A 72,089-nucleotide genomic window follows, 5' to 3' on the forward strand; every position below is an offset into this window, starting at 1 on the left:
AGAGTTCAATAACTTAATTATCACAATTTGAACTTAGATAGTAAAACTTTGATGCCCCAATTAAGTCAAAACTCCAATTAAAAAAATCCGATCTTCTATATGTATTTGATGTTATGTTATATATTTTAGCTAACTTATCAACTAGTTTACTGAATGTTGTTTTTTATCAGCTAGCAACTATATTTTCAATATGTTAGTTAGTTGTTGTACTAGTCCATAATACATAGCCGGAGATTTCAATGATTTCTAAATAAAACAATAGAAGCTATCATAAGATGTGTATTAATAAATATCGCTACAAGATGTGTTGATAAGTATCACTGCTATTATAGTAGTGATAGGATGCAAAGAACCTAGTGTGACGTTACTACCAACATTGTGTATTTTGATCATCTGTATTGGTTGCATATGCAAAGAGAGAAGGTACTTATGGTCATATACAACAATTGCATGTATATGATATGAATATCCATAAAGAAATGTTATTTCTTGATCAAAAGCCATCATCGACACCTCTTAATATTAGAGTTAAACCGCTTCTAATGATGGAACACTTTCAAGATTTGGCTATTTGTATAAACATTATGGGTTGATTTCCTTATCTCATTATCACTAGGTCAGGCCTAGAATTATTACAATGTTTTGATCAATATGCTTAGCAACCATAAGTGAGTCATGTCCAAGCCTTGCTATATTTAATATTGAGCCAAACTTAATATATTTATTTAATTAATATGAAAAACAAAAACAAATATCAAATCATTGAAATTTATTATTTTAGTCACAATCAAACTTTATGTCCCATTATCACTTTGTTATGTTACATTTGTTTTGAATGAATTTAGCGTGAAACTTTTTCAATAAATTTAGTTCCATGTTAATATATTAATATAAACCCTTTAAATATTAATATACATTCAAAATAAAGGTCGAACATGATTATATCATGATCATGGACTTGTAAAAAATTGGACTCATTTTAAATACATATTCTCATGGGTCATGCACACGTGTAATTGTACTAAATTTTGTGATACTTATATTTACTTAAAAATGTCCATGCTAATACAAATGTAAACATAAGTTCCGTCATATCTTAAGCGTGACAATTTAGAAGCAAACTAGTATCTAAATTCGAAGTCACTTGCGTATTTAGGCGGAAAACTCTTTCGTAAATAATAAAAACGAAAACTATAAAAAGAAATTGTGTAAGAGACCAGAACGTAACTCATTTGTAATTCGTATATAGAATGTTATTTACGAATATCTATAGTCCACATATAACATAAAGACGATTAAACCATATAAATGGACCACAAAGTATCAAAATAAAATTTCGATCTAAACAATTATGTTTAGAAGATGTTGAAAATTAAACTTAAAAATATATCTTAAGAAAATTAATAAAAACAAAAACTATATAAAAATTATATAAGTACGAAACATAACATTAATGTGTGGGGTAACTAATTTGCTATTCGTATATAAAAGTAATCTATAAATATTAATAGTCCACATATATCACTGACACAGTTATACCGTATCTAATGGATCATAAAAATATCAAAATAAAGTTTTAATCCAAAATATTATATTTGAAGGAGACGGATGAAAATAAAACTTGAATGTATATCTTAAAAAAAATTAATAAAATGAACATATAAAAAAAATTATGTAAACGATCAAAAACATAAGATTAAAATATAGTAAGAGACCTAAATTGTAAATTATATAATACCAACAAATTAATTTAAAATTATATAAGCTAAAAAGTATAAGATAAATACTAGAATTCCCTAAAATAAATATAAATATGGAAATAAATAAATATTTTATGCTTTGGAAATAGTAACTCAAAAATAAACAATGAATCCTAATCGCATACTTATTATATATATATATATATATATATATATATATATATATATATATATATATATATATATATATATATATATATATATATATATATATATATAGAGGTTCAGTTTCATTTGAAACCATTCTAATTTTGTAAGATCGTAAAATCAAATCTAAAAATAATTTTAAAATGCAAAATAAATGGAAAAATCCAAAAATTCTTTTTTTAAATATTATTTTTGGAAATTGAATTAACTAAAAAAATAAAAATAAATAAATAAATAAATAAAAATAAAAAAAAAATCCCGTTTTTTTAAAAATATGTTAAATATTCTAATAGAATATTACACTAACATATTCTAAAAAATAATTTTAAAATGTAAAATAAATGGAAAAATCTAAAAATTCTTTTTTAAAATATTATTTTCAGAACTTGAATTAACTAAAAATATTTAAAAAAAATCATTTTTTTGAAAAATACGTGAAATATTTTAATAGAATATTATACTATACATATTTTAAAAAATAATTTTAAAATACAAAATAAATGAAAAAATCCAAAAAAAAAATTTTAATATTATTTTCGGAACTTGAATTAACTAAAAAAATAAAAAATAAAATAAAAAAATGCATCTTACGATCTTACAAAATTAGACCGTCTCACATTAACCTATATATATATATATATTTCTTAATGCTTTTTTTAACTACACTATTTTGATAAATTTTATTTATCTTTTTTCATGTTGGTCATAGAAATGCTTGATGAAACTATTTTAAGAGACAAAACAACTGGCAAAAAGCAAAAAAAAAAGGTGAGATGGTGATGAACCTTGAGTGGTAATTAAAGATTAAGGGATGATTAGTGTGGGATTCATTCAAACAGACAAAGCAATGATTCAACTCATGAAGTTGTTGCAATGGAATTTCCTTCAAGAAAAAGACATTCTCACTTGATTCATTTTTATACGTTGGGACCCAATTTCCCACCGATATATCTTTGGTGGGTTCCTTTTGAAATATATATATATATATATATATATATATATATATATATATATATATATATATATATATATATATATATATATATATATAATACGTTAGGTTATTTTGTTTTTACTAAATATATATATATATATATATATATATATATAATATGTTAGGTTATTTTGTTTTTACTAAATATTATGTGCCAGAATACACAGATCTGGACCATCGGATGGAATAGAATCAAAGGTTATGATCTGAGGATCTATGATATTAGAATAGGATAACATGTACCATATAATCACACAAATTTCAGCATAAAGACATTTTAATCAATTAATCTATATTTAAAAAAAATGAAAATTTTGGATTTTTAGGGATAACTAATTCATTTATTTTTAAAAATCTGAATATTTTAAAGTAATTCAAATTTAAAAATTCGATTTTATTCTGTAAGAATGATAAAATGCAAACCATAAACTAATAAATATATTTTTCCTGTGAACCATAAACTAGTAAATACATTCTGAAAGAATACACAAAATCGATTCTTGAACTAATAATATACCAAATAATTACATTGTATGATTGTGATTCATTGAATAATAAGAACATACTGAAAGAATAACAAGTGTAATTCTTAAAAAAATAACAACATTCTTAAACAGTGAGGGTAATCATTCATTAATTCATTCTTCAAGCCTTTCCCATCAGGTCTTCAAGCCATTTCTGTCACAAATTCATTGCTAAATATTTTGTAGTGATACACTTGTAACAATTGCACATTAAACATATAAATAATTAACTACATTCCTATCAAAATACAACAATAATATTCTTACAAAATAAACTATTCTTGCAGAATGGTTTTGAATATTCTTAAATAATTTCTATTATCAAGAATATACCCAACGAACAAAACATTTGCAATATAAATACATGAAAAGATCATGTTAACACCAAAGGTGATTAAGAAAAAAAAACAATTAGAATATATAAACCATCTTTGTAAGGGAACAATAAGTATGAAGAAGAGCATCCAAGGGTAAATAAATCATTAATATAAAGTATATGAAGAAGTGTGAACTTGTTCAACCATTTTGATAGAATGTAATCCTCGAACCACCAAGTAAGAAGATTTAAAACCCATAAAACTTGACAGCAAAGATCTCAAAACAGGAAATCCACAATATGTTCGGTTTTGGGAGTTCATCTGTATTTTTTAGGTAATTTCTTTGGTTCTAGCAGCCTACACCTGCTGTGAAGTGTTAAAAGGCTTACAAATCATCATTAGCAAGATATTAAGAGGGCTTAACACCCACTAAAACTGACAACAAGGTTGCTACAAACAGAAAACCCGCAAGGGTTTACAGAAAATATACGGGAAAGAAAGAGGGTTTTACTATACCGGACCGGAACATCATACAGCTTTAACATCCCATGTTCAAAGGACTATAACTGAGCCACTATTAATCCAATTAAAATGACTTTAGAACCTAACTTGTAGCTAACAAAAAGGAGAATATGCAGAAAAAAATTCAAATCAATCCAAGCTAGTACGAGAAAGATATGACAGTTCAAAGGTTAAAAAAAATAAATTGGCTGAAATCTTTGATTCAAGCATTTTAGCAAACACATGGCGGGCAAAATCAGATGCTCAGATCTTTATACTCCATTTGATGTAACATACAACATATGTAATTGATAAGTACATGACTGTGACTAAAATTACAATAAAAAGTGTATACCTTCAAATACTAACGAGTAATTTGAGATTCTGTTCCATAAAATCGAGATTCCGTTCTGATAGAATTAGATTTGGATCTTCCATTCTGGGAGAATTGGTGTCAGATAACCCCATTAATTGAGATTATATCACATAGGAGGAACATTAACCGTAACTCAAGGAAGAAGGGTTTGATGCGTTCTTTGAGTTCTTGTGTCCTGACATTTCTTAGTCTTCTGTATAAATGTATCTATTCACTGATCATTAACTGAAATGCAAAAAATAAGAATTATAAAAATTTACAACTTTCCAGAAATTAGATAAAAAGAGAATGAGTCCGGGATTATTCTTTCCAATTTCCAAAATCTGCAACAATCCAAGCACGAACGACTCTAATTGCTTGCAAGAATATCAAGATTCCAAATAGGTGAATCAGTTTCTGATTTTTGGTGTCATTGTGGTTGCGTTTTCACAGCCTTTAGCCCTTCTTTTTGTCACCGTTTCACTCAGACTGAAGTATACGTGGATGCCTAGGCTGACCATGAATCTCAACAAAGAGCATAAGATGGAGATGATAAGATGGAAGAGGGCAACGATAATGGTTGATGTAGGTGAGGATGAAGTGTTGGTTTTGTAGGGTTTAACTAATTAAGGAGATATTAATTGAATTAGTTTTTACCATAATTTGATATACTAAGTTTACCATTATACCCTTTTTAATTTATTTAATGATTTGTTAATTACAGAATTCTCATTGGTGCATACATGCACACAATAGTTACTAGAAACATTTGAACCTAGCTCTCTCTCTCTCTATATATATATATATATATATATATATATATATATATATATATATATATATATATATATATATATATATATATATATATATATATATATGGGATCAATGACGAGAAACCTCAATGGACCGAACCAACGAACCGATTAAAAGCAAATCGTTTAAGCTACTGTATATTTGCAATTAAAAGAAAAACCAATTAACTAACTACTAAATCATTGTTGGATTATAAAGACTGAAATGAATGTAATGCCGATTACAAAGATTAAAAATAATCTTATGCATTTGATTGATACATTGTTTTTTTTTTTCATAGAAGCATGACTACGATTTTCAAGCTCTGGTTTTCAGATCGATAGAAACATTTTTGTTTTAAGAGTGAATAGAAAGATTTCACCATATATTGTTCCATCACTAAAGAGATTAAAAATAATCATATACATTTGATCGATGCCTTCTTTTTTTCTTATTTTTTTCATTGAATCATGACTGGACTTTTCAAGCTTTGTTTTCAATAAAGATCAATAGAAATGCTTTAGATTACTCGCAATTTAAGAAAAAAACAACAAACATATTACTAAATCATTGTTCGATTACATAGATTTAAAAGAATATATTGCCTATTACAAAGCTTAAAATGATCTTATGCATTTGATTGATGCATTGTTTTTTTTCTTTCACAGAAGCATGACTAAGATTTTCAAGCTATGTTTTTCATGAAGATCGATAGAAACATTTTTGTTTTAAGAGTGAATAGAAATATTTCACCATATATTATTCCATAAGCTCTTGAACCTCTATTCATAACACACTCAGAAGAACGAGAACACCAAACTAAATGGACTAACTGACTAACCATAGAAAAAGCGAAACTTGCCCATGTAGAAGGAGACCATATAGCGATAAATTTCAATATGATATAAGGAACATCAACAGCATGCCGCGTGTCACTATGAATAGTTGGATATGTCAAATCATATAATGCGACATGGTCTCCTACAAACATTAAGTTGACTCTCATGACAACAGGCAACATATCTAGTGTAATCCATATTACACCCTACTTCTGCTTGTGCAAAACATATGTATTCCTAATTGAGTATCTTACATTAAAAATTAGTGTAGCTTCTAGTATGAGTTGTTAAAATATAATCTACACTTAGGGGTAGTTTCGTAATTTATTCGGTTGATTATTAGATAGTTATATTAATTGTCACTAGGCCTGACAATCGTGTCATTTTCTGTTTGGCGGGTTGGTGGGTCAAAATATCCCAACCTGAACACGACCCATTTAACTATACAAGTCACGGGTTGGCAGATTTGGAACATAAACCCATATATAACCGGTTAACCCACTTATTTATATGGGTTCCCAGGTTTTCGAGTTAGTGGGTCAAATTTGGGTTCGTGGGTTAGATTTGGGTTCGTGTGCTTGTGGGTTGGATCGCATTAAATCGATTATCTAGTGCATTGTGTTTTCATCATTCACATTTAGGCGCCGACATCATTCGATAATGATTCAATCATTTATATCGTCGTTCTTCGTGAGTTCGTTCTATCGTTCATCACAGAGGGGAGAGCGAGAAAGGGTTTATTCAATTTTGTTTGTGAGATATTGAGATTTGTTAGGGAAAACGTCAAATGTCAAATGGTCAATGGTATTGGGTATCCTATCCTAGTATAAAGTATAAACTGTATAGTCTATAATACTCAATACATTTAAATAATATATAATTTTTTTATTAAAATTCTAAACGGGTTGGTGGGTAAACCCGTATTTTTTTGAGAAACTCATATATGACCAGTTTAATAACCAGGTTGTCGGGTTGGAAAACTCAACCCATATCCGTTTATTTTGTGTCGTGGGTCATGTTGTAACATCCCAAATTTTTAGGTATCCTAATATTCCTTGTATCTTTATCATAAATGGCACACGCAACGTACCCATGCAGTGTAAGGATCATGGGTGGTCAACTAGTACGCTTGGTATACGTGTGGTACGTTGGGCGTACTAGCCCAGACTCTAAAACCCTAATTTCATAAATTGCTCCCTATATAAAGAACATTAAGCCCTCTTTTGGTCACCCTTATTATCCTTCAAACCTTCTCTAAACCCTTATCCCGAGTTTAAGTGTTTGTGTGAGCCTTGCAAGTTTTTTTGGGTGGTTTTGGTGAATTTAGTTGAAGAAGGAAGCTAGAGAAGAAGAAGAAGTGGGTGTTAGCAAGCTTGTAAATCCAAAAAACTTCCCTCTTTAGGCATCATTTTTAGGTATAAATTTTGTACCTTGGCAAGTCTTTCATTAGATCTCCATGTTTGAAGTTTTAAGAGTTTTATCCCTAAAGATTGGGCCTTTATGAGTTAGGGTCACTCTATGGGTTTGTAGTTATCCTTTCATGTAGTATGGGACTTGTAGATTTATAAAAACGGTAGCTTGATCACTTCCTTTGGTTCATGCATGAGCAAGATAGCTTAGAATGTGTGGGGAATTTATGAATGTTGCTTTGGGACTTTTCTAGCCATGGAAAGGCTTGAAGTTGATAAATTTGTGGTTTTAGATGCTTTGGAATGGCCAGATTTGTGTTTGGGAGTAATTTTATTAAGGGTTTAAGACATAAGTTCGTAGAAATGGGAACAGACGGAGTACATTGGGCGTACTCCTAGCTACGCCCCGCATAGCCGTTCCCAGCCCTGTCATTCACTGTTCGAGTTGTACTCCCCGCGTAGGTTGTGGTACGCTCAGCATACTCGCTGACCGTTGATTTTTGTTGACCTTTGTTGACTTTGACTGTAACACCCCAACTTTTTTTAAACTTTAGTATGCTATGGTTTTAAAAATATTTGGGAGTTCGTCCACATTTAACAAAAAACCAGTCCCACAAAAACATTTACAAATTTAAAACAATAGGTATTACCATTAAACATCAATACAACCATAGCAAGAAAATAAGAATTACATCAATACAACTAATAAGGAACTTAACAAGTTCCACTCCATTCTTTATCACTTGAGTTCTAGCTTGCATCTATCATTTTCTCTTCTTAAGTGTAACCTGAGATACATGGCATTAAAAAAAATACGTAAGACAATAATATCTCGTGAGCTACGTGGGTTTGAGACCCCAAAACATTTATCACATCTTCATCAAAAACGTTTCATCTTTGCAAAACATAGTTTTAGACCATAAAACATTTTCAAGGAAAACTCATTTCATAAATATCATTTCATATATTCTCATTCCATTTCCTTTTATTTCAGTTCAAAAGCCATATTTCCATATTTCTTTTATCATTAAGGGCTAATTCCGGTATTATACCGTTGCCATTTTTATACTTAGGATCTACGTCCAATAAAGGAACCACTCTCAAATCTAGACCAAGGTGGAAAAAAACAAATCATTCACCAAGGCATCATTTCCAAGGCCAAGGTGGAAATAACAAATCAATCCACCAAGGTATCATAATAGGACATCTATCTTGCGAAGGGGAGGCACCACCCCGATAGATTCCTCTAGTGCCTTTTACGAGGAATCATGGCCCGAATAGTTTTTATTTCATCACTTTCCAATTCCTTTGATTACTTTCCATTCCTTTTCATTACTTTACATTTCTTTTCATTACTTTCCATGCTTTACATATTACATACATTAGTAACATAGAATCATTTCAAAAGTAAAGCACCTATATTTCAAAACATTTCAATCATATTTTCAAAGCATTCGATCTTCCAAAACGTTCTTTTCTTTCAAAAACATTCCTGCCTTTAAGTCACTCTTTCAAAATACCATTTCCAAAAACATTTGTCGCTTTTGTTTCAAAACAATTCATATATCAAATCATTGCATTTCATTATCATAAAATCAGTTTGCCATGTACCCCAAAGTGGGAAAATGCCAACACGTACTCACCTTAATCACACGTAGGTTACCTAGTCTTATTCTAGTTCTTTTCCATATAGAAACACTCTCAATAAACACCTATATAATATGGACACAAGTCATTAAAATGAACAAAATACCCCTAAAAGTTTCTATTACTAAATTTTATTGTTTCATACTACTCCATATGTAAAAATATGAATGTAGGTGAAAACCGCGTAATCCGAGTCCGTGTGCAAAAGTTATGAGGAAACTACTATAGTTACATCTAGCCGGACAATCTGTTGTATGTGCGCGGGCCGCATACATGACCATGCAGGTCGCGTCCCGTAGCTGCTCAAACACCCCCAAAAACTCACTTTTTGAGTCCTAAACTTGCTTGGGTAGTTTTGGTCTTTTAGGTAACAATTTGTAACACTTTTAAAGGTTTCCAAGAGGATGTTTTATCATGTCAAAACATTCAACTTAATTCATTAAGCCCTCTATCAAAGTGTTATGTTCATAATGTTTACAAACACTCAAATGAAAGGGTTAAGAACTTAAGTTGCCCAAAAACACTCTTGAACCAATATGACTTATTCCCAAATCATTTAGTACATCATTGGGTGTTGTTGAGTATATAGAACCACAATTTATCTCATTGCAAGTACTTCATCCAACTATGGAATCCTCAATTCCATTCCATGTTCCCAAATTACCATTGGGTCAAAACAATCATTAGAGCTAGAACTTCACTAGCAATCCTTCATGTTAATTTTCTAATAACATATCTAGAGTGTCAATTCATGTGTAACACCCAGAATCCGAAAGACCGAGAAAGGAAAGAAAAGCCCTTAGTCAAAGGAGTCAACTCGTCGAGTTCAAGGAAGAACTCGACGAGTGGAGCGGGCTCCGTGTGGAAAACTAAGTGACCAAATCGACGAGTCGGCGAATGGAATCAACGAGTCGGCGAATGGAATCGACGAGTCTGGTCTGGGTTGGGAAAACCTAATTCCGAGACTTCGTTCCCTATTTAAGCGTCTTATTCTCTTCCCTAGGGTTCATTCTAAGCCTCTCTCATCCAGGACCCAAAACCCTATCCACCCAACTCCGTTGTTTGAGCTTTGGAAGAAGATTAAGGGCTATTGGAGTGCATCTTGGAAGCTTGGAGGGAAAAGGGCAAGGAAGGAAGAGCAGATCCAGCCTCCATATCGATTTGGCAACTATTAGGAGGTAAAAGTATGAATCTTGAGCTTTCAACTGATAGATCTCTTTCTAGCTTTGCCTTTGTGTCACAATTGAACCATTTCCAAGTAGAATCCGGGTGATAAGCCTTTGAGGATGGATTGGACAGTAGATCTTGACACTTTTGAGCTTTGGAAGCTCAAAGTGGTTGGATTTATCTAGTTAGGGTTCCATTTCTTGACCTTGATCTTCATAATTAGCTTATATTTGGTGTTCTAGCCTCATAACACCTTGCATGCACGTAAAGTTAGCAACTTTACGTGCAATGCTAGCATACGGAGTCCAGATTTGTGAGTTGGAGGTGTTGGGATGGACTGAAATCGACAGAGTAGAGATGTCACAAGGAGGACTCGGTGAGTCAGTTCATGGACTCGACGAGTCGGGTCGCAAACCCAAATCCTTATGTTTATAAGTCAGATCAGTGACTAGGGTTAAGGAGGATTCAGTCAGTCAGGACCCATAATGGTTATGAAGATCATAGCACTCGACGAGTTCAATGAGGAACTCGGTGAGTCCAAGACAATCTTCTTAGTTATGAAGATGAACTCGACGATTTGTTCATACAACTCGGTGAGTCAAAGCCTAGACTTTCATGCGATGATGATGAACTCGACGAGTTCGAAGATGAACTCAGTGAGTCGATTGAAGATGCTCCCGAAGGGTTAGTTGAAGGAGAACCCGTCAAGTTATTGCCAAACTCGACGAGTGGTGTCGGGTTTGTTTTGGAGATAGAAGGGCATGGACTCGGTGAGTTGGTAGAACAACTCGGCGAGTCAGGTCAACTGGAAAGTTGACTTTGACCAGGACCTTGACCAGAGTTGACTTAGTTGACCTCTGGAGGACAGTTTAGGCTAAGTTCTATTATTTGGTGTTGGTAGTTCGGTGAGCTAGGAGAGCAGCGCTTCAAAGAATAGTCTATTAGCAGCCAGAGGATTATCAGCAGAGTTCAGCAGTACAAGTGAGTTTTCCTTCCAGTAGGAACGGGTCTACGACCACAATGTCGGCCTGTTTAGTTAGCTGTAGTTCCAGACTTCGGTCCGATGCAGTAGTTCAGTGTGCTTGATGTCTTTGTGATTCAAGCATGTCTTTGTGTTATGTGTTCCGGACTTCGGTCCGATGAAGTATGCAGTATATGTGTTTATCCTAGTAGTTATGATTATGCTATGCTATGTGCAGTCAGTTTCTGGACTTCGGTCCGATGCAGAGGGCAAGGCCCTAGTTAGTTCCGAACTTTGGTCCGATGCAGTTTCCGGAATTCAGTCCGATGCAAAGGGCAAGGACCTGGTTAGTTCGGGACTTTGGTTCGATGCAGTTTCCGGACTTCGGTCCGATGCAGTGGGCAAGGCCCAGTAGTTGCTTTATATGTTATTGTATGGTATATGGTAGTTTGGGGGGGGGGGGGGGATCTCACTAAGCTTCGTGCTTACAGTTTTCAGTTTTGGTTTTAGGTACTTCCGGTAGTGGAGGGAAGAGCTCGTGATGATCGCATGTCACACACCATAGTTAGTCAGCATGGGATGTTTTACTCTGATAACAAGAATATGTTTTGAATTAACACTCTGATTTTATGTTATGGATTGACAATCGTGGTTTAAGTAATGTTTTTCAAATGAAATTTTTAGACTGTATTTTTGGGATGTTACATCATGTTCATGAATGTCATTCACTTCTTATATGTCAATCAACATATAATTATCCCTAGATTTCCCAAAATACCCTTATGGCCAATTATTCCATAAATTCAACTATAGATCACTTAATACTTCATGTTATTTCATTCAAATCATATTGTTAATATCAAATCATGATTATGAGTATCATATACTCATCAAATTCTCACATTCCAAGAATTTCATTCTTTTCATCATAATTTTTCACATAACCATCTAAAACCCAAGTTTATGCTTGACTCTACCATCATGGATGAATTTCAGCATTCCAATTGGCTTTATTGCTATCAAATATCATCTAGGTCATAGAATCCAATCTCATTTCATCATCAATTGCATTATCCATAGTTTTGGGTTTTTCTAGGGTTCATGGTTGACTTTTTACCCAAATCACCAAATCATCAATGGAATGATTGGTTTGAGATTGGAACCATTGAAATCACCCAATGGAGGTTAGAAAACAAAACCCCAATCATCAATTCATTCCAAATTCGAGATTGCGGTCCAACCCCAATCATGAACTTGAAAATAGAGTTAGAGGAGGAGAAATTATACCTAGAAAGTCTTTGATCCCACTTTCTTTTGCTTGGATGCTCAACTCCCCACTTGAATCAAACCCTAGATATAGAAGCATGAAGAAATCGCCATTAGTCTCATATAAATTGCCACTTTCTTCTTCCTTTCCCTTAATCATGTTTCTCCTCTCTTCAAATGAAGAGAATCCCATCTAACTCGTGACTACTTTCGACAATTGGCAAAAACGGCCACTAACCTTCCTTGTTCTCATATTTAACACCATTTGATCAATAACTAAAAGAGAACTTACATATTTCACAATTTGATCTCAAAATAATTCATTTTATCTAATTAGTCAAATAAATATGTTAACTCTAGTCACAAAGTTTTCTATTTGTTAAAACTAGTCCCTCAACTTTACAATTTTTGTCAACTTTACGATTACTTCAATTATTTTTACATTTGCTTAAAAGGTTGACATAATGAGTCCTTGACCATCCAATTCTTAACATTCCTCATCCATTTAACCTTGGTGAGTCAACTCTTGGTCAAACATACTTTTCCAAATTGACACTTTAGGTTCCTTAACTTTGAAATGTTAACATCTCAGCCTTTAACTTTGCAAGCTTCATATCGACTAATGATATGATTATCCCTTAATTATATATTTAAATAATTCACCTATTATTTATTTATCCATATTAATTTAAGAAATCGGTTTTAAATTTTAGGATGTTACATTGACCCTTGGTCAATATTTAGGGTTTTTAGACCATGAGAAAGGGCAAAATGGTCCTTTTTTCCCTTAGAAGGTTTAACATTGGGATTTGGACTCACGAGTGAGTTTTTGGACCTTAACTATTAATTAGGGTTAATTATTTTGTTGACTAGGCGGAGTCTAGATCCAGTAGTTCGGGTGCTAGGTTTTCGTGTCGTCAGTATCAGGTGAGTATCCTCACTTATTCTTACCTGTGTGGTAGAGTAGTTATATTTATAATGACCAACTGAGTCTAGCTGTTATGGTTATGTTATGTTATTTTATGTGGCTGAGGTTGCTGATAGCTAACCAGGGTTGCTGATAACCCACTGTGCATGCTATTAGCTCATTTGGACTGTTGATAGTCCCTAGGGATGCTGATGACCCATAATTGTTTATTTATGCTATGTTGTATGTCGTATATTGGGGAACTCACTAAGCTTCGTGCTTACAGTTGTTGATTTATATGTGGCAGGTACTTCGCAGGACCACGGGAAAGGCGAATGTTTGATTGTTTACATGCGCTCGAAGATTTACTACTAGGACATGTTTATGAACTCTGATAATTATGATATTGGTTGTTTTGGGATAATTATGTAATTGGTATCTTGGTTATGAAACTTAGTTTTTGGTAAATCAAAAATGAAAAGTTTGGTATAAAATTTGAGGTATTACAATTTGGTATCAGAGCCCTGGTTTGAGGGAATTTGATGAACATCTGGGTGATTCCAAACTCAAACTAAGGATATGATTTTTTTTAAGAACTTAAAATGAAATGAAGACTTTTACATGAGAAAAACCTAGAGAATCAGTGTGTACAATCGACCAGCGCTCGAGCTGTAGTTTTCCAAAATACTTCAATTTATATTTTGGGTAGTGTAGAACACATATATTTATATTATGAGTTGATAGAATTGAATGCTAGCTAGAGCTAGGTTAAGGAATCTTGCAGAGTTAGTGTGAAATTTTGCCTGATTTGTCTTTACAATTTGCTTAGTGTATGCTACATAGTTGTACATAGTTAGGATTTTATAGCCTTAGAATGCCTGATTTAGCATTTCTTCCTGTTCCTTGTTTGTTTGTGGATTTAAGGTAGGATCATTTATTCGAATTTCTATTGTGTATCGTACTATGTACAATTGTCATACACGAAGCAAATAGTGAGGGAAGCGAAGATCTCGTGAGGCGGAGCAATGCTGAGAGTGGTCTAGAGTTAGTGTCTAGACGCTTGGTTGTGGTTCTAAGGAACCAGTAGGGCGAGTCCATAACTGATTTGAAGAGGTAGAGTTCTTGGGGTCTTGAGGGGACGACTCGAGACAAATATGGGTTGGTGTGGAAGGTAGTATTGGGTCTGTACTACTGGAAGCACTAGATTCGTATGCGGCTCGAGGAGTAATCTCAAGGGACTAAAGAGCTCATAAAGGTGTGAGTGTCGGTATATGCACTTTAGCATGTTTGTTGATAATTTTCTTATATGTTTCGGTATGGTGGTTACCCGATATGTGGTTTTGTTCAATACAAATACCTAGAGTCCATTTGATAATCCCTAGATTTAGTGGTGTTCATTTTTCGTACAATCATGTCATTATTTCCGTTATTTTTTTAACGTCACAATTTGTATATAATTTTTCATGGCTTAAATTCGTGTGATTTTTTTTTTCAAAAAAACAAATAATATACTTTAATTATATATGTCACATACAAGATTTTGACACATTGACAAACTCTAAGAAGAAAGAACAACGCTTCTTATCACTGATCTAGAATCTTTTTCGTAAAAAAAATGCAATATTTTATGAAATTTTTAGTTTATTTGTTGTAATGATGGCCTACGTATAATTTATTATTGAAAATATAGATTAGTACAATAAGTGTTGTTACTTTATTTTGCATATCACTTTTAACTAAACATGATTAGTTTTTGATATCTTTGATTATTCCCTAAATCCAAGTAAAAAAAGTCCAATGTATGGAATAATGGAAGTGTCCCAGAAAGTCAAAATGAAAGATATAAATTTTATCGAGCCGACCCCTAACAAAATTTTGAGCCGGAAAGTTGTGCAAAAGTTTAAGTTAATACGCCTCGAGCAATCCGTTCTAAAAAAAAATTAAAATTTCAATAAATAATTGTTAATTCTGTTAAAATTCATATTATTCTAAAAAATTCAAGATACATTAGCTAAGAGAAAAATGTATCTTAATACAATGACCACTTCCAAAATTTTATGAAAATTAATATATTTGCAAATAGATTTATAATAATGTTTCGAATAAAAAGTTCGATGTTAAAAGAAAATTTAAAAGGTTAAATAAATTTTCATTGAATATGTATTAAATATATAACACATAAATAATATATTTTACATGAAAAAAATAACACCATGCGACTTAATGACTTATTATTATTGTTTATTGGTATGTTTTGGTTTGAATTAAAATTTATTGTTTATTGTGATTCACTAAAATATAAAAAAATAGAAGTGATATATCATTAAGATCCCCGTTTGATAGACATCTTTTCAGGTTCAAACAGATCTTTTGGCTGAATGGATCGGAAAGACTGTTTGTTATGCACAAAAAATGGATCTTTCCCGGTAAGATATGTTTTTTCCAGAAAGTTTTAAAACCATATTTTTTTGGCTGAATAGGTTGGAAAGATAATTGTGCCATAAACTCTGCCTCTTTCTTTGTTGCATTATTAAGTTCTTTTAAATAATTTTTTAATTTCTTTTTTAATAAATATTATTTTTAGTATATAATATTTATGTATTAATTAATATTATTTTATTAGATTATTAATTTCTTTTAAATAATTTTTTTTATTTCTAATTAATGGATTAATTCTTTTTATCCGATTATTATATATTAAAAATATTATTTATAAATATATAATATTTTTATATTAACAAATATTACTTTATTGGATTGTTAATTTCTTTTAGTTAATTTTTTAATTCATTTCTATTGGAATAATTCTTATTTTTTTTGGACAAAACTATCATCATCCTAATATATTTTGAAAAAAATTCATTCATCCCATCACTATCGGACATAAACCGATTCAAGAATCACATATTGAGTTATAAAAAAAACTAAACTACTAGAAAGAAAAACGACGTAACATTAAATTGAAAAAAAAAAAAAACTAAGAACAACTTAATCGACATTCTATTTGGAATTTAAATGATCATTATGTAATTTTGATTTTGTATGACAATTTGTAAGTTTTTATAATTATTCAACAACTTCATCCATCATAGTATAGAACACCAATGTAATATTGTCATTTTTCATCATTCGACATAATCAATCAGATATACAATCAAACAACATGGTTTCTTTCTCAGTCAGAAAACTTTATCATACAACATTTTCCAAGACAGCACTTTCTCGGATAGAAATTAACAAATGGAGCCTAAATGACTATGTATGTGTTTATATTATAAAACTAGTTGTGCGACCCATATATTACATGAGTTAATTTTTTTTTTTAAATTATAAGAAAATAAGAAAAATAATGAATTATTAAAACTGAAATGTTTTTATCCTTTAAATTTAAATAAATAAATAAAAGAAACTAATAAACTTTAATTAAAATTTTTGAAATTAGAAGGTAAGCACATTAATAAAATTAATATTCATTTATTACTATATTTATTATAAAATAATTAGATTAAATTGAAAGAGAACATGTGGCAAAAAAGTTTTTTATTTATTAGGAATGATGAGGATAATTATTATTTGATGAAAATAAACTCGCATAGCAAATTAGTAAAACAGTTTCTCTATAGACAATAGGACATTATTTTATACAATCCTAACGCAATTACTTCGTCAAATTTTGTGAATAACCATCCTCTCCCTAGTGCTTGCACAACCAATTTCATTTGTGAATATATGAGATTATAATTTGACTATTTGAGCCCCCGGCTTAACCAAATTTCCACAAATTCCCTATCTCGTTTTATTTCTAAGTTTTTTTTTTTTTCTAATATTTTTGTTTTAAAAAAATCCACCTTTTGAAAGCAACTCTAGGATCAAAAGCATTTGGTCCGTCTTTTGAAAGCAAAACCCTAGGCTTATCCCTAATCCAACTTCATGCCATTTGGCTAATCGCTTAAGCAGGTAGTATTTGTCACATATCGTCTAACAATTCGAGTTTGAACACTAGTTTTGAGTTTGAACTTTGGGATTTCTAAATTAGCATGTGAACTTGTTACAAAAACTTTATTGTTTACAATTTTGGCCTCTGTTTTATGGTATGTTTCATTTTGGTTCCATTTCCCTTATATTTGTGTGATGCTACGAATAATATTTGCATGCAGTTGATAAAGAAATATGGATCTAAGAAAAAAAAATTATTTCTTCATTTTACCCACAATAACAATATACTTCACTTTTCACTTTCACTCTTACTCTTGTGCAGTAGTCTCGGTTGAAGTTGAAGCCAGTTATTTGGGTAGTTGTCTTTTTTTCCCCGATTGTCAAAAGTCAAAACTGTTAAATGAATAAATGTTCCAACAACTTCGAAGGGAGAAGAATATCATAGGCTCGTGTGGTGGAAAACTGGAAATGAATGTAATAAGAAAGGCTAGTAACTAAAGGGAAATTACTAAAGAAATGCAACTCGATTTGCTAGGCAATGAACCAATGACTATAGGCTTTTATTTCGATTTTATTTAAGTTTCAAAGTTTTTTTTAGTTAAGTTTCAACTTTAAGTGTTTGTGGTTTATGATGTTTGTTTTGAAATTATGACGGTGGTTAATAACAATGTTTATGAAATAAAAGTTAGAAACTGTTAGAAATAAAAAACTAAGTCAAAATAAGTTGACTAAAAAAATTATTGCAAAATGCCACTTGAGATGCATTTCAAGCGTGGATTAAAAAAAACAAAAACGACCCACGACATGGGCTGAGATTTAACCAATAATCAAGGTTGGAGCCTTGACAATGACAATGTGTGTTTTTCCCTCACTAATAGTTTATATCATATGAGGGAGATTTTCGTTAACTAGTTAACTCATCGATCCTAGTAGACAGCTGAGTACCTAATTTCCTTCTCATGGTATTATATAGGACGGTTTGGATTAACAGGATATATCCAACCTTATCATGTATCGCATAAAAGAAATGATTTGTCTGTTTTGTTCTTATATGGGATAAAAGAAATGGTTTGTCTGTTTTGTTCTTATTTGAGGTGAAAGGGAAAGACAAAGTAGGAGGAAGAGGAGTAGATGCTTGAAAATTTTGTAAGCGATTAAAATATTACTTAATTATAGTCGCGTGACGCCATATAGGGATTGATCTAGAAGAGATTTTGGTGTGTATGTAGTAGATGCATGGATGCATTAGAACCTTTTAGATAATAAATATTGATTATGTAAATCATCTATAGAACTAAAAATGATCTCCTCTGATTATAAAACAAACCATGTGTTGTCACATGATAAATAAACAAATTAATTACTTATTCTAATGCAAGTATGTCAAGTCGCTTAGATAAACACAAATAATAAATTATGTGTCTCATTTTATTTACCTCTGCAATAGGAGTCGTATGATAGTTTTGCTGATATAATCTGATAGATATAGAAATGAAAATTCGGAATATATCAACCCACATTAATTTATTATATAAAGGATAAATTACATTACATAAATTAATATGTATGTACGGTGAGACCATATCAATTGCAACAGTCGTGTAAATTTGAACAAAAAGAATACCTCGAATAAATTTACTCATATTGAACTAAAATATTAATTTAACTACGAAAAACACTATGTTTTGTCATTTTTTCCGGTTTAGCCATCCAACTTTCATTTGTGCTAAAAAAAACCATTCATTTTTGAATAAAATTTCTTGGCGACCACTATGACCTACTTTTATGCTTTAAAAAATCAATTTTTACTTTTTTTTGCTAAATAAACCTGTCATAAATTTGTGGTTTAACCGAACTTTTGAAAAAATATAGTGTTTTTTCGTCATTATCCGTAATTTAATCTAACAAAATAACTAATGCAATAAACCATTAAATATAATTACAAAATATTAATAATGCATATTTCAAAAACACGAATATGTGAAATTGTGACAGATGAGGCTAACTTCCTTATCATTTATATGTGTTTTTTCCATATTATCGTATATAATATATGAAACAACTGTTCAAATATTGTGTGTTCATTTCCATCACGCTTACTAAATATGGCGGCTCACTTAAAAGTTGGCAGCAAATGTTTAAATATTATTTTAATAAAAATAAATATCATTGTTTTATTAGCTTATATTGATATTGATATATTGATATTCCACCAGCTGATTTGTCATTACAAATAACTCGTCTATCGACAGAGAGGCGTAGTAGGACAATGTACACAAGATAAAGTACTTATTAAATTGTAAAAAACAAAACATCTAAACAATAAAATATCGATCAACTCTTTAACTATATTCCAATAGCCATCTTCAATATCGATCATCCGTTGTTTTTCATATAATATTCCATCAAAAAGTTTATCTATACTTGACAAATTTAACGAGCATGAAAATATGGTGAGAATAAAATAATACTAGTGGAAATGTGGAATTAATTTTTAACATTATTTTGCAATACCTCAAATGTAACATTCCGTTTGCTGCACAGTTAATCATATCAAATATCTCACATACGTACTATTATTTTACTCCAAACCAGCATTTTCTTTGAATACATAATTACCTCCAACAAATTTTGTAAAATTCTGATTCATCAGAATATGATAACTAACACTTGAAAAAGCGCTTAAAACCTATAAAATTCGTCGGTTGTTACAGTTTTGGTTGAAATAAATAATATAGGGATGTATCATAATACCAATATACATGTAGCTTTAGGCCGTTTATGCCTTGGAAACAAAATACAATATGAAGTTGTCAACTGTCAACTCGAAATTAATTATCAAGACAGTTAAAACAAGTTAAAAGCTCTATAATAATTAATAAAAGAAATTTTGGATTTAGTGTATATAAATAAGTTCAATTAGTTGAAAAAGCCCAAAGACTCAATTAGTTCAATAAGTTCAATGACTCAAAGACTCGATTAGTCAAAAAAAAAAAAAAAAAAATCCAACTAAATGACTCAAACACTCTGTTACTTAAAAAAAAGCCCAAAGACTCGAGGCCATTATTTGATCATTGGGTGTATTATATATTATATTAGTACAAGCCTAGTTTGGATAGTCCAACACAACAATCTCAACACAAACTCCATTAGCCTATGCTTTGTCTTATTTGCTAAGCTAGTGGAAGAGAATCTTAACAGGTGTCCAAATTTCTTTCTTGCTTCCTTGCTTCGTAAGTGTGACGAGTCCCACAAGTAAATTTTAAAGGCCCGGTAGGTCTAATAACTTGTCTATTTAAGTGCGACTTATTCATCCATCTTTCTAATTATCTTCACATAATCGATTGGTTGTGTTGAGTGTATAAGGCTATAAGTAGGGATGAGCATCGAAATCGGGTACCCATTTTTGAAACCGGAATCACTTCGGAACTGCCGGTTCTGAAACTCGAACTGCCTTAAGCGGTTCTGGTTCCGGTTCCTAAAGTTATGGAACCGCCTTAGGCGGTTCCGGTTCTAATTCTCATTTTTTCGGATGCGCTACGCGTTGGGTATCCGCCGAAACCGGTATATATTATTATTATTATTATTATTATTATTATTATTATTATTATTATTATTATTATTATTATTATTATTATTATTATTATTATTATTATTATTATCATATCTGTATAGAGCATTAGGGTAAAAAAAGTCATTTTGTATCAGTCAGCATATTCAGTCAGATGTACAACCAAACAACATGGTTTCTTACCTGGTTAAAATTTATTACTCAGACATACCTTTCTCAGTCAGTTATTTCTCAGTTAGAAACTATCAAGTGGGACCTAAGGCCTTGTTTGATATTGGGTTGATCGAGTTGGCTCAGACCTTTTTTGCTGACTCGGTCAGCAAAATGTGTTTGATAAGCATTTTTCATCCATCTGACTCGAAAAGATGCATCTGACCCAGAAAGAAAATCAAATTCGGCTGACTGGGGAAATGAAGAAAAAATTCCACGCACGCCCTTCCCCCTAACGAAGCGCCTCCCTTTCAATTCCTTTCTTCTCTCGCAACACCAGCAAGCACCAATCAAGCACCGATCGAAGGTTTCTCATCAGGTAATATTTTATAAAATGGCAAAATTGATTGCTGGAACATGTTTTTACTGATCGGAATTGGTCTAATTATTGATTGGTAGTGCCAATTTTGCATTTGGGATCGCCAATTTGGTGTTTGGATCACCGATTTGGAGATTGGCACATCGATCGGAAAAAAAAGTTGTGCTTCACTTCTTCGATTTAGTTTTTGACTTCTAATGTTATGATTAATGCTTCTAATACATTCAGTTGATTATATATTCTATATTTTTGTACTCCTATTCTACAATTCCTTTAATTGCCTATATCACAATTCCAATGTTACCACTTTTGTTTCAGTTCTGCTTCCCTGTTTGAAATTGTTTGAAGTATTAGTTGCTGGAAATTTGGTTTGAAGTGTTAGAAGTTATATTTTTGTTTAAAGTATTAGTTGCTGGAAATTTGGTGTATTGTTGATTTGTTTTTTTATTTATGACATTTTCTGAGCAGGGGTATTATGGGTACAAAAATATTATATGTATGTTTTATTTATGATATTTTCTGAGCAAGGGTATTTTAGTACACCAATACACCACATCTCCTCCGTTGTTAAAGTTTGTCTCCCTAGACTCCAACCATCTTTGGTTTGATTGTGTTCTACCGTTGTCTTTATGAGTTATGAAGAAGATGAGGTAATGTTTTTTGAATTTTAAGTGAAGTACATCTAGGTGGTTAATTGTTTTTGTTGGGTTCTTCTTTTATTAGTTTTTAATTGATTACTTTTGGTTTTTATTTTTCTAATTTATATTTGAAGGTTGCTTGTACGAATATGATGACATATCCTCCGAAAACGTTGATGTTTTAATTGTTTTTTGAATTTTATGAGCATTCAACATAAATTCATAGCCAGGATTTTGAACTTTATATATATATTAATATTAATATTTTTTAAATTAAAATTGTTTGGTGGCAATTATCTTTCTAAATATTAATGTGTTAGGATGTTGGTTTGGAATGAGGGTAAAGTGGTCATTTGTAATCAGTCAGCATATTCAGTCAGATGTTGAATCAAACAACATGATTTCTTACTCAGTCAAGATTTCTTACCCAAACAGACATTTTTCAATCAGCACTTACTCAGTCAGCAACTATCAAACGGGGTCTAAGTGTGAGACCCATGTATTACATGAGTTTATTTAAAAGAAAAACAAAATCCAAATTTTAAACATTTCAGAAGTATGAATTTTTAAGAAAAATAAGAAATATTGAATTATAAAAATTAAAGTGTTTTTTTTTCTCTTTTAGATGTAAACAAATAAGAAAAAAAAATTATGAATCTTTAATTTAATAATTTTGAAATTAAAAAGAAAGTTTATTAATGAAATTGATATGTATTTATTGTTGAATTTAAATATTATTTAAAATTTAATATAATGAATATAATTATAAAATAAAATTTATTTTAAAATGACCAAAAAATTAGACAAAATAAATTAAAATGTGATATGTGGTAAAAAAAAAAAAAAAGGAATTTCCAATTTACTTTGCAAAACGTATTTGGTTCAAAACCCTCTTCCCCAATTTCATTCCGAATCAACGTACAAGAACCCTAATAGTTTACTCCAATTCACAACTGAAGCGTAAGATCCGTTTGTTGAAGGAAAGATGTCGAATCCACCGAATTCATCTGCATCTTCTTCTTCCCAGTTCACATACTCCAATAACAATGGCTCGTATTTTCCGATGCCCTTCCACCTTCAACAACCCCAAACATACCCTGCTGCAGCTCCTCCTCCTCCACCTTCGGTCGTTCAATTCCCCGCTCCACCTCCCTCCTACGCTACTCCATCCACTTCTGTCCCTGGAGTCTACTTTCCCCAGTTCCAGCAGGTAATTTCTGTCAACCCTAATTAATTATTTCCGTTGATCATTTAATGTTCGTACTCCCATACTAGTAATTTGAAGAATTACAAGATGATTTTGGAACATTTAGCAATTACTAGAGTAGGGACTACTTAGGCTGCCCCATCAACCACAACGTTAGTATTCGACACATATATTGTAGGATCAATTTGAAGGATGTAGAAACCTGCCTTTTCAATTTTCCCAAGTATATGCTCTTAAGTTTGTAACATATTTATCCATAGAAATTTGAGACATTGAATGGGCCAAGAAAGTCCTAATGTTATTGGCGAAAAACTGATTGTTGCATTTCTTCGTAACTAAAGGAATTAGTTTTTTCTACTAAACTATATAAGAATATAAGAATATAAGATCTTGATAGTTGACACTTGATCAAAACAAGGATGTCTGTGTCAAAATTTATGTCTTCAGAGAACACATAGTTTTCGGTATAACTGTAAAATGCTCCAAACCTTTCTAATTGCCAAGATAATCATTAAGAAAAATGAATTAATCATCTTGAACCATAAATCTGGCAAAGCTTATCTTTATAAACCTTTTCAACGAGATTGGGATTGAGGAATGATTTCCAGATATCAGACATGAAGTCTTCAATGGTTAGTGGCAGTTTGAGCAATCATAATACTTATTACAATTCATTTTGACTATGAAGCTAAGTGTGTCATATATTCCTTTATTAATCTCATCAGAAGTTTTTTGGATTTCAATTGTCAACAACTAGTGTTTGCAAACAGTGAAACTGAAAGAGTTGTTTTCTTTTTAATCTTCTTGAAACAGGCACAACAGCTATTTCAAAGGGATGCACAAACAATTACACCTGAAGCACTAGAAAGTGTAAAGGCTGCACTTGCAAGCAGTGAAGTGGAGCATAAAGCAGAGGTCAAAAAGAGAGCCATACCTCGTAAAGCAGCTGGTCAAGCTTGGGAGGATCCCACATTAGCAGAGTGGCCAGAAAGTAAGTTTTCTTCAATCTGATTTCTAATTTTCTGATAGCAAAATCTCATCTTGTTGTTGATGATTGTAGTGATATTTTTGCAGATGATTATCGTCTATTTTGTGGAGATCTTGGAAACGAGGTTAATGATGATGTTCTTTCAAAAGCCTTCCAAAGATTTCCTTCCTTCAACATGGCAAAGGTCAGTTTCTTATCTTTACATAAATCAATCAGTTATGTATGTAGTATCTATGTTTCTTTATCATTCAAATTGATTATTGTTTTTTTGTTTACAAATTTAGGTTGTCCGAGATAAGCGAACTGGAAAGACAAAAGGGTATGGATTTGTGAGTTTTTCTAACCCAACTGATCTTGCTGGTGCTCTTAAGGAAATGAATGGTGAGTAACATATCATCTTTTTTCCCATAAAATATAAGTAGTATTAAAAATTTACCAAAAAAGGTAAAAATTGCATTTTTTTTTTTTTCTTTTTGTAGGGAAATATGTTGGTAATCGGCCAATCAAACTGCGCAAGAGCAACTGGAAAGAGAGAACAGATGTCGAGGCCTTGGCCAGACAAAAGGTAATATATATATTTTTTTTCTCTAATATCGTCATAAATAGGTTCATAAAATGTCATAATTAGTATTGTCTTGAAAATACAATGGTGTTATTGTAAAAAAAAAAAAAAAAAGTTTGTTACCTATTTATGACATTCACTGTTTACTTTTTTTTAACTGTTGCTTGCTATTGTATTCTGTCTCTTTGATTGCAGAAACATACACAGAGAAAAAAACAACTCCCGAAAAAGAGTGTCTTGCACAAGTGATTATGAACATATGCCCCCTTTGCTTTTTAACCTTTTGTATTTTTGCATTCAGATGATAGACTGGTTTTCTGTTTGCAAGTGTAAGGATAAATCTTTACTAAAAGAATTATAGAATGGTATTTTTTTTTATGCTGATCAAAACATGGTTGTACTTTCACTTTCTTTATTGACATACTCAAACAAAAAGTATCCATGTTTACACCTGTTAAGTTAATTATGCCTTTTTTGTATGATGTTAATCTGATTAAACTATTCATTGAAGAAAATCTTAATTAATGAAGAAAAACTTGATTGCTCAATTGAGATTGGAGATTCCCTAGAAATTGTTGGTGAATTTAGTATCACTTGTTATTTTGCATCTCTTCAGCTGAATGGTGTTTAGGGTTTAACCATGTCTCTTAACTTGCCTGATTACATGCATAAAACAAGATTTACAAAATATATATGATTGATTCTTGTTGGAAACAAAGATTAAAAAAACAACTTGATAACAAACACCTTTCACAAATTTCAAATCATATTAATTCCAAAGTTGAACATAAATATGCATCATGAGATGATAACAATTCAAATCATTTGTATCAACATAATCCATCATAAACATGCAATTCAGATGATTTATTTCAACTAGTCCCCACCAACTTGTCTCTTCCATGAATCCTCAACGATTAGTTCATCAACTCCCCAGTCTTCATAGCTGAAAAAACAAAAAACATACAGATCATATATAATCATATGATATCACACCATTTTTTTAAATAAAAAGGGGTTGTGTGAGAATGGAAGATAAGAATCTTACCTTCCATCCGGAAGGTATCGACGAATGGTGAAGGGTATCTTCCTCTGTCTAAGCTCCTTCATTGCAATCTATAATAAATCAAACAAAGACACTGATTTGAGTATTTCTAACAAGAATGAGTAGGAAGTGAATTCCATTGGTAAAAGGATGTTGTTTGCATTTTGCAACCAAAAGCGGGATTTGAGTGAATATCCTTCATTTGAAAATAGTTTAACATTGTGGATATCCTTCATTCCAAATTCAAACATTCTATATCAAAGAAAAAGCCAAGTAATTTATCCCCAAACTTGACAAATAGTTTAATAAAACATTCAACCAATGATCAAATAACGATATCTTCTAATGATCGTCATAAGAAAACAGACAAAGTTGGAATTTGTTTTTTCAGAAAAAGAATAACAATGGTGGCGTAAGAATCATTACCTCAAGGGGGTCAGTTTCACCCTCAAGCTCAACCATCACTGGAGCGTTCATGCTGTGAATATACATAACAAACAAGAAAACGCCATATGTCAAAAATCATTTCAAGCATTAACAATGAACAAGAATAAAACACAAGTTCAAGAATCATATATTAGCTTTAATTGATTATCATGTGCAGAGGAAAAAAAAACAGCGAAATCAAACCTAATTTGAAGTGCACGGGTACCCAAGATTCTAGCCCTTTCATACTTCGTCATATACTTTATCGTCTTCCGAGGTTTTTCTACAGCTTCCTGTTCTTCCTTATCTTCGTTGTCACCTAAAAGTGGATCAGGAACGTCTTCTTCCACTTTATCTCCATCAATCTCTTCCTCAGCCCCTTCCTGAAAAAGGAACAAATTTGAGCACAAAATCATTTATAATTGAGAGCTATAATGCAATTTCATATAGAACTATTCATTAAAATTCAGAAACATTTTTCTTACATCGAGTTCGGGTTCGGCTGGCTCATCGTCGTAACTGCAAAACCAAGAGAAAATTGAAATATTTTTTTTTGAGAAATCAAATACGAGAGACAGATTATTAGTAAACAGGAGATGATTATAGAGAAGATGTTTACCCTCCAGCGTCCATATCATAGTCATCGTCGGCCATTTTATCAGACAAAAGCTCCTTTTCTCTTCAGACTAGTTTGATCGAAAGACAACAAGATGAAGACTTCTGTGAGTAAGTAGGGTTATAAACGAGTCTCAGAGAAAATAGGGTATGACTTAGTTAAAAATAATAATTATTTTGTTATTTTTTATAGACCAAATTAGTCCCTATGGTTTGTTAAAAATTATAGAAAAAGTCTTGAACTTGTATTATTCTCCAAACCACATTTTTCTTTTTTATTGTTTTGTTCCCTAAAACTTTATTTTTTGTAAATTTGGTTGATAAACAACCTAAAATGACAAATATACCCCTTAAAGTTGTATTTCTTTTAATTTACATCTTAATTTTGTTTTTATTAAAAAAACCTCAAACCTTAAACCTACCTCTCTCTCTCTCTCCCCCTCCCCTCATTTGAGTTTCTAACAAGGTACTATATCGATCGATGTGCACAGATCATTGTTCTTTCCTTCAGAAAGCCTTTTATCGGTCTTGCTTGGAAGCTTTACTACCAAAGGCACATGACGGTTTCCGCCTCCTCTCTTATCAAATTCCTAGGTACATATTGAGGTATCTTTTGCATTCACAGGAAGATGATTTTATCAGTGTTGATGGATAAATTATCGAAGGTATGAGTTTTCAAGATTTGCCGAAGATACTTATTATGATTCATTATTGTTGTAGGATTATATATATATATATATATATATATATATATATATATATATATATATATATATATATATATATATGTGTGTGTGTGTTTTGGTAATCACATATTTTTGTGTTAAAAGTGTAATCAATTTATGTTTTGAGTTAAAGATTGCAAACAGTTTTTATTATTATTATTTTTTTAAATCGGTTTTAAAGTTAAATTAAGCTTCACGTCCCTTGCTCTTTCTTACTGTTCATAAATGAGTTTTTCTATCTTTTGCCAGTTTTTTACTTATATCAATGTTTCTAGGGTGTGGTTTTGATTATTGTCCGACCCTATTTTTTTTTAATCCTTCAAGATTCTTCATTTTTTACCATATGCACCACCAGGTTAACCTTTTTACAAATTTGGCAAGATTTTTTTCCCTTTTACCCTTTGTCACATCCAAATTTTCTTTTAACAAAGATGAGATTTTAATTTCTTTTATGATTTTAGTATATTTTTTACAAAAAAATTCCAAAATATAACTTTAGTTTTCTATTTTGATCCAAAAAGTTTTGGACTAGCATTACTGTCCAAAATAGGAAGGGAAAATGACTTGCAATGGTAACAAAGTATCACAATTGTTTAAAAAAACACCATTCAAGTTTGGTAAGTACAAAAATAGCAATAAACTATTATCTTTGTACACATCTAAGTACACAATTTGTTCAAATTACATCTTATGGTAATTGGTACTTCAGGTTTATAAATGATATGGCATATTTATTTGCTGATTTGACATATTTATTGCTTAGTTGGAAGTAGACCTCATCTGAAAGAAGCCTTTAAAAGAAGACTATCTTGTTGTCATCAAGAAAAAAGCATATCCAGTTATCCATCCATGAGAGTTCCCAAAATATGAGTCTCATGAACCCAACGGTATGAAACATTACGTACGAACCACCCCATAGAGGTCTAGACCATTTTTTGCTTTAGCATCAATGGTTGACTTCCATTTTTCTATATCTTCCGATTCTTGAACTGTGCCAAATTGATCCACAGCAACTCCTTGATTGCTTTCAACATGTGTAATACAAAATTGTTGGTAAACGAGACTCACACCCCAAAATTTAACACAACCAATTCTTGAAAAAAATAGTTAAAACTCCAAATCCTATTCCAAAAACTAGAACAAATATTATCAATCTTAAATTTCACTTGGATTATTAATATGGTAAAAGGTAATTCCATTTTGGAAAAGAATTAGACCAAACTCTCCTCTTTGATCTTGAAGAACTAATGATCTTTACAAGTGTAACACCCGGTCTCAGGTACACATTTAAATTTAAGTCAAACTTCATATTTTACCCTTGGACTCAGCGAGTTGAAGGCTCAACTCGTCGAGTAGGATCGACTTCGGGTCGGGGGATTAAGTGACCTACTCGATGAGTCGGAAGACTGACTCGGCGAGTAGGAGCTATCTGAGTGAAACCCTAAATTGGAGGGTTTTCACCCTATTTAAACAACTTATGAGGCTTCCATCCCAGCCTCCATCACCCCTAAGTTCTATCCTCGAAAACCTAATCAGTTGTGAGCATCTTTGAGCTATATTTTGCCTTTGCATCTTGATTTGAAGCTAGAAGAAGGACGGGAAGTTTGGTCAATCAAGGAGCAAGTTAGTGGATTTCCGAATTTGGTTGCATTTCCAATGTATTTGAGGTAAATAGTCCCTATCTTAACCTCCTATGTGTTAGATCCAAATTGGGGATTGCACCTTGACATCTTTTGGGGCATTTCCATTCCATTTCGGATTCTAAGGTGTAATGTAGGGTAGAAGATTCAGATATGGAACCTTGGAGGGTCCTCATGGCATAAAGGTGCCATCCTTATGGCCATGAGAACCCCATGCATGTAATAAACCCCATTTTTGGTCCTTTAAGCTTAAAAGTCCCATGCATGGGCGTAAAGTTCATGACTTTACGTGTTATATCGACCTTAGGAGCCCAGATCTACCTTCTGGATGAGATTTGTGTTGGATAAGGTGTCTAAGTCCATAACTTATTTGGTATATACTTGACCCGACCCGACATGGTCCATTCGGGTTGCACTTCACCCGAACTATTTATATGGATAATATTTATGAAAATAGTATGTTTATGATTTATTAATATATTATAAGTTATAATATATTAATATGAAATCATATTATTTAATTAGTATTGATCTTAAATTAATTATTAATTAATTTAGTAATAAAAAGGTGACTAATTAAACATGGGTTATTATATTTATATAGTGTGGGCTAACACTCATTATGGAAGTGGGCTAAGCTTAAGTGGGAGTCCGTGGATGGTCCATGGAGCTTTTAACCCATGGATCCTTGGAAGAGGAAAAGACATGGGTTATTAGGGTTTACCCTAATCATCTACACTATATAAAAAGGCTCATGATGCTTGGAATCGGACTAGGTGTGTGTGCATAAGAGTGGCCGATTCCTAGAAGCAAATATATACTCTCTCATAAGGTTTTCCAAGTTTGTGGTGTTTTGTGATTTCCATTTGAGGCATTCACATTATTGGTGCTTGGCTCTCAAACTCCAAAGGAATCAACTCACAGTCAAAGGTATGTAATTCTTCTTGTTCTTTATGTTTAAAAGTACCCCATGCCATGCTAGATAGGTTATGAACCTTGGAAAAAATTATTTTGCATGTATTATAGTCAAACATAGATCCAAGGTTTCTAGGGTTGCATGAACACCTTAGGAGTGTTAGTTTGCTCAAAACCCAACAGTGATATCAGAGCCTAGGCTTGCTTGCTTGATACTTGTTGCAAATTAGGTGAAAAATCAATTTTATGCAATCTGCACAGGGGACTCGCCGAGTCCATTGGGGGGACTCGACGAGTCCATACGAATCTTCAACCAACTCGGTGAGTCAGTTCATTCACTCGACGAGTTGGTCATGCATAGTGTAGTTTTTTCGATTTTGCTGTTGGAAATGGACTAGAAACATTACTCTAAACTATTTTGGTGTTTTAAAACTTGTTTTAGATGGTGTAATTTTTGTGCTAATCCATTTACAATGGCTTAAATCAAAGTTTCATGCTTTGTATGTGTTCATATGATTCTTGAAATTTTGATATTCATGTTCATGTTCTTAGGAGTTTAGAAGATAAAGGAATTATTTGCTAAATTGTTTATGATTAATTCTTGATCATTTATGTGTTTTAATGGAGTCCATAATTTGTCCTCAAGTTATGGATTTCCAAAGGTCACTTTCTTTAAACACACATTTAAAACACATAAGTTACATAAAAATGAAGAGTCTTCATTTTTATGGACCATTAACTCATAAGTTATGAAATGAAGAGTTTTTGAATAGTTTCAAAACTTGTCCTCAAGTTTTGGAATTTGTAAAGTTGCACACACTTTAATAAACTTTAATTCCAACCCTTACAGTTTTAAAGGTTAAAATTCAACCCTTATACTATTATAACATTAATGGTTAGTTATATATATATATATATATATATATATATATATATATATATATATATATATATATATATATATATATATAAGATTCAGTTGTTTTACCGTTAGTAGACCTCATTCACAAAGCCGATCCATAAGGGGGGGTATAAGGTTGCTGCCTATAAAATGGCAGCTTAATGTGTGTCTATTCTCATCCCATCGCTTCCTTTATCGGTGGAGGGTCATTAGCCGAACGGGTAGGACAATGACTTTAATTCTCATTAAAAGTATAATGATTATTATAAAGTAACTATATTTTCATAAAATTCCCAATCTTAGTTACTTTAGGAAAATGTGAACATGGTGCTAAACCATGAAATTCGCACTTTGTACCTTACCAAGTCGTTGGTGGAGTGTGTGTGGGTTACCGGCACTCTAATTTGGACTAATAAGGATAACAAAGGGCGACTTAATGTTTATCATAGATTGGTGGAGCGTGTGTGGGTAACCGGCACATCGATTAGGTGATAATATTAGGGGTACCAAGTGAGTTTGCATGGTTATTCACACCTTGTTTTGTGATCCTCTGCATCCCAATCACAAAACTTGAAGGGCACAATCGAGATTGAAACATGTGATGGGTTTTGATCATAAGACATCCTATGTGCTCATACAAACCCTAATGCTTGGATCTAGGTTTCTCTATTGTACATGCTTTGAATCCAAGACTATAAACCCTAATTCTAGCATACATATAATCATATTAACATGAGAATAAGTTTATAGTGTTACCTTGATTGTTATGTAGCAATAACAATCCCAAATCTCCTTGTATTGACTTTGGAAGGCTTAGAGTCACAAGTGTCACTCCTCTAATGGCTCACAAACACCATAAGCAAGTGGAGAAGGTATAAGGAGAGAGGTGAGAGGTTAGAATTCGTATCTAGGACCTCTTGGGAAGGGATACACGAATTCATGACCCTAGGGGTGTTTATATAGGTGTAGAGATAGGGTTTCAGTCATTATCCTTATCTAGTTGATTATCCATTAAGCAACCAATAAGATAATCCTTGAATCCTTATCATACTCGAATTCTAAGGGATTTACACCTCAAATTCGTTCACCATATATATAAGATAATCCTTACCTTATTTTGTAACTGTCACATAATTACAAATCAGCCCCTCTAGTTTAATTAATTACATTTGATCACAAAACTAATTCTCAATTAATTATTGACCAATATTAATTAAACAAATATGATTTCTCCTTTAATATATTATTCTTATAACATATTAATAAATCATATTATCCTCTCTCTCTTTATTCATTTCTCCAATCAAGTTGCTTTGGTGAAGGCAACCCAAAAGGACCATGCACCATCGGGTCAAGTACATACCAAAATAGTTATGGACTTAGACACTAATCCAACAACATGCCATTGAAAAGTTCAATGAATCTCAAAAGAATCTAGGAATTTCTTGAACCAATTAAACCTAATATCTTATTTCGTTTTCATGTTGGTGAATCGTCATTCACCTACCTTCAAATATGTTATAGCTTAGATTACGACATCCCTCTTCTAAGTTATAACATATTATGTTGGATCCTAGCCTTAATATTACATTTAGGTGTCTTATTAAGGATTCTATATATCTAATCTAAACTTACTTGTCCTTCTTCCTTTCAGATGTCTTCCAACAACAATGCTTCGGGCTCTAACCCTACCGGCTCCTTCTCTCTCGTGAACCTTTGTGGGAGAGTCATCTCGTGATCCCTCGGTTCCTTGGTTAAGGCAACCGTTCCTTCATTATCACAGGAAATTTCCATAGGCTCTTTTATGGCAGGCACAACTCCAAGGTCACCAATGAAGTTCTTCAACCATATCGCCTCCTTGGACGCTTCGGTCGCTGCAATGTACTCTGATTCACACGTTGAATCAGCTACAGTTTCCTGCTTGGAACTTTTCCAAGTCACTGCTCCTCCATTTAGGTAAAGATCCAGCCCGATTGCGAACGGTAGTTGTCTCTGTCGGTCTGGAAACTTGCGTCACTATACCCTCGCACCTTTATGTCATCACTCCCTCCGAGGACTAAAAACCATTCCTTGGTCCTCCGAAGGTACTTAAGGATATTCTTAACCACAATCCAATGAGCTTTGCCCGGGTTCCCTTGATATCTACTGACCATGCTCAAGGAAAAGGCCACATCAGGTCGAGTACAAGTCATAGCATACATGATCGAGCCAACTGCGGAAGCGTAGGGTACTCGGCTCATCTCTGCTATCTCGGCTTCGGTACTCGGACTTTGAGTCTTACTCAACTTGGCATTACTCTGTATCGGTAGTTCTCCCTTCTGTGAGTTCTCCATACCAAAACGTTTTAGTACTTTATCCAAGTAAGTGTTCTGACTAAGTCCTATTAGTCTCTTGCTTCGTTCTCTCACTATCCTTATTCCCAAAATATAGGAAGCCTCTCCGAGTTCCTTCATAGCAAAGCACTTCACGAGCCAGGACTTAACCTCCTGCAAAGTCGGGATGTCATTTCCTATGAGTAGTATGTCATCAACATACAAAATTAGGATGCTAACTATACTCCCACTGGCCTTGACATATACACATGATTCATCTTCTCTTAGTACAAATCCAAACTCTTTGAATTTCTCATCAAAGCAAAGATTCCATCTGCGAGATGATTGCTTAAGTCCATAAATGGACTTCTCAAGCTTGCACACTATATTGGGATGCTTCGTATCGAAAAAAAACCTCTGGCTGAGCCATGTAAACATCCTCAGCCAACTTCGCATTAAGGAAAGCGGTCTTGACATCCATCTGCCAAATCTCACAATCATGAAATGCAACAATGGCTAGCATTACCCTAATAGATTTTATCTTGGCAACTGGTGAGAAGGCCTCATCATAGTCAACTCCGGGAGTTTGAGTAAAGCCCTTCGCCACCAATCGCGCTTTATACGTATGCACATTCCCATCCATGTCGGTCTTCTTCTTGAAGATCCATTTGCACCCAACTGTCCTACGTCCGGGTACATTGTCAACCAAATTCCAAACTTGGTTGTCATACATGGACTGAATCTCACTATCCATCGCATCTTTCCATTTAGCAGACTCCGGGCCTGCCATGGCTTCCTTATAGTTGTTAGGTTCATCTAGATTTACTAGTGTACTGTAACTAATATACGTTTCCCCTTCGGTGTAATATGAAAACCATACAATCGGGGTTAAACTCTAACTCTTTCGGAACGTCTAAAAGGTAAGGATTGGTCAATTGGTTCAATCGGAGTTTCCTCCTCGGGTTGAGCGCCAACGTTAGAGGTTCCTTTATCGCTCGATTCTTGAATCTCTTCAAGATCGATTTGCCTCCCACTATCTCATTGGCTTATGAGTTCTCACTCTCGAAAATCCCCTCTTCTCTTAACGAAGACAACATTGCCACTCGGTCTATAGAAGAGATATCTAAAGGATCTCTGCGGGTAACCGATGAAAATAAATCGCTCACTACGAGGTTCGAGCTTGTCGTGAGTATCTCGTCTTACGAAAACTTCACAAACCCAAACCTTGATGTGTGCTAACGAGGGAGCTTTCCTTGTCTACATATCGTGAGGTGTTTTGGCAACCTTCTTTGTAGGGACTCGGTTAAGGATATGGGCGACAGTCTCTAAGGCATACCCCCAGAATGAGATAGGTAGTGAAGCATGACTCATCATAGAACGAGCCATGTATAACAGGGTTTGATTACGCCTTTCTGCCACACCATTCAATTGTGGTGTCCTAGGTGGCGTCAATTGCGAAACTATTCCGCATTCCTTGAGATAGTCGTGGAATTCAAGACTTAGGTACTCTCCTCCTCGATCGGATCGAGGCATCTTGATTTTCCTGCCCAATTGATTCTCCACTTCTTGCTTGAATTCTTTAAACTTTTCAAACGTTTCTGACTTGTGCTTGATTAAGTAAATATACCCATATCTACTATAATGATCGGTGAAAGTCACATAGAAGCGGTTTCCATCCTTTGTGGTGGATCTAAAGGGTCCATATACATCGGTATGTATGAGATCCAATAAACCCTCACCCCTCTCACAAGTACCAGTTAAGGGTGACTTGGTCATCTTTCCAAGTAAACAAGATTCGCACGTGTCATCTTCCCTAAGGTCGAATGACTCCAACACTCCATCCTTTTGGAGTTGGACTATGCACTTCTTGTTAACATGTCCAAGACGACAATGCCATAAAGATGCTTTATCCATACTATTGGAAGAATCCATACACAACACATCATTTCCTAGGTTATCTACAACCATAACAGTTTCATAAATTCCATTACAAGGCATTGCTTCAAAGTATAAAACACCATTTAGATAAAGCATAAATAGAACCATTCTCATTATTAAATGAATATCTAAATCCTTGTCTAAACAAACCATGAAAAGAAATGATGTTTCTTACCATATCTGGTGAGTAGCAACAATTATTTAAATCTAAACCTAATCCATTACTAAGCACTAAAGAATACACTCCAATCTTGGTGACGGGTGACGATCTTCTGTTTCCCATGATCAAATTTATCCTTCCATGATCCACATCCTTATTTCTTCTTAGTCCCTGCAAATCAGAAAAATGTGGTAACCACATCCTGTATCAAGAACCCAAGAAATAGCATGAGATGAATCATTAGATTTAATAGTGTATATACCTGCATAAGATGGCTTGATCTTTCCATCCTTGATGGCTTGTAGATATTCCGGTCAGCTTCTCTTCCAATGCCCTATTTTGTGGCAATGATGGCAGTCTGCCTCCTTTGGGTTAGAGTTGGGCTTAGCAGGATCAACCTTGGTCCCACTAGAAGAGGAACCATCTTGGGACTTTCCTATGTGGTGGCTCTTTGACGGAGCCTTCCTCTTCTTTCCCCTTCTTTGCCCAATTGCCAAAACAGTAGTTGCGGGTGGATTAGGAGTTGGTGCAACAGACTTGTCCTTTAGGTTGCTCTCAGCAGTCCTTAGGAGCCCTTGGAGTTTGCTTAGGGTGACCTCTTCCTTGTTCATGTGGTAGGTTATCCTACATTGGTTGTAGCATGAGGGAAAGGAGTGAAGAACAATGTCGATAGCCAAATCTTCCCCAAATTTGACATTCAACTTGCGAAGACGATCAACATACCTTTGCATCTTTTGCAAGTGCACGGTTAGAGATGCTCCACCTCCCATTTTAGCAGTGATCATATTCGTAATGATTTCATAGCTTGCCTCGTGCTATGGTGATATCTCTCCATCAAGTCTATATGCATCTTGTATGGATACATGTTCTCATAGGACTTTTGGAATTCGGAGTTCATTATGGCTATCATGATGCAATGGACTTTCATTGCATCACGCTCATGGGTCTCAAAGACAGCCATCTCTTCGGGAATAGCAGTTTCAGGATTGATCTTCTCGAGCTTCTCATCGAGAACATACTCTTTGTCCTCGCAACGCGCGATAGTGCGAATGTATCTTATCCATTCGCTAAAGTTCGATCCATCGAAAGTCACTTTTTGACAAAGACTCATTAGCGTGAATGAGCCAGCAACAACATTGTTTGTGTTAGACATCTACAAATAGAAAGGACAAAGTTTGATTAGAATTGAATCCCTAATTAAACACCCAAAATGAAAAATTAGGGCTAGGATCCAACATCATTATTTACATATTAGAAAAGGGATGCCGTAATCCAACACGCAAATAATTTGGAGGTAAGTGAATGACGATTCACTAATTCTTCACCATGAAAAACATAAGCTTAAGTTTTAAATGTATTGAGAATTCCTAGATTTTCTTGGAGATTCATTGAACTTTTCAATGGCATGTTTAAATCTCGATATGCCCCACTCGTTTGTGACTGGGATGTCGAGGATCACAAAGTGGGTGTGAATAACCATGCAAATTTACATGGTGCCTTCGTTGTTACAGTCACATATTTAATGTGCCAGTAAACCACACACGCTCCACTAACTTTTTAGCAAGGGTGCAAAGTGTAATTTCATGGGATTACATCAATTTCACTTTTGCCTAAAGTAAGTAGGATTGGGAATTTTTAAAAAATGTTTAGTTACTTTATTAATATTCATTATACTTATTAATGAGGAGAGGATTGCCTTTTCCTACCCGTTCGGCTAACGACCCTCCACCAGTCAAGCAAGCGGTGAGTGTAAGTGTACACCCATTAAGCGTCATTTTATAGGCAACAACCTTTTACCCACCTTATAGAACGACTTCGTGAATGAGGCCTACTAACGGTAAGATTAGCATTTTAATTATATATATATATATATATATATATTTATTAAGCGTGTAATAATATAATAGTATAGGGTGTATTTTAAACATTTCAAAATACTAGGGTTTTAATCTTCAATTTAAAATTTTTGAAATTTAATACCATTCAAATTAAAATTTTAAATATTAAAACTCTTAATTTAATAATTATCTCAAATTAAACTATTAATTCAAATTATTAAATCATAAGGGATTATTAAATCTTAAAGGATAATTACCAATTAAACAATTAACTTATCCTAATCCCTTTTATCCCTCTAAATTTCGAAAATAATGGGAGGGGATAATTCAAAATCTTTAATTACCATATTTAACAATTAATAGATAATTACAAGATATGAGATTATCCAAATCCCTCAAATGTAGGATCTTATCTTGGGGAAGGAGGCAAATCTTGAAATCTAAGGGTTTGCAAACCCTAGATCTCGAAATCTTGAATTAAAAGGAAAGGATTCAAAAACCCTTCAAGATTTTCGCAAATTAGGGTTAGGAAACCCTAATCTCGAAATCTATAACCTCCTAGGGTTTATAGGCAATAAACCCTAATTTCTCAAGTTCATACAATTGAATAATACTAATTGAAAACAAGTTAACGAAAGGCTCTGATACCACTAATGAGTTTATACAAACAATCCTATGTGTGCATGCAATCCTAGATTTGGATCTATGTTTTCACTATTAGGTATACAACTTTATGAACACACGAATAAAACCCTAAAGTAGATTGCTATTTTCGAAATTCATATATAAGGTTAGATCACATACCTCTTGTTGTTATAATGCAAACAAACTTAAATCTTCAAACCCTAAGTCTTGAAAGCAAGCACCACAAGTGTAGTGCCTCTAATGGCTCACAAACACCACAAGCAATTTGAGAGGCTATATAGAGAGAAGGGGAGAGGTAGAAATCAGCCTAGGGATCTCTTAGAAAAAAGTGGGGCGATTTCTTAAGGCCTAGGGGTCTTTATATAGGGTTAGGACTAGGGTTTCAGTCCTTATCCTTGTCCAATTACTTGCCCACCAAACAACCATAAGATAAGCCTTAAAAACACTTATCTCTTGGACCATATGGACGATTTCAAGGATATCCAATCCCTTGAATTCGTCCACCCTTCTCCAAGGATAACCATTGCCTTATTTTGCAACTATCACATAATTACAATTCAGCCCCTCTAGTTTAATTAATTACACTTGATCACAAAATTAATTCCTAATTAATTATTGACCAATATTAGTTAAACAAATATGATTTCTCCTTTAATATATTATTCTTATAACGTATTAATAAATCATAATAACCTCTTTCTCTATTTATTTCACCATTCAAGTTGCTTTGGTGAAGGCAACCCAAAACGACCATGCATAACCGAGTCAAGTATTTACCAAATATGGTTACGGGCTTAGACACTAATCCAATAATGTATAGAGGAGGGTTTAATTGAGAAAAAAAGTTGAGAATGGGGGAATCATTCTTAACCAATCATTTATTTTTGCCGCAAAAGCTTCCGTCGTACCAGCGGAAATGGGAAAGGAATAGACATGTGTTTTCCAACAAAAACATGTTCCCTTAAACTATGCTAAGCATTACCTCAATATATACAAAAACATAGTTTTTTCATTTTTTTTAACTTTTAAGAAACTATTTTTATCGAAAAATGATTTTAAATATACCAAAATTCATGATTTTTTATTCTCTACAAATAGACATCCATATTGATATAGTTTTAAGATAAAATAAAAAAAATTATTTTTTTATATTTTCAGCTATCATTATTCATAAGTGAATAAAAATGAATCAGGTTTTTACTACAGTACATTCGTTATTCACTTATGAATAAAAACTATGATTAATTTTTTTTACGATTTAAGTATCATTCATATATGAATATAGCATATACTAAACATAGTATATTCATATTTAAATATTAGACGATTCATTCACTTGTGAATATTACATAGTATATTCACTTGTGAATATTAGATGATATATTCACTTATGAATATTAGATAATATTTTCATATCTGAATATTACATAGTATTACATGGTATATCACATGTGAATATTACATAGTATATTCACTTGTGAATATTATATGATATATTCACTTATGAATATTACACAATATATTCACCTATGAATATTACAATGTGTTTTCACAAATATATATAATTTTTATATGTTATTCACATATGAATAACATACAAACTTGCATATTCGTTTTTTTGTTTTAATAATCATATACTGATTCAAGTGAGAAAACATATTCATATATGAATATAACGTGGTAATTTAGTTTATGCATTTCATCAAACAGTTGGAAAAACATGATACTTTGACTATTTAAATCTTACAAAATAGTAGATAGATAGAGAATTATATGAAATTTTTCAAAAAAAAAAAAAAGATTTGATCTTTTTCTAACCTCAATTTTGAAGTTTTATTTGACAATCGATGTTGAATGAATGATATGAAGTGGATTTTTTGTTGATTATTAATGATGTTGATCTAATAACACTAGGAATATAATTAATCGTAGATGTTGAAGATCTGATCGTATTCAAGCAGAATTGAAGGTTGAATTAAAAGAACCAAAAACGAATTTTTGTTGTTAACTGTTAAATCATGTTGATAAACATGTTATTGACGAAGATCGATAATTTATTAACACCGGATGATGTTGATGATGGTTTAACTGAAGAAATCTGGATGATTGTTGAAGGTTGGAGGAGAAATTTGGATGATGAACGATCGAAATTTCTATACAGTTACCTATTTGAGATTGAAGGTTATTATCATATTTACAAGTTTGTCACTTTGTCTTGTTATGCTTAGATTAAATGAGTAGCTGAGAATGATTACTCAATTCTCAACCTTTTTATTTTCTCAATTGAACCCACCTATATATATATATATATATATATATATATATATATATATATATATATATATATATATATATATATATATATATATATATATATAGGTTCAGGTATTCTAATTAATTATTATGTGGATGTATGAATGATTGTGGGGCAAGCAAAATTAAATAATTAAATAAATAAATAAGGGTAATTTAGTAATTTGATTAATAAGTTCCAAAAATAATCCCTATAATCATGATATTGAATTTTTAACCTAATTTCTCCTAGTTATATCTAGAGCCGTTCCCCTCTTTATCTAAAAACCAAATCTTGGTCGATCTGCAAAATTGGAATTGACTACAAAATCAATCTTGAGTTCTAAAAAACCGATTGCGCTTTCCTTGATGCGCCGGGGTTAGAAGACCAACAGAAAAGGCACCTACAGAGGCTTCCACCACCGTCATCACCATCCCCGATCATGTCTACTCTGTCGCTCGTCGCTCCCTTCCAACGTCTACACCTCCGACCGATCCCATCAGGTGATATAATCACTGTAACCTGGAATCTTTCTTGTAATTTGTCCATGACTACAGATTTTTATTAAAATTTTTATTTTAGTGTTTTTTTTTGTTCATCATCGTCAGATAGAAATTGAAGTTTATTCGAGTTTTAACGGTTGACATCGTAACCCAAATCCTAACAATCTAAGGTTCATCAAGGTTTGTCGATTTTAGCTCGGCTTGATACATACGAACACAGGATATTGAGGTAATATTTTTCTTCTTAATAATAAATACGTAATTAATCCTATCTATGAGATTTAGTGTTGATTTATTCCCTGTATCTTGCAATTTAAACTTTTTTGTTATCGACATTTTTTTATTACTTTCATTTGTAATCTATATGTCAATTCTAAACTGGTTATGGAGCTTTTTGCTTGTGGATATTGGAGGATTTCGTCTATTTTGAGATTTAAAGTTCAAATTTCAACCGTAGTTTTATAACTGAGATATATTATTGAATCACATGTTATATCTATTTGACTTTCATACTAAGTTTTCTTTTTATTTGTATTAATTTGATCGCTTTTTAATATAAAACAATGATGACAAAAACTTGTTTCCTGGAACATATATGTTGTGTGGAGCTTTGATGAGTTTTTAATTTTAATATTCATTATATTATGGTTTTCAATTTCATGGCTCTCGATGATGTTTATTAATTTTACTTTGATTTTAAAAAAATACTTGATCAAATGGATGGTTGGTCATTGTAAGAGGCGTCCAAGTTGTCACAAATTTTACTCCTCCTTTCTATTTATGATTCATATATCTGTCCATCAACTTATGAAACTACTTTCTAGTAATCCATTAGTGGTTTGTGTATTTTATACAATTCCAATTCTATCGGAATGGAATCACGAATTCAATTTCTATCGGAATGGAAACACGAATTCTAATTCTATTGGAACGGGATATGAATATTTTCTCACTGGTTATGGTGCAATTAACAAGTCCATATAATTTTCCAAAGGAATTTAGTTTTTTATTTTTCATTTGCTAATGCGTTATTGGATTCTAAAATACAATTGGATTTGTTTTCACAGAAGTTAATGTTTGAAGAACGGACAATAAAATTAAAAGTGTTTCTTAGCAACATTATTCTTTTAGAATGAATTAGTTTATTTGTTAGATTTTGATGTTTTGTTTCCCGATTTGAAAGTTTTTTAGTTTTATTCCATAACAATAAATGCAATTTTTTTAGCAATTGTTACATGTATTCTATAAGAATTAATATAATTTTTGTTTTTATTTTCAGTTAATGGTTCGAGAATTTGTTATTCTATAAGAATTTTTTAAAGTAATGATCAAAAAATATGTTCAAGAATATTTTTATTATTTTATGGTTCAAGAATATTTTTATTTTTGAATATACTCATAAACATATTCTGTCAAAATATCCGAATTAAAAAAATTATATTTCGTAAATTCGGATTTTTAAAATTAATAGAATCTAGTTTCCCTTAAAATATGCAATTTTCCTTTATTAAATCTATATTAATAGACTAAAATACCATTGTAATTAAATTAGATGGTATTTTTCAATTATATTTAATTCAATAATATGTATTAATCATTTTCTTAAAATAAGTAAAATGATTGGCCCACAATCATTCCTACCTCCATACAATAATTAGTTAGAATATAATAACCTAAGCGTACACACACACACACATATATATATATATACACACACACACACACACACTAGTAAAAAAATAATTTTAATCTTTTTTTGTCATATATCATTCTAATACAACTTCACATTAATATTATGTCATGTGTCAATGAGATATATATTAGGCAAATAACTATCACAATTAATGAGGTTAAGGTTTTAAATAATAGATTAAACTTTTTATATAAGCATTTATTTTTTTAATTATACGTTAAATTTGAAGTTATAACTAACTTTAAAATTTTAGTATATCTCTTAATTGATAATTTATTTAATATAATTGATTAATAATTATGAATTTTTGCTATAAAAATTGAATTAGTTTTATAACCGTTGTTTCCATAGGTTATATATATATATATATATATATATATATATATATATATATATATATATATATATATATATATATATATATATATATATAACTGTATTCAAGGGGTGCATTTTTATTTTTTGCACAAAGCATTCAACATCAATATAAATCGAAACACAAGAATTCTTTTTACTTTCTTGTCAATACAATACGTTACATGACCATTTACATGGTTAAACTTACCCCTGCCAAAAATACCCGATACTCGAATTACCCGCTTAATTTTTTCGGGTATCGGATAGATTTTTTCAGGTAATCGGGTAACCCAATCTCTCTTCAGTTCAGGTATAGGGTACGTTTGTTGGGTTTCGGATATACCCGAATCACCCAAATTATTTTAATTTTTTTCATAGAACTTATACTCTATAGCAGGTATTTGATCACGCTTAAAGTAACTATCATTCTTGTAAAAGATAAATCTCTTTTATTATGACAATATGACACTAACAATATTAAAAAAAAAGTTGTGTATATATTATCATGTTCTTTACAACATAACTGTTTTCTAAATTATGGTTTTCATTGTAACTAACAAACTCTTTATCTTGACGAAACTTCAGAACATGACAAAACTTATGCCTACAAATATCTTAAACATTTTAAACTTTTAAACTGAGATCTTTAAATATTTGTTTTTTAACATCTTATTAGATTAGATTAAGCTGTTAAAAAATTGTTTGGTATCTCAAATATTATTGACTAAAAAATCTCAACGTTCAAAGTTTGAGTAACTTCGTTTATGTCTCGTTTGTTTATATAAACAATACTAATAAAGCACGACGTATTTATTTTATTAAATTTATTTCAGGTGCAGTTAAAAAAATTTATATATATTTTGGGTAATACCCGAATTACCCAAACCCGACCCACTACCCAAACCCGAAGTAAATTGGGTCGGATAACGTGTATCTTTTTAAACATGAAAAACCCGAATTACCCGATCCGAATTACCTGAAACCCGAAAAAATTACCTGATCAACACCCCTAGCTAAACTTCTGTTTGAACCTCTTAAAATTTTTGAATGAGCTAGCAGAAAAATTAATGAAATTTATTGGAAGAAGATTGAAATTTTAGTTTTTAAATTTCACTATAAATATCCAATAGACTATATGGAACATTTATCGAAGTAGGTTTACTTTTAAATAAAATTGTTATTAATAATAATAATAATAATAATAATAATAATAATAATAATAATTTAAAGAGTATTAATTGAAATCATCAGTTTTAGTGGATTTGAATTTGAAAAAAAAAATTTAATAAAAAACATCAAAAATTTTCAAAATTCCTTTGTATAGTGAATTCCAACAAAATTTAATTTGACAAGAAAATGGAACAAAACAAGATACGAAATCAAATTTACAATTCTATTTCATCAAATTATTTTGAATTCTATAAATCACAACCACTCAATTTCTTTAAATGATATGAGACGATCACGTCTCAAGAAAATGCAAGGAAAGAAAAAGACAAAGTCTAATCCGATGATGGGTCACATGGTTCATTATGAAGTGGAAAGGTGTCAAGCTTTTACTTGTTTTGCTGGTACAAAATCTATCTATATGTGGGTGTTGGTGAATTGTGAACGGTGACAAAAAAAAAAAAAAAAAAAAAAAAAGAGGAACTTCAATAGTTTGTGTTCGTTGGTGGGTATAGATTTGATCAAACTTTAATGAAATTCACTTGGTGATATTACATATATTTGAGTATCGATTAAATATGAAACTTCCGTTGGTGGGTATAGATTAGATCGAACTTTAATGAAATTCACTTGGTGATATTACATATATTTGAGTATCGATTAAATATGAAACTTCCGTTGGTGGGTATAGATTAGATCGAACTTTAATGAAATTCACTTGGTGATATTACATATATTTGAGTATCGATTAAACTAATCCTTACATCGTTAACAATTTATATATATATATATATATATATATATATATATATATATATATATATATATATATATATATATATATATATATATATATATAGGTTCAGGTTCATTTGAGACCATTCTAATTTTGTGAGACCGTGAGACAAAATCTAAAAATAATTTTAAAATGCAAAATAAATGGAAAAATCCAAAAAAAACGATTTATTTAAACTACGTAGTTTTGATAAGTGATTTAATAAAAAAAACAAAAAAACGATTTCCATATGCGTTTCTTTATTCAGTGGCAATTTCCATACATGATTTAATTGCACTATTCTTTTTGATCGACGCCTTCCATAATACCTTAGAAATCGGAATTACAAGATAAAACGTTTTCAATTCAATTGCCATACGATCACAAAAAGGATTTCAAAGAAATCGAAATTACAAAAAAGATTTTAAAGAATTCGGAATTACAAGTTATTGTAATTCATAACAAAAAAAGTTTATGTTCACAGAAGAGTTAAAAAACGATTGCAAAGGAAAAAAATCACAGAAATCGTGATTCCCAGAAAACACGATAAAGTGTGGCTGCAACATCCAAGAAGTTTCAATTCACAGGTTAATATCCATGTTACTTTTGTTTGGTTTTGCTATTACACTTTTCACAATTCACCAATGATTTCACTTTCAACTACTATAGACCGTTATTAGAAATTTTAGTGGTATTTGATGGAACAATTCTTGAATTGGGAAAAGTGATTATTATGATAAGTATATTAATTTTGCATATGTTAACTGTTCCGATTGTTTATCAACATCATTTTTATTTTATATGTTCTATTATTATTCATGTTGGTTTTGTTTGAAATTTATTTGAATTTATTGCTTTTATAATAATGAAAAAGTTAAGTCATCTCTAAAAAGTTACTGTCATGGCATTAATAGGGTCACTCCTTATTGTCTTTTACTTGTGGTTTTGTGCAGACCATGATGTTAGAAACCGAAGCAGGTGATCAAGCTATAGAACTGTATATAAATGAAAATGTTGACACAAATGATTTTGTGGAAGCAACATATGAATCTGAAGAACTTAATGATTTCGGTGTGAACATCGAATTTGATGAGGATGATGTTAATGATGAAAGGATACTGGGAAAGGTTTTTGATACACCCGATGATGCCTATACATTTTATAATGATTATTCATTTTTGCATGGCTTTGGTATACGTAGAGATGACACAATTAAAAATCCTAAAACAAATGAGCCTTTTCGGAAGATATATGTATGCAACAAAGAAGATTTCAAACGGATGGACAAAAATGCGTCAAGTGAAAATGAGATAAAACGTCGTAGAGATGTTAGAACCGGATGTCAAGCAAAGCTTCGAATAACAAGACAGGAGGATGGAAAATGGTTGGTGGACTCGTTTAATGACACACACAATCACGACTTGACCATGACACCTACGAAAGTGATGAAGCATCGGTCTCATAGCAATTTTCACCGTTCAATAGAAGGTAAATCTCTTATGGTGCAATTTGGTCAAGCAGGGTTGAAACCTTCTCAGATTAAAAAGGCTGTTAATACTATGAAAACCTCAAATTTAGCTTATGTAACTTCAAAGCAATGTGCTGATGTCTTATCTGAGCATCGAAAACAACATAGAGGAAAGGAGTTCTATGGACTTATAAAACATTTTCAAGATAAAACATTAATTGACAGTGACCAGTATTTTGTCGTAGATTTGTCTGATGATGGGTATCCTAGAAATATCTTTTGGGTTGATGGTAGATCAAGAGATGCCTATACAAAGTTTAGAGATGTTGTTGTGTTTGATGTCACTTATATGACTAACAAATTCAAGATGCCTTTTGCTCCCTTTACTGGGGTGAATCATCATGGACAGTCTATACTTTTTGGTGGAGCATTGCTTGAAAATGAAAAGGAAGAGACATTTGAATGGTTATTTGAACATTTCCTAAAATGTATGTTTGGCAAGTATCCGAATGCGATTATTACCGATCAAGACAAAGCTATGGGAAATGCAATAAAAAAAGTGTTTCCAGAGACCCGACATCGCTTTTGTTCATGGCATATCAGGAAGCATGAAACTGAGCACCTTCGATCGTATGTTTCACGTTATAGTGATTTTCAAGAGACGCACAGACAATGGGTAAATAGTGACACCATTGAACAATTTGAAGCAACATGGGAAGATATGTGTATTAAGTATGAATTGGAAAACAATTGTTGGCTTAGTGACATGTATAACCAACGTATACATTGGGCTAAACCTTTCTTGAAGGATATTTTCTTTGCTGGTATGACTACAACCGGACGAAGTGAGAGTATCAATTCATTTTTTGATGGATTTGTTAACTCGAGGACCATGTTGAATGAATTCGTTCTACAATACGACAAAGCAGTTGAGTCACGAAGGGCCGCCGAAGAAGATGAAGACTTCAAGACTATGAACTCGAGGCCGGTTCTTTCTTCAGTGCATCCAATCGAAGCAAAAGCAGGTCAATTTTATACTAGAAAGATGTTCGATACTTTCAAAAAAGAATGGACCGAAGCTATTATCAATTTGACTCACGAGACTATAACAAAAACTACAGAAGAAAGCATATATAGAGTTGGGCGATTAGATGTTAATAAAAAATATTGGCGTATAGTATTTTTACATTTCGTTCTTTAAATCAAGTCATCGTCACATGTTCGTGTTCAATGTATGAGACAAATGGGATTTTATGCAAGCATAGCTTATATGTGATGAAGAAGAAGCATGTTCAAGAACTGCCGAGTCACTATATTTTACCGCGATGGACCCTTGATGCTAGGTACAAACTTGGTAGTGCTAGTATCGGACTCGGAGAAATAAATACTGAAAATGGAGTTAGTGCCTACACATTATTTTGTGTCCGTTCAAATTTTACTAAACTTATTGAACAAGCAAGGGACTCCCCTTTGGAGATACAAAAACTTAATACGATATTGATAAGACTTTTAGATGATCAAGCAAATCAAAAGAAATCTATGTCTTTGGAAAATGCGTCTCAAAGTTCTTGTATGGGAGTATCGCAAGTAGATATGATGCCACAATTATCTGTCCGTGATCCTCTTGGTCCAACTACTACAAAAGGACGTCCTAAACTTGCTAGTAGAATGAAGTCTTCTTTAGAAGCCCCCAAAAAACGAACATGCTCTTACTATCAAGGATTGTGTCATTATGCCACTAGTTGTTCAAAAAGAAAGGTAATTACAATAATAATTTAATTATCATGGTTGAGAACTATAATAATTATATTAACAATTTTTTTTATTTTTTTTCATGTATTAGGCGGATGCATTGCAAGAGACATAATGATGAGATGTGTTGTTTCTGAGAGCAAAAGAAAAATTAGATGTTTCATGACATTTTTTCTTGGTTAACTGCACCTTTTTGATGTTTTAGACTCATACGATGTATGAATAATCCAGATTTTATTGATGCTTCTTAACAATTTTTAATGTTTTCGAATGAAATTATGAGGGTATTTTGTGAAAAACGAAATTATGAGGGTATTTTGTGAAAAAAACTGAAGTATAATGATATTTTGTGAAAAAACAAAATTATGAGGGTATTTTGTGAAAAAAAACAGAAGTATAATGATATTTTGTGAAAAAAACTGAAGTATAATGGTATTTTGTGAAAAAACAAAATTATGAGGGTATTTTGTGAAAAAAATGGAAGTATAATGGTATTTTGTGAAAAAAAAAGTATGAGGATATTTTGGTTAGTGTTGTGTTAATCTAGGCATAAGTTTGATGGTTTTTAAAGTTGTTGGACGATTTTGCCCTTGTCCCAAAGATGGCAATCCTTAAGAACATAAGGAAAGGGAAGTTCAAATCACAAACAATACAACCAAAAGCGAAGAATCTCAATTGCTAATTTTTATTAAAAATGATAACTATAATTACATTTGTCATTTTGAAAAAAAAAAGGATAAGTACATGCTATACAACAACCACATCTATAATTCTAGAGTTTCTACGATTCTTTCAATTCTTTAAGTTTCAAAAATACTTTGTTTTTAAGAAATTCTAACCACAGACTCTATTGCAGCCACAAACAATTTATCATGAAGAGAAGACAAAGATTCCAACAAGGCTTTGCAAATTTGACTTTGGACAAAGTTTGTTTTTGTTAAGATCCTTTGATCCCAAATATTTTGGGCTTTTAACATGTCCATTATTATGAAAAAATGATTTTCAGATCATGGAACCTGCAACAAGGGTATTTCAGTCATTAGTTAGTAAGGTTGTGTATAACTTATAAGGATAAGATTTATTACACGAAGGTATTTAAAGAAAAAAATGAAATATTACCTTTTGTAACGAGAACTCAAACAAGTATGCATGACTTTGTTATGAATACTTCAAATTGACCTTTGCTTAAGAAACCAATGGAAACAAATAATAAGAAAGACAACCTTGTAGCCTAACCTGAGCCAATGGGGTCCCATTAAAAGTACATAACTTTAATTTGGTTTTTCTTTAATTGTGAAACAATATATTTATAAAGATATTTTGATTAAAAAAAGATGTAATTAACGTTATAAAAAGATAACAGATTTTAAAAATCTACAAAGAAAAAAAAATTAAAAACAGGTGCACTATGTTGGAAATGCTTTTAGAGTTTTAGTAAACAGGTAGATTAATTTAATCACTTATGTCAATACATGGGAGACCACTTCCGGTAGGAAAAGTAAGAGAATCTTACAAGTTAATATTAGCAAAGATCAGTAGGTGCTATAAGCAGAAATAAAACTAGTAGAATACAATTTCTTTAAGATCATATATAAGTAATATAAGTCAAACCATGTTGGCATTAACTACCTTTCATATCATAATGCCGATTTCAAATTGTTTAGCCTTCTAAGATGACCTTGGTGAGATTGTTGCACCTATAGCATCCTCATCTTCCTTCTTACCTCTTTCTTTTTATACTCCTGACCTAGAATTCAACATATAAACTGATAATTTTCATTCAACATATACAGCCACAGAAAGCACCTGAATAAAAAATGAAAAAACGGTTAATGTCTTGCAGGAATGAAGTATTAGAAAGATGAAAAAGGGTTAAAGTTTCAACCTTTCTGGCGTTATGTTGACCGATGAAATTTCAACAAAACAGAACACACACGATGTGCTCCAGAAACTTTTGCCCAGTCTTTTCCCCCATTGTGTTTAAGACCACTACGAGCTGGTTTTGACAGCAATATCAACATATTTCAAATATAGAGGAAAACTGTCACACCCCAAAACCAGGAACGGCGGAAACGTTCTGGGGCGGAGGACGTCATGTATAATATCAACAACAATGTAAAGTAGTAAACAAGCAACAACATCATCCATTGCATTAATAATATAATTATTTTACAAATGTGTTCTGTTAAATTTTGATAAACACTAAAGCATAAATCAAAATGAAAGATAAGTCTTGAACAAGCACCATCTTCCTTTCTCCTTGCATCGTTACCTGTCTATGATGACCTGAGGATACAAGTAATTTTGAAAGCGAGTATCAGCTTTGAAGCTGGTGAGATCATAAGTATTAATGTGTCTTAATTTGTAAAACTTATAATTTTTAAGACTTGACATTGTTTTGAAAGAAAGCTCGTATAAGTATAAAAATGTTTGTAGAACAACTGTAAATGTTTGAAAAACCCTAGAAATCCCTATGATTCCTATTAGTAACAAAAGGAGTCTTCTACCAAGACTTGACTGTTCTCAATGTAATCTTCTACCAAGTCCTAACTGTTCTGAATGTAGTCTTCTACCAAGACCTAACTGTTTTGATTGTAGTCTTCTACCAAGACCTAACTGTGTTACTATTATTATCATTATAAGAATTTGTATCCTTTGGTACTAAGATACTTACATATAATTCACCTCATTGGTCATGTGAATGAGTCACAAAATAAAGGCAATAATACAACTAACCTGAATATTACCCTTTGGTACTAGGGTAACTATTATTGTTAACTTTAAGACATCCGTAGACGTACTCTTACCTCTGTTGCTAACAGCTGGGTATAGGAATAGTTAATCCCTTAATCGTATACCTGTAATGGTACCAACCGTTGACATCCGTGGATGTACTTTCACCTCTGTGGCTAACAGAAATTTTAGGAATGGTCAATCCCACAACTGTATCCTTGGGTACTAGGATAATAAACCCAATCTATCTCGTCGGTTATGTGATTGAAATCACAAGGTAAAGATAAGAATGAGGGTTTTGATAACAGAGTCGATACATATAAAATGTAATAGGACTCCTCCTGATATATCTATGTAACAGTGCTCTTATAAGCATGATCATGTAAAAGTAAACATGTATATGTACTTATGTAAATGTGCTCATGTAATTGTAATCATGTAAAAGTAATCATGTATATGTACTTATGTAAAAGTGCTAGCTGTAATGTGTGTTCTCTCTATCTAGCAAGTATAGTAATGTACTGTAATGTTCTAGAAGGTATTGACTCATGAATGAACTGACTCATTTATATGATATCTCGTTCTGGTAATTGTTCTAGCATCTTCCTGAACTACTCATATGGTAGCTTTCTAGTAATCTAAATGGTACGTATGGACATGGATGTATACCCTTGCTACCCAAGGGCATAGGATGAACTGGAAGGACCTTTTATGACTATATATGTGTACATGATATATAACTAATATTTAAACGACCTTCGGACGAATACCCAAAATCCCACCAGACCACATCTCAAGGCGCAAAAAGGAAATAGGGTGGATAGCCTTCCTAAGTCTTTTAAACATTTCTTATATAAGTATACATATAGAGGCATGCAATTTATAATATAAAAGCATAAATAAGATTTGTAAGACATTTGAAATATAAGTATTATTTTAAGAAAAGATCGACTTGGTGTCAATCTATAAAACAATTTGAAGGCATAAGTTTAATAAAACAGTTTAAGTATAAGGAAACATTTGTTTGAAACACAGTTGTAAATAAGTTTGAAAGGAAATGTACGGAGTAAGCTGTACAGTGTAAAAAAAGGGGTTTAAAACATATAAAATGTTTATAAAAAGTCATTTGAAGGAAACTGTTTGGTAAAACGGCTAATAAGCAGCCAAATCATTTGAATGTTGTATATTAATCACATGTGATTGATGTAATAAGTAATATAATCCCACTTACTAATCACATGTGATTGACATAATAAGTAGCATGATTCTACTTGTATCCCCCCCCCCCCCCCCATAAAACATTTAAAATAGTTTAAAACATTAGTTAAGGGGTATGAACTCACCTGCAGTAAGTGACTGCATTTCACGGGCTGTTATCGTACGGAAGGATCGGACAAGTGCTTGGTGTCAAGTGGAGACTTAGACACACACAATGATCCTAATTACATATGAAGACATATGTATATAAATAATTAGAGATTTAATCACTAATCATACAAGTATAAACATTTAAGCGCGAGGACAACACTTTTGGTCAAGTGCTAGGAGGCTAATGGGTTGCAACAAAGGAGTGCAATGCCCCTAATGGAAGTTTAAGGTCAAAAGACCATATTCATTAGAGTTTACGGCCCAGGGGAGTAAGCTCCTGGCCGTAAACTCTCAAACAAGTCATGAAATGGAGTTTAGAAGTACTACAACCTTATAGGGGAATTGTTTCAAGGCTTTACAAGTGTTTGGGCACCATATTGACTCCTTTGGGGAGTTTACGGCCCAAAGACCCTTTTTCCCTTGGAGTTTACGGCCGTAAACTCCCTTGGGAGGGTTCTTATTTTCCTTTCAAGTCTCCAACATTTCTAGGAACAAGTCTAGGCTTCAACCATTGGCTTAAGGAAAGTTTATGGCACTAAATGGGACCATTTGATGGAGTTTACGGCCATAGAACTCTTTGGGCCGTAAACTCCCTCACACATGAGGTTCTAAGAATTTTAACTTGTCCAAAACTCATCTAGGTACTTGCCCTAAAAGTCTCTTGGCCTAAGGAAGTGTCTAGGGTGTCCTTTGACCCCTTAATAGGAGTTTACGGCCCAAGAAATACTCTTGGCCGGAAACTCTTCAACACTTAAGCTTTTCATGAGTTTTCTAGGTCCTAAACACTTTAAGGTATTTGCCTAAAATGAAGACTAAGCCTTAGGAAGAGTTTGAAGGGATTTTGGCACTTAATCTTGGAGTTTACGGCCCAAGGAGCTACTTGGCCGTAAACTCCCTTCTAGAATTGATTTCTAATTGTTTTGTTGGCCTAAATCATGAGTTTAAGGCTTCTAGGTTTTTGTTCTAAGGCTAAAGGAACATTAGGCACTCATTTGTGCCCTTTACTTGGAGTTTACGGCCCAAGAGGTGTTCCTTGGCCGTAAACTCCTCAAACTACTTGGTTTTGATTTGTTTCTAGCCTCTAATGCTCATACATAAGGTCCTTAGTTAGATGCCTAACACGGAAATGGGACTAGGTGGCCTTTAGGCTTGATTTTGGAGTTTACTCCCCAAGAACGTTCTTGGGCGGTAAACTCCCGGATCTTGTGTTTTGGACATGTAATTAATGTTATTAAGCATATAACAAGTATTAAAACACATCTAGGAAAGTAGACTCACAATCTGGGATGAAAACCCGAAGATCCGTGAGAGAGAAATGGGCTTTTCTCTAAATGGAATTCAACTAATGAACCAATTTGGTTCAGAATTCTATTTATAGTCCTGAGATTTTTGGCAGAAAATATTTCTATTCTCGGAATGGATTCTAATGATTCTAGGGTAATGGAATTTACAGTGTTGCACAAAATCCTTGTGCAACCACTCTCCTAATACCCCTTTTTGGTGTAAAACCCTAAAACTGCCAAACTTATATTCTAAGCCTGAATTTTCATTGTAACTGCTCTACTTCTATTGGACTGAAATGGTTTGATTAGAATGGAAAATTTCAGGTTGTCACAAAAACATACAATTTGATTCATATAAAAATGAAAAAAAAGTTGTATGATAGGAGATGACATTTTGTCGAACACTTGGTGGGCTTCTTTTAATATAGTTGTAAATGAAAAATCATGTGAGATTCACAAATCACAACTTAACATAAAAAAATCTATTTCACATACTCTATCTCAATCATGAATCAATTCTTAATTCGAGTTTCAGATTAAATCAAAAACAGATTGGGAGAACAAATTGAAAGAAGAAATCGACCAACCATTAGGAGTCTTGAGAAAACGAATTCGTTTGATTTGAAACTTGTTCTCTACCTCTGTCGTTAGGGTGTAAGCCATGTGTGCCAGCTTTGGGGAAAATCCAACTGTTAGGAAGAATCGAAGGACTCACAAGAATCCAATGAGTTGCGGCAAACGCCCATCTTCGTAATAGGAGTGAAAGAGAGTTTAATCATGATCGATTCTGTCTTCTGAGTTCTCTCAGTTGATATCTGATAAGGTTTGAGGAGTTGGTATGCGAAAACATATGCGATAGAAAGTAAAGCATCGTTAGCTTTAAACGACGTCAGATATTTATTGGAAATTGCCAGTGAATAAAGAAACGCATATGGGAATCGCTTTTTTGTTTTTTTTTATTAAATCACTTATCAAAACTACCTAGTTTAAATGAATGGGTACCTAATGTTATATAACCTTAGGGGTATATTCACTTTTCCCTATATATATATATATATATATATATATATATATATATATATATATATATATATATATATATATATATATATATATATATATATATATATAGGTTCAGGTTCATTTGAGACCATTCTAATTTTGTGAGACCGTGAGACCAAATCTATAAATAATTTTAAAATGCAAAATAAATGGAAAAATCCAAAAAATCTTTTTTTAAATATTATTTTCGGAACTAGAATTAACCAAAAAACATATAAAAAAAATAAAAAAAAATTCCATTTTTTTTTTTGAAAAATATGTGAAGTATTCTCAATAGAATATTACACTGACATATTCTAAAAAATAATTTTAAAATGCAAAATAAATGGAAAAATCTAAAAATTCTTTTTTTAAATATTATTTTCGGAACTTGAATTCACTAAAAAAAATTAAAAAATAAAATAAAAAAAAAATTCTATTTTTTTTGAAAAATACGTGAAATATTCTAAATAGAATACTACACTGTACATATTTCTAAAAATAATTTTAAAATGCAAAATAAATGGAAAAATCAAAAAATTCTTTTTTTAAATATTATTTTCGGAACATGAATTAACTAAAAAAAAAAAATTTAGATTTTTCCATGAATTAACTAAAAAAAATAAAAAAAAAAATATTATTTTCGGAACATGAATTCTAAATATTATTTTTTTTATTTATTTTTTATTTTTTTTTAGTTAATTCATGTTCCGAAAATAATATTTAAAAAAAGAATTTTTTTGATTTTTCTATTTATTTTGCATTTTAAAATTATTTTTAGAATATGTACAGTGTAATATTCTATTTAGAATATTTCACGTATTTTAAAAAAAAGATTTTTTATTTATTTATTTTTTATTTTTTTTAGTTAATTCAAGTTCCGAAAATAATATTTAAAAGAAGAATTTTTATATTTTTTTCTTTATTTTGCATTTTAAAATTATTTTTTAGAATATGTCAGTTTAATATTCTATTTAGAATATTTCACGTATTTTTAAAAAAAAAAACGTGATTTTTTTTAAGTTTTAATTTTTTTTTTGTTAATTCAAGTTCCGAAAATAATATTTAAAAAAAGAATTTTTGGATTTTTCCATTTATTTTGCATTTTAAAATTATGTTTAGATTTGGTCTCACGGTCTTACAAAATTAGAATGGTCTCAAATGAACCTGAATATATATATATATATATATATATATATATATATATATATATATATATATATAATCTCAATATTTCCTTAAATAGATTGAATATAATAATATTTTTTTTTAAGACGTCCAAGTGTTTAAGCTTAAAATTCAACCAGTTATAAAATAAAATAATAATAAATTTTAAGTCATCCAAGCTTATAAGCCTAATATACAATTACCTAATGCGTGACTCAATCCCTTAATCTACTTGTTCCCCTTATCGAGTCTGTTTACTCCCGAGATCTCGCCAAATATCCCGACATCCACCCTTTCCGTTTTCTTCATTCTCGGATCTCAGTTTCAAAATCGGAAACCCTTTATCTCTCTAAACTCTCATGTTCAATATAATAAACCCTAGCCTCAACACAACACCTCTAATCCTCTTCTCCCCAATTTCACACACACAATCTCCATGGGTCACCACAATCTACAACCTACTTCAATGTCTCCACAATGCACACTCATCGTCATAACCTTCATCACTACCATCAGTATCCCATGTCAGCCTCTACCCCTGTTTCCCTCTTCGTTATATTCTTGGGTATTTGAGGAAGTGATGGTGTTTCCACCTTAACCATCACCACCATCGCCACCATCCACCGTCAACCCAACCCCATTGGTGGATCTGGACTCACGCCTCCTTATCTTTTCTCTCATTCGATCGCAAAGAATTTAAATCAAGAGAGATGGAGTTGGAGAGAGCATCAGTCACCACCATCGCCGATCTGTTATGAGTTGTTATTTCCTCCATTTTTCTCTCCATTTCATTCTTCCTAAATCGGGTTCGTCTCCAATAGGTGCAGGTTACCATTCTTCTATCTCTAATTTTAGACCCCATGATGTATAGTCCATTCTCTTTGGTCTAAGTGCAACACCCGATTTAGCAATCAGTTTCTTTGAGTCGTCTAAGCATCATCTTGGGTTCCCTCATCATAACCTTGAATCTTTCTGTAGTCTCATTCATTTGTTGCTACAAAAACGAATGTTTAATGATGCACGCAGGGTGTTTGATAAAATGACTGAAAGGTTTAGGGAATTTGATTGTTTTCACGCTTTCCACATAGGTGTAAATATGGAAACTCTATACATAGGACTTTTTTCTACTCCAGATCTTCATCCTAGTATGCTAATTTTCTGTTTTTGTTGTTGTTTATAATTTAATCGTATAGATATTTGATGATGAATATGGATTTTTGAAGATCCTTCTCAATCGGCGTCTATTGCTTCTCCCCATCTCTTTCTACTGCACTCGAATGAGACAAAATGTATCTCACTTTTAATCCCTGACCAGGTATACCAAACCTGTTACAACCTAGCCCTAAGTAAACGTTATCTCGATTTGGTTATCATTTTTGTTTAAAAAAATATGCTCTTTTGGTTGATTTTTATACTCATCCTATGCAGAAGCCGATAACATCAAGATAAGAAGGCTCTATCGAACCTTTTTAAGGTATCAACAAGCAAAAGGTAACATCACTACATTTATGGTTTGCAGACTTGGCCTCGAGTCCTTACTACATCTTCTTTCCAGTTACTTTTTTAGAATAAAATGTTAAATGAAAGAAGCATACATATATAATTTCCTTTCCTTGTGAACCCTGAACCCAATTTTTATTCACCAGGTTTAAAAGTGACCTACATTCTATGTATCTATGGCAACTACATGACCCACCTGGTCACGTCTTTGTTTTCACTGAACATGATTATTTGTTTTATGATAAAAGGTGTTGAAGACATGGATTGGGTCATAGAGATGCACATATCCATTGATTTGAAGGTTGCTAATATCTTGCTTGATTGTGTAAGTCATGATCATAAAAGCATCTTATGATAATGAATGGATTAAAAATAATGCTATGATTATAAGTAACAAAAGTCTTATCATTTACATTTATGGTTTCCCCAGTGATGAAGTTTTGGGCTGTTAGTTTTTGAAATGGTCCTACAAGAAACTTGAACTTACCAATTATGGTTACTGTAAAAACATTACCTTCGTATCTTCATGCAAACATAGGAAAAAGTTATAATTTTGGTTCCTGGACTGTACATTTTTTAGCTATCTAAGGGCAAAATAGTCATATTCATAGTATTCGCACCTATCTTGTTTCAGGCATTCATGGTGCTCATGTTCAAGGCAATATAATTACATCAGAGTATCAAACATCCCAGAACCTGAAGTAGTTATAAGTGCAAAACCATCTATTGGTTGTGTGTGTGAATTTCACCTTGTCTTTCTCCTTGTTTTACATGGTCATCATTTCTTAACGTTGCTTTCATCTGTTTTTGTATTTGTAAAGAAGAGTATGCGGGTTTTCTTTTCAACTTTTTCACTGTTGTTCGTTGATAATGTAGAAGGGGCCTCATTTTGCTAATTTTGCGTCTTTGGTGTTTATGTTTATGCAACCTTTTGTGCTCTTATCTTCCGATTTTCGGGTGCACAAAATTATAAATCTTTATTCTATACTCTTAAAATGATGTTGGATTGAGAAAATAAACATGTATAGTATTAATCTAGAGTTAAAAATTTTATGTATTCTTGTTCTTTATGATCTGTTTTAGATTCCTTTTTCAGAAACATAAAGATGAAATTTTCTTTCCTTAATAACTTTTAAATGTTGGTTATGTTTGTTTTAAATTGGAAATTTATGATCGCAATACCCATTTGAAAGTTAAAACAAAGAACCGGCTTATCTATGTTTTACATATTAGTTTTTAAATTTAAAATAGAATTTATATCACAAAGTCAAAGTTAGAATTTATGTTACAAACCGACAGGAACTAATCGCCAGAAGGAACTATTTGTCCCCGCCGCGTTGCGCGGGTATACAACTAGTGTGTGTGTGTGTGTGTATATATATATATATATATATATATATATATATATATATATATATATATATATATATATATATATATGGTTTTAGTTCATGTGAGACGGCCTAATTTTATGAGACCGTGAGACGCATTTTTTTTTTAGTTAATTCAAGTTCCGAAAATAATATTTAAAAAAAAGAATTTTTGGATTTTTCCATTTATTTTGCATTTTAAGATTATTTTTTTAGAATATGTACAGTGTAATATTTTATTAGAATATTTCACGCTTTGTAAAAAAAAAAACGGGATTTTTTTTTTATTTTTATTTTTTTAGTTAATTCAAGTTCCGAAAATAATATTTAAAAAAAGAACTTTTAGATTTTTCCATTTATTTTGCACTTTAAAATTATTTTTTAGAATATGTCAGTGTAATATTTTATTAGAATATTTCACGTATTTTAAAAGAAAAAACAAGATTTTTTTTTATTTTTTTTAGTTACTTCAAGTTCCAAAAATAATATTTAAAAAAAAAAGAATTTTTGGATTTTTCCATTTATTTTGCATTTTAAAATTATTTTTAAATTTCTTCTCATAGTTTCACAAAATTAGAATGGTCTCAAATAAACTTGAATATAATTTTAAAAGTAGAGAATAGAAGAATCATTTTCAGCCACTCATTTAATCTAAACATAAAAGATACGGTGGTAAACTTGTAAATATGTTAATAACCTTCAATCTCAAATACATAACTATAGAGAATTCCATAACAGTTCGTTCATCATCAAAAAATTTCCTCCAACCTTCAAAAACCATCCAGATTTCTTCAACTAAACCGGAATTTTTTCGTTGTTCATGAAATTGGAATCGGAGTTCTGGACTAGCAGTCACAGTCAACATTGAAAGACTCAGAGTCGGTATTCTTAATAAAAATGATTTATTTATTTTTAATATAAAATATTTTTTTTATATCCCACGCAACACGCAGGTATTGGCCAGGTAGTTTTATAATTATCATCATAATGCAATTTTTTCAAACTAAATGCAATGGACAACTTTTAAAATTTTGTATTTTTTTTTTTTTTTTTTTAATTTGATAGAAATGTGAATAAGCAGGGAATCCGGGGTTTGTTTCGGAATTCAGATCCCACGTAAAGCATGGGATTTCATTTAAGCAACACGTGCTTTTCAGTCTTCTAGACATGTCACTCGAACACACAACAACAACAACAATCTGTGCCATAAAATTCCCTTCTCATCCTCACTTCACCTTCAAACTCTTCTTCCCTTTCCCTTTCCCTTTCTCTAATTCTCTGTCTCTGCTCTCAGTATAACCTTAATTCAGAATGGCAATATGGCATGCCGGTAGAAGAGGCGCCAACTATTTCACCAAAACATTGATATCTACCACTTTCAGATCATTACGAACTTCCGCTACTGTTATTGCTTCCTTCGGTGATTCCAATGACAGCAGCACCGGGAGTTTCAGAAAGCCTTATTCATTCTTTTCGTGCGCCGATTCATCACCGGCGGCCGTTTTCAGATCTCGCCGCTTTGAATCCTCCCAAGCTGGTCCACAATTGGATTTCTTTTCTAGCGATGACGACGATGAACAAATTCAGGTAAATCTCTCTCTCTCTCTCTCTCTCTCTTTTTTTTTTTTTTTTTTTTTTTTTGAGCGCATGCATATATATAGAATCTGTGATTTTATCTTCCTTCAATTCCTTTAATAATTTAATTTCTGTTGGTGATTATATAACGTAATTTGGTTACAACAAAACCTTGTTTAATTGAGCGGGTTGGCTAAATATTTTTATCGGTTTAAATCGCATTGTTTTTCGAAAAAACAGTTAATTATGATTTTTTATAAACACTTAATCGGATTAACGTGCTTATACACCACAAATCATATATACGTGAATTAATTGTTACCAGAGACCTAAAGGTCTAGCGACTGCTTGGATATTTACCCAACTTCATTACCAAATTTATCTGGCCCGTTTGGAAGAAGGAAAAAAAAATATGTTTGCTACTTGAATTTTAGATAATATTAATATATTGGGGGGCACAAAATTATTTGGGAAACCAAAGTAATTCACGTATCGTATCCAAGCGTCGAATTAAGGGGGGAGTTTTGCGGAATATTTTGGGTGTAAAAGATATCAAAAGAATTAATTAGAATATCCTGCCATGTTCAAAATTTAGATTATTATTTAAGACTATATTTCCCCATATCCTTAGACACAAAATCTGGTCAAATTATTGGGTTTTATAAGTATATATATTTAAAACGGCGGATGATTTTCGCATGATGCAATATTTTATCTGCCACGACGAGTATTTTACGATTCTGATGATATCTTACTTGCCTTCTGGGAGTTTACTCCGGTGATGAAGATACGGTGCAAGTCTTGTATTTCTTTATTTGTATTTTCAAATCTTTTCGATTTTTTAGTTTGGAAAAGAAATATTTAAATTTTATGTTAATGATAATTGGATCTGTAAGTGAACTGGAACTATTAATTTATTGTTTAGACTTTAGTTTATTCAAATAAATAAAGTAGCTCTCTTTCATAAGAAAAAGAAAGGTCCATTCATATCCAGGTTAGTTGGTAGCAACAATTACATCACAACATAGAAGTTCACAGCCATAGTTTTGATTTAAGGGGAAAAAAAAAACAGATCTCAAAATTTTTAGAACAATTCTATAACGTAAACCGATTATTAGAAAAAAAACATTCTTCTAAATCTTTTTGTACACAAGTCACTTTTTGCCATTTAAATAAAAAAACATAATTCACTTTTGACTTTGTATTTGATCATCAAAAATATCCTTGGAGTTTATTGTAAATCACAAAGAACGTACGCCACATCTTTTTATATACGAATATAATTGAACATCGTGTAAACAATAAGATAGCTAGTGTCAAAAACAACTTTTATGCATATCATGTCCCGATAAACATGCATTACAGCTCATATAGATGTCTACTTTTCTTTTTTGGAAGAAATCTATAACATCCCATAAATGTCTACTATTTTGTTGTTCATTATTATTTTTTTGTTATTTTTATATCTTTTGCGTTCCACGGCTAAAAATATGTTGATATGACATATCATATTTCTCACGGCCACTTAAAACCTTTCGTAAAAATATGAAACAGAACATATATTTGATCTCAATAATTTGAAAATAAGAGTTGTTACTTTTATAAACCATTTATGGGTTTCTCTTTCTCCCATCTCTTATAAATTACTTATTTGTCAAATCAACGAAGTTACAATCGTGTAAAACATCTAAACGAAACGGTTTCAAAGTATAATAATTTTAGTATATCGTATAAGTATTTCAAAACATTGGGAAAAAAAATGTCAAAATCGTACCATAAAATGAATCCTCAATACTTTGCTTGAAACATAATTTTTTAACGTATAAATAAATTTAGTTGTGTTTAAAACAGGGTATTATGAACTTTCGAGACCATCATTATAAATTTTACAAAAACTTGAAATAAGTGAAGTCTTTATTTTGGACAAAACCGTAACAACAGAAAAAAAAAATCAGGAAATTAACATTTACTATATAACATTAAATAACTTTCTTATTTTACTGTTTTTTTTTTTTTAATGCAATAGGGTAGTATGGATTTCCCTGGTGGTAAAATTGGGTTCACTTCTGAAATGAGGTTTCTTCCGGAGTCATCTGAGAAGCGAGTGGAATGTTATCGAGTTCTTGATGATAACGGCTATGAGCTTTCATCTCCCAAACACCATGTATATATCTAATCTTTTAAATAATCTTTTAATAATACAATATAATATGTTTTTATTTTAATTAATCATTTCATGATCATGAAAACTTTGAATATATATTTAGATGAATAAGGAAGTTGCAATGAAGATGTATAGTGGCATGTTGACACTTAACATTTTGGATACGGTTTTGTATGAAGCACAAAGGCAAGGAAGAATATCGTTTTATGTTACTTCATTTGGTGAAGAAGCTATCAATCTAGCATCAGCAGCAGCGCTTTCCTCCGATGATCTCATTATGCCACAGGTATCATTTTAATTTGTTTTATTTTTAACATATCATGTCTTCAAAATCATACAAATATTGAGTTTTGTGTATATTTACTTTATTTGTAACTTTATAAAAAATGAAAATTGTAGTTTATTTTCTTAAATGTTTGTAGAGTTTAGTTTACATCATTTTATTGTAATCGATTTTAATTTAATTACTCCATCTTCACATATCTTTTCCTTGTATTTGACGTTTACAGGTTTTCATCACTATCATATTTAATGTTATTTAGTCTTTCAATTATTGTAACGATAAATGCGACCTTTAACTTCTATTAGTTTTAATTCGATTCAAACTAGTTGGGTTTTTGTTAGTTATTTCTGTAGTAGTCTTTAGACTTTGTCAATTTATTTAATGTATCGAAATTTATAAAAAACGTTTTTGTTGAATTACAACGTTTTTAAAGATATTCTTTAATGAGAAAATCTGACAAATTTTATTTATGTACACAAAATATTTTCAAATTATAATCGTGGGTAATAAAAAGTGGGCCCACTTTAGATTATATATAAATAAGTCTACTGAGATTTGGTTTGGTTGGTATATATGTTTATCAAAGACGTTAACGATAACATCAATAAAAGCTGATCGATGTGACAAAATCCACATGTAATCAGCTACGAATTCCATTTAATTAGGTGAAGATCCCAAATAAAATGGACATGTTTCCTCATTATCATGATGACAAGTAATTAATATTTTGTTGACATTAATTTCAGTATCGAGAACCAGGAATTTTGTGGTGGAGAGGTTTTACATTGCAAGAATTTGTGAATCAATGCTTTGGAAACAAAAATGATTACGGGAAAGGAAGGCAAATGCCGATTCATTACGGATCCAAGAAGCACAATTACTTCACTGTCTCATCGCCTCTAGCGTGAGTAGTTATCTCTCAACGCAATACTGTGTCTCGTCTTGTTTTGTCATGTCCTGTCGTTTTTATAGTAACACCCGAGAAATAATTAATCATTTATTTGTCATTTATTTTCAGGACACAACTTCCTCAAGCCGTTGGTGCTGCATACTCTTTAAAAACAGAGAAAAAAGATGCATGTGTCGTTGCCTTTTTTGGCGATGGCAGTTCAAGTGAGGTACCTTTTCTAGACCTATTTTTGATAATATTTTGCATAGACAATTGATATCAGTTCCAGTTTCAATGCATGCAGAACGCGATACAATGACTGTTGTGTCTTGTCTTATCTTGTCTTGTCCTGTCTTTTAACTTTGTGTTTGATTCTTGTTTTTAGGGAGATTTTCATGCAAGTTTAAACTTTGCGGCGGTTTTGGAAGCCCCGGTTGTTTTCATTTGTCGCAACAATGGATGGGCTATTAGCACTCCTACCACAGATCAATTTCGAAGTAGTTATATAACTATTTTCACTCTTAAGTAACTTTTTTTACATTTACCATAACAAAATCTACCTCAAAACCTTTTCAGGTGATGGCATTGTTGTGAAGGGACACGGGTATGGTATCCGAAGTATCAGAGTGGATGGAAATGATGCTCTCGCGGTCTATAATGTAGTACGCATGGCCCGTGAAATGGCTGTCACTGAACAACGACCAATACTAATCGAGGTAATAATATTTAACCTAATAAACTATTCCAAATTCCAAATTCCAAATTCAGATTGATCAACTCCAATATCCCAACTAATTATATATGTAAACATGAAGGCTATGACTTATAGAGTAGGACATCACTCGACATCTGATGATTCAACAAAGTATCGGCCCGCAGATGAAATTGAACACTGGAAAACATCGCGAAACCCGGTATCCATTTTTAGGAAATGGGTTCAGAGAAAAGGTTGGTGGAGTGATGAACAAGAATCTGAATTTCAAGCTAACATTAGAAAGCTGGTGATAAATGCAATTCAAGTAGCGGAAAAAACAGAGAAGCCATCACTTGAAAACATGTTTACGGATGTGTATGAAGAGTTACCTTCAAGTCTAAAAGATCAAGAGAGATTGATTAGAAATACAATAAAAAGACACCCACAAGACTATCCAATAGATGTACCTTTATGACTTTGATTATTCATATATTTGTATTGTATGTTAATTGTTATGTATCTTGTAAAGGGTTATTGAGTGAGGAGATATAATAATGCAATGTTCTCATTAATGTATGCCAAGAAATAAAGTCGTCTTCTTTGTTAATGATAATTAAGTGATAGATAAGATTGAGATTGAGAAAGAAGCTCACTTCTTTTTTCATCTATGAAATAGTCACATCTCACTTATTCTCGCTTTTTAAAATTATTTTTTTGAAAATATAAAATTAATTTGCTAAATAAAAACGTGATTATTTTTTGAGGATTAAATTTACTTTCAGATATATCTATAGACTAATCTACTTCCCCATATTATCGTTAATCCTTATGGAGTGTTTGGTTTGAAGATTGTTTTCGGAGGAGGGTTGAAATTCTTTTCGTGAAAATTGAAATTTGAAGGTTTTGAAAAACGAAGGAAGTCAAATCCAATCACTTGTTTGATTGGCAAAAATGGAAAGGTTTTGAATTTATTTCTTTGCGATATTTCTGTTTGGTTGGGCAAAGGATTTGGAATTCAAACAGTGTCAAATGACAAAATTGTCCTTTACTAAACTCTTTATTATAAAATCGTTTTAAATTGGTTTGTGTTCAAATCACTAAAATATATCCGCTTGACAACAAATTATCAAACAAACTATAAGCCATATAAATTGCAAAATCAAATAAAAAACTTATAATACTATTAATATCTATTCATCATCATATAAAGTATAAATATATATAAATATTTGAAGAATAATTTGATCACAATTATGTAAACGAAATAAACATACAATTAGTTTGTTTATAATCTATGAAAAAGTAACTTACAGATTCTTAGTATAGAAATTGTAAAATCAGAGAGATAGGTAATAAAGTATAGAAACAGACATCAAAACCGATGTTGAGTATAGAAATTGCAGGAAAAAACTTTCATCATCATCGTTTCAAAACATATCGCAAGAAACAAACATCAACATAATTACCAAACATGCAGATGAAGCGAGTGAATAAACACATGCGTCAAATTTCAAAGTACTTCAGAAAGAGGGCTCAACTCACTTCGATTAAATCAAATCTCTTTGTTGTAATCTGCTTCTTGTTTGATTGTTTTGCTTGTCAAACGGATTAAAATTCGGGTTGGGTTGTAGTTGTGTTTATATTTCCAAAATTATTGTAGAGTATTTTGGGCTACCAACTTTTATTTGTGCACGTGGATGAAGTATATCATTTGAGTTATACATACAAATAGTTTGATCTTTATCTTCAAGTACCATATTATGCGAATGTAACATCCTAAAAATTAACCCTAACTTTTTTTTGAAATTAGAGTGAAGGTTTTACCAAAATGTTTTATTCATAACTATTAATAAATCATAAAATTATTTTTTCATGTTACATCAACATAATCGTAGTAATGTGTGGAACCTAAGTCTGTTTTGAAAACCATATCATCAAATAGAGTAGATAAACTAGATGTTATGCCCCTCCAAGAATGTCCAGATATTACAATCATGTCAGTACCTTGCCCTTCAAACCTGAAGGACCTGAAACTAGAAGCATAAAATAGTAATTGTAAGCATAAAGCTTAGTGAGTAATCACAATACTCATCCATTATACAGAGCACATGCAATACACATAATAGCACATAAAATTAAAGTAATAAGTCACATATTACATATATTATATCTCATATAACTGAACACATATTGAATGCTAGCATTCTGATCATTGGTCACAACTAGATTCCATCACTTAAGAGACTTTGTGTGGTCTACCATCTATATGTGATCATCCATAACTGGATTCCCTTTCTGCGAGACTTTTCTTCAATTTTCCAATCCATAACCACTTCCCTCGCTAAATACTATTTCTATTTTTATATTATTTAATGACTTATATCACTATATTTAGCTAGAACTAATTACATCTATGTTAAGCGATTGGGCATCTTCCATATATTGTGGCCTTTTTCCATTTTATCAAATTCCATATAACATTTAAATATAATAATTGTAATAATAAAGGCATATCAATTTCATTAATTCACTTTCCTTTTAATTTCAAAATTTCTAAATTAAAACCTCATTAGTTTCCTTTGTTTATTTATACAAATTATTTGTTTAAATTTAAAAAAGAAAAAAAAAACACTTTAATTTTAATAATTCAATATTTTTTAAAAATTTTCTTATAAATTCAAACTTCTCAAATGTTTAGAATTTCATATTTAATTTTTCTTTTAAATGAACTCATATAATACATGGGTTTTACACCTAGTATCTTGATAGCTTATTTTATTTCCTTATTTTTATTAGTTTATTTTAGATTTTTAGATCTTTTTATCATTAATGCATTGTATTTTATTTATTTTTCTTTAGTATGGATCGTACCGGGTGCTTGTTATGTTGCATAAGATATTTTGTAGTTTTTTTCGGTGCTTGTTGCGGTTGCGGGTTGATTGGAGACGGGCTTAGTGGGCTCCCGAGGCATTATTGGGCTTGGCGGAATCAAAGAGGAAGAATTGGGCTTTGAAAGTTATTGACTTGGATTATTTGGGCTTGTGAAGATGGATCATAAAATTCAAATTTTGGGCTTGGAGCATCAATTTGGTGGCTAAATGATGATTGGTGCATTTCAAATTACATGGACAAGGAGGGGGGACCAAAGGAATCTTTGGTAGTGGAAGGGTGGAGTGGCTTGGTGGACCAATAGCATTACAGCAACATTTACGCGGGTGGAATTTCCGTCGCGCGGGTACCCGCGCAACTGCCCAGTTTGGGCATTTTGGTCATTTGGCTTGCCATAACCCTTGGGGATCAGATCTAGAAGCTCATTCATGATTTTCCACCATTGGAGACATGCAAGAGGCGATTTTGGGAGCTAGAAACCATTTCCTTTCATATTTCCAAATCTTAGGTAGTTTCTTTATGCAATTAGATTATTGTTCTTGTTACTTTGTTGCCATGAGTGGCTAATACTCTTATTTGGTTGACTTTGGCTGAAAACCAATGAATGTTTGTGGGTTTTGAAGGATTTATGTTGATTATCAATTTATTCCATGTTTATGATTCTAGTTTGCAATTCTTATGCTTATTTGATACTTTGATCATGAACTTAGTGTTTGATTGAGCAATAGTTGATTTATTTCATTGATTTTGCATTGGATCATTGAATTCATCTAGAACAAAGGCTTTATGATGGTAGAAATCATCTCTAGCTTATGAATCATATCTCCTTTATGGATGTGTAAGCATTTGACATCCTCTAGGAATTGGGGATTCCTTCATTCTTAAGGCTAATTGATTTCTTGAGATTAATTGCTTCAATTGACCCTTGATCTTAATTAAGAAGGTGTGTTGTGGGCTTCCCCAACCTCCATACTACCTATGAGGAATCTTAGCATATCATGCTTCATGATTGCTATAACCAATTTGGGATGAAGGATAAGCTTTGTATTAGATCCTAATGATAAACACACAAATGTTCATTGTGTTGAATTGCCTTAGTTAACCAATTATTCCCAATCTTTGAGCATCTCATCAACTTGCTTAATTGCAAGGTTTTTAGTTATTCAAGTATTTTAGTTTTCATGTAATCAAAACCCCCCCTCTTTTATTTTAATTGTAGTTAGTTAGTTTAATTTCACTAGTTCTATTGAATTGCATTAGTGATCGAATACAACCATTTCCCCGAGGATCGATACCCCTTTTTACCATTATATTACGTTTATTTAGCAATCAAAGGGTGTAATTTGCTTGGTGTGCTTGACATCCCGACCAGTCAATGTTTGGAAACAAGGTTAGAATTAGATACGTGGGCCCATTTAATGGCTTGATCTTTTTCTCTTGTTGGTGAAAAAGACGTAAATACCCTTATCTTGATATTTATTGTAGGTTCTTTCTTATCAAAGCAATGACATCCTTCCTATCAACAAGTTTTTGGAGCATGATCAAGCTGCTTCTTAGAATCTTTTTGTTGGGTAACTTTTTACCATTTTCTTAAAATTCATTAAAGTGTTTACTTACATGAGAAGAAAATAAGAGTTGTTATGGTTGGTGGGTAGGTGCGTGTATAACTTTGTTTTATGAGGTTTTGTTGTGTATTTTAGAAGACGAAATTGAATGTTTTGGTAACTTGTTTGACATGTAATGTTAGGTAACTTGTTTGACATTTAGATAAAATTGAATGTTTTGATATATATTTGTTTTTTATTATGTGTATTCATGTTGTAAATGTGTATCGTAAATGCACGTCGTGAATGTGTATCGTCACTGGCAGCTGAAGTTTATGACATGCAAATGCATGTCATCTTCATTTATGATAGGGGCTTCCTTGATACACATTGCGTTCATAAACGCACGTCGTAAGTTTATGACACGCAAATGTGTGTTGTCTCCCTTTATTACAGGGCCTTCCTTGATATGCAATGCGTGTTGTAAATAAGCGCCGTAAATGTGTGTCGTAAATGCGTGTCGTAAATGTGTGTCGTAAATAAACGACACGCAAAAGCGTGTCGTCTTTCGTTATAATAGGACCTTCCTTGACACGCATTTGCGTGTAGTCTGAGCGTTTTACGACTCGCATTGCCTGTCGTAAAATGTTGTTTTTGTAGTAGTGAAGGGAACTTGAAGTCTTTTCGTATGATATGTATTATTGTGTGCCCCGAACATGTGACATTAGATGATTTCAAGTTAACCGTTTTTCCATTCACCTTGGAAGATAAAGCTAGAGAGTAGTTATTCAACTTACCACCAGTATATATTCATATATGGTAAGAGTTACTCAAAGCCTTCAATAGGAAGTTCTATCCCACGTCTCGAATATCAAGTCAAAGGAGTGGCGTGTTGGGGATTCATCAATGGGAGAATGAGACTTTTCATGATGTTTAGGAGTGATTCAAAAACTTGTATACAAGTTGTCCTTAACACAATATACATGAACAACTACTTCTTCAACAATTTTGTGAGGGTATGAATGAGAAAGATCAGAGGATGATTGATGCTTCAAGTGATGGTGGCATATTTAACAAGACACCTCATGAAATAAGATCACTTTTTGGTACCATTTCTCAAAATCAAAGAAAATTTGGGCCTCAAAATGACATGAAGAGAAGTTCCCCACAAGTTTTTGGTGAAGTTAGCAACACCCATCCTTTGGAATCAAAACTCTTAGATTTGAGTTTTGACTAATATGTTGAGTCTAATGGTGGTGAGAAGTGATCAACAATTGATGGTTTATGGTTTATGGTTTACCCATTGAGGCTCTATAATTCATTCCTCCTAAACCATGATACCATGAATTACGATTTTCCATCTCTTTCATCGCCTTCGATCCCATATCGTACATTAGCATTTTTTTGCTAAGTCCATATTTACAATATGATCAATATCTTTCTACTGCTTCATGGAATTAATATGCAACTCCATGCCAGCCCTAGTTACAATACCTTTATAATTAAGTATCAATCTCATTAAAATTCTTTTGAATCTCATTTCTTTCTCATATTCTACCTTTTTCGTTCCAAATACTAAGAATCCAAATTACCTTTTAAGTAATTGGAGTTTTTACTTAAAAGATCTAACATATCATTATATGGATCGTGTATTTGTTTGATTCTATGAGTTTTTAACCACCTCTTTGAACCTATCCAGGAAGAAGCAAGAATGAAAACTAAAAGGAGTTGGACCATAATTGGTATCCTAAGTCCTTTAAAAGAAACAAATTGTGGTTCCATTCACGGCCTTGGAGTGCGTGAGATGCACAGTCGTACGGGGCCTCCAATCGTAAGGGCTTCTGATTGAAAACTCTATTTGATATTATATTAATAAATAATTAGAAAACAAAATTAAAGATACATCAACTAAAACATATTTGCATTCCATTAATCTTCTTCATATTTTATTTTCATATTTTATTGACAATAAAAACTAGGTTTCTTAAGTATATCATTATTATCATTATAATTTAGATACCAATATAAAAAATTTACATATCCAGTAAATTAAAATTTCACCACAAAAATCATTCAAGATTCAGTATTTTATGTATATGGACACGCAAAAAAAATTATATTGATATATAAATTCTAATTAATAATAATATATTTAACAAATCTAATTTTTATTGTTAATAAAATATAAAGAAGAGGATGCAAATATGTTTTAATTGATGTATCCTTAATTTTTTTCTATTAGTTACTATTGAGGTTGGTTAAAAAGACACCCCAATTTACCATATAGACACTCTAATTAATTTTTAAAATAATTTTATTGGTTTCAATTTCATTATTTTTCAAAAAAACTGATGATAAATAGTTAATTATAAGTTGACTTTTGATGAAAGCGAGAAAAAGATATCTAATTGGACTTTTTATGATTGGCGGCCCATGCAGCTACATCTCCCATACACCCCAAGGAACCAGTGCACAATGTTCAATTTATATAGCACTAAAGCTACTCTGATGGCAACGTTAATCTTTAGTCTGGATTGATGTTCAAGTGCCGATTTCCAACGGCACGATTAGGTGAAGACGCAATCCACCTTAATTTGATGCATTATATGTAAAGGCTAGATTAGGCTAAGATAACTTGTACCGAAAAGAGAGATATACAAATGAATCCCACACAGAATTAAGAAAACTGATGATATTTTGCTTTTAAATTTGCATATAGTTAATAACATAGTGTCTTCTTTTCTTTAATCATGCTTCGATTTGTCGTACAACCTGACTCTACACATTAAAGCGGGAGTTATTTAAGAACCACATCAAAGTATTTGTCCTAAAACTTATTTAAGAGCCACAATAGAGTATTAAAATCAGATGACACCGAAAACTTTAGGCTAAAAGCTTTTATTATAAGATTAATTAATATGGCAGGTGTTCAAGGGTGTGGGGTTGGCAAAGAATGTGACGTAATAGGCACCCCAAAAAAAGAATATCAATTGATAAACAGTGAAGGGTGGAGATCCACACATTATTCAACTATTTAAAAGCCGTATCCCCACCACCACTATCTTTTTTCTTCTATGCATCCTTAAACTATATATGTATAGATGCATAAATAGTTTACCCATAATCCTCCAATTGCTTTTGTTGTAAGCTACACTAGATCTTAATTTGCTATATAAAGAATTTTATACGATTAGATTAATGATTAATCCGACGAAAAGTTGATTAGGAGGGGTTTCCATTTTATAAACATATTTATAGCTAGAGTAAATAACAATTTGCGTCCTTTATCGTATGTCAAAAGTCATGGTTTTCTGTCGTCCAAATATTTGATTTGTTGCATACTAATTACTAATAAGCAGTTTCATTTCATGTTTGTTTCCTAGCTTGGATAACTTATTTTG

The 72,089-nt window shown here is 31.9% G+C and overlaps 3 protein-coding genes, 1 long non-coding RNA gene and 1 pseudogene across 4 annotated transcripts; 3 read left to right on the forward strand and 2 right to left on the reverse strand.

Moving 5' to 3' along the window:
- The first annotated feature begins 23,149 nt into the window (after positions 1–23,149).
- Positions 23,150–25,502, forward strand: LOC145042842 (uncharacterized). The gene is made up of 6 exons (XM_078991373.1): positions 23,150–23,473; positions 24,284–24,461; positions 24,545–24,642; positions 24,743–24,839; positions 24,938–25,023; positions 25,216–25,502. The coding sequence occupies exons 1-6, from the start codon at positions 23,249–23,251 to the stop codon at positions 25,267–25,269; spliced, it is 738 nt and encodes a 245-aa protein (XP_078847499.1). The 5' UTR covers positions 23,150–23,248; the 3' UTR covers positions 25,270–25,502.
- Positions 25,503–25,768: 266 nt separating this feature from the next.
- LOC145042925 (DNA-directed RNA polymerases II and V subunit 6B-like) lies at positions 25,769–27,249 on the reverse strand. Its single transcript, XM_078991479.1, has 6 exons — positions 27,111–27,249; positions 26,977–27,010; positions 26,696–26,874; positions 26,492–26,543; positions 26,069–26,136; positions 25,769–25,966 (listed from the first exon to the last, which is right to left on the reverse strand). Exons 1-6 carry the CDS (start codon positions 27,143–27,145, stop codon positions 25,897–25,899), a joined length of 438 nt encoding a protein of 145 aa, XP_078847605.1. The 5' UTR covers positions 27,146–27,249; the 3' UTR covers positions 25,769–25,896.
- An 18,675-nt stretch (positions 27,250–45,924) lies between these two features.
- Positions 45,925–48,303, forward strand: LOC145002299 (protein FAR1-RELATED SEQUENCE 5-like; annotated as a pseudogene).
- A 1,508-nt stretch (positions 48,304–49,811) lies between these two features.
- On the reverse strand, positions 49,812–54,419 carry LOC145047988 (uncharacterized). The gene is made up of 3 exons (XR_013682614.1): positions 54,160–54,419; positions 50,074–50,184; positions 49,812–49,994 (listed from the first exon to the last, which is right to left on the reverse strand). It is a non-coding gene; the product is annotated as an uncharacterized LOC145047988 (long non-coding RNA).
- A 5,376-nt stretch (positions 54,420–59,795) lies between these two features.
- On the forward strand, positions 59,796–64,862 carry LOC145043010 (2-oxoisovalerate dehydrogenase subunit alpha 2, mitochondrial-like). Its single transcript, XM_078991575.1, has 8 exons — positions 59,796–60,237; positions 62,252–62,389; positions 62,493–62,675; positions 63,419–63,576; positions 63,691–63,790; positions 63,947–64,058; positions 64,138–64,277; positions 64,377–64,862. The coding sequence occupies exons 1-8, from the start codon at positions 59,962–59,964 to the stop codon at positions 64,728–64,730; spliced, it is 1,461 nt and encodes a 486-aa protein (XP_078847701.1). The 5' UTR covers positions 59,796–59,961; the 3' UTR covers positions 64,731–64,862.
- The last annotated feature ends 7,227 nt before the right edge of the window (positions 64,863–72,089 follow it).

This window comes from Lactuca saligna, chromosome 1 (genome assembly GCF_052625555.1).
Source record: "Lactuca saligna cultivar CGN05327 chromosome 1, ASM5262555v1, whole genome shotgun sequence".
Lineage (NCBI taxonomy): Eukaryota > Viridiplantae > Streptophyta > Magnoliopsida > Asterales > Asteraceae > Lactuca > Lactuca saligna.

Coding starts and splice junctions, on each gene's coding strand:
- LOC145042842 (XM_078991373.1), top strand. CDS start 23,249: ATGTCGAATCCACCGAATTCATCTGCATCTTCTTCTTCCCAGTTCACA. Junction 23,474..24,283: donor ACTTTCCCCAGTTCCAGCAG/GTAATTTCTGTC, acceptor TTCTTGAAACAG/GCACAACAGCTATTTCAAAG. Junction 25,024..25,215: donor AGGCCTTGGCCAGACAAAAG/GTAATATATATA, acceptor CTTTGATTGCAG/AAACATACACAGAGAAAAAA.
- LOC145042925 (XM_078991479.1), bottom strand. CDS start 27,145: ATGGCCGACGATGACTATGATATGGACGCTGGAGG. Junction 26,544..26,695: donor ACCCGTGCACTTCAAATTAG/GTTTGATTTCGC, acceptor GTATATTCACAG/CATGAACGCTCCAGTGATGG. Junction 25,967..26,068: donor CGATACCTTCCGGATGGAAG/GTAAGATTCTTA, acceptor TTGTTTTTTCAG/CTATGAAGACTGGGGAGTTG.
- LOC145043010 (XM_078991575.1), top strand. CDS start 59,962: ATGGCAATATGGCATGCCGGTAGAAGAGGCGCCAACTATTTCACCAAA. Junction 62,676..63,418: donor ATGATCTCATTATGCCACAG/GTATCATTTTAA, acceptor CATTAATTTCAG/TATCGAGAACCAGGAATTTT. Junction 63,791..63,946: donor GCGATGGCAGTTCAAGTGAG/GTACCTTTTCTA, acceptor TCTTGTTTTTAG/GGAGATTTTCATGCAAGTTT.